A 60,948-nucleotide genomic window follows, 5' to 3' on the forward strand; every position below is an offset into this window, starting at 1 on the left:
GACCTCCACATGGCTTAGCCAGGAAATAGTTGTAGTTATTTGCCTATATATTCTTCACAATTGGCTAACTGACCTGTCTTTATCCTCATCTATCGTTACTGATATACTCTCCAGAGTACACCAATAGCGCAGCCGGGAATACCATTCCATTTTCAAATTAAAAAAAAAACTCACATATGACCGTTTCTGAATATTATATTTATCATCATCACTATATAGTATAAAACAAAAAACGCTGTCACTGTCTGTCCGTCCCTATGTATGCTTAAATTTTTAACTCTGCGCAACGGATTTTGAAGCGATTTTTGGTAATAGATAGAATCATTCAAAAAGATTCAATATTTCTGAACATATTATAGATTTAAAATGCAGGGACATAGCCATGCGGCGTTACTGGCCCGGCCAGCGGCGCGTGCCTGTAAATAACGCATCGAAGGCCGCGCTTCGCTCTATAGCACGTTATCATGTTTGTATTGTCTAATAACAAAAAAGCTGTAAACGTTGTTTAAACATTCTGTAGTAAGTACGTATATTCAGTATCAGCATTGCACCCTTGCGAAGTTAGGGCGGGTCGCTAGTATACATATATATATAACTACAGATGGACGATATGTAGTTTCCTTAAAAACTACCATGGTTTGAAACTGGTGAGTTCATCAGGAGAGGCCAAATAGCCTCATCCTTCGTCCTTAGTCATGATGATGAGTGAGGTACAAATCTACTTATAATCCATCAATGTAAATCAGCAGTACTAGCAGGGTCACCACTCTATTTCATTAATTAAAAAAAAACATTCTAAACACAACGCAAAACGCACACACTGATGTTTCACATGAGAAATAGGTAAGACAGTGGTACCAACACAAGCAAGTTACACAAAACTCAGCACTTACATACCTTGTCATGTTTTATTTCAAAATTAGAACGTAAACAATTACGCGTGGGTGATCGCAATATACGTGTATTTTAAACCTTTATATTCTGTTTCTTATCCAACTGGTCATAAAAGAAAGATACTTGAAATCTTTTGTGTGTGGATAAATAAATAATGCATATTTGCCACCATTGTTGGTAAATTTGGACCTATATTTTGACTTGCATACTTATTTTGCCGTAATAAATCCCAATTTCTATTATCAAACACAAACACTCTCACACGCACACACACACAAACATACATTTAAATAAGGTATTTAATTTATATTCATAGATTCATATATAATATTGATTGATCTATAAGGTCCAGTTAATAATGTATTATAGATTTAATCCTGTTTCTCGAGCGCTACCTATTGAGTTGTGGCCCCACTGAAAATCAGCGCTGCAGCACCACGCTGCAGCTTAAGCTGAGTGAGGACCATTTCAGCTGCTACCACAGAATTATTTTAATATTTAAAGTTGTTATTAATATTGCTGATTTAATTAGCTATAAAACACAACAATTTTATATTTTATAGCTGATTTTATTATTACTATTTATAATTATTACTATTATTATTATAAATAAACTCTACTACAATACTATTAAAAAACATAATTTCAAAATTATTTATTCTGTTGTTTCTTACACACAGTATTTGTTATAATCCTTTACTATAAAAAGATACTTGTAACTGTCTGCTGGTGAGTTCTTGATGAGTATCTGGTGACCTCCTGATGACATCAGTTGCACCAGACTCTCACAAATAAATCTCAAATTTTTTATTATTTGTTAGAGATAATAAATACATTATTATTTATTATTATTATTTATTTTATTTTATTTATTTATTTATTTTCTCCACAAATTTTACAGAAAAATACAGTTACATGAACAATACAACTATATATGTATGTATGATTACAATGGTCTGTAAAACTTGTGGGAGACTGAACCCTAAACTAGATCAGAGATCTGTATCTCAGGAATCCAGGCCCTCAACTCGGACACCATGTACAGCTTGCATTATTATTAGGAGCTTGTAATATTATATATTGTTAGGAGTAACGATGCCGATTTTTTAGTGGAATAAAATTTCAAATTATATTACATTTCTAAGACGACCTTTGAACACTATCTTCAGACAAACTTTATGGGGACAATTATAACTGCATTGTTACCTAAGTTACATGAGCATGTGTTAATCGGACACGAGTATAATACAATACAATAGCCTTTATACCCCGAAACTCCTTTCATGTTATATTACATATATATGCGTCATTTTTATTGATATTTTTTTTTATTGTAATCTTGGCAAAGGTCTGCTCTAATGACTTCCATTGCTTTCTTTCTTTTACGACTCTTCTCCAGTCGTAACCTATAATTCGTTTAAATATTACGGATATTAGTAAGTAATTATAGAAAAAAAAACAAACAAGTTAAATATAACTTGTAATAAATGTTAAATAATTATTTCTATGCAAGTTTTTGTACAAAATTTACATAAATTATGTTTAATTTCACTAAGCTAATACGAAGCTATCATTAAGAGAGGTTTCAATCAAGTATCTCTCTGTTAGTGTTTCATTTGCCACGTGCAACAGAGCGGGAAATTACCCCCACAAATAAACGGATCCAAATGTCACTGGTATTGTTTATTTATATCTTCTCAAAACTCGTCATAACTCTATGAAAAATGAGGTAACCATAGACAAAGCGGATGCTTCTCCGTCTTATTTTTTTATAAGAGAAATATATTGATGGATGAAAAGTGTTGATGTAAATGATGAAAGGGCGTATAGTGTTGGTTTAAATGTATGTATAAAATATGCTGTGTGGTTTTGGCATAGAAAATTATGAATATTATAGAATAATATGTATATGTGTATTTATTTAAGTCGCCTCTTACGACACCCACGGGAAAGGAATGGGTGGACAATTCTATGCCGGGACCGACACGGCGATTATTTAATTATATGTTTATAATATATGAATGTATCAAGTATTGCTTTATTTTTTATTCTATTCAATAATGCACAACCTACTTATGTATATATGTCTCAGCTTGCCCAATGGTTGGCTGGTAGAGAACACCGTCCTGTGTTAAGTTCGCGAAATGTATATAGATTTTTACTATGCATTAATGTTTAAATAAATAAATAATACCCATGGTACCCCTAATTATGTAACCATTCCTAAGACTTAAGCTATTATATTTTCGTCCCTACTCAATAGAATTTCACTGCCATATCTCACAGTTGAAACCGAAACACAGTTATGCAAGCTCAGCTGTTTGTAAAAACCGAGTGATACATTTGATTTCTCATTAGGATAATTATTTTCTTTAATTATGAAGATTTTGTCGAGACTTATTTTCTTTAACGAAACTTATCCAGGCAAGATAATGACTGGTTGCAGATATAAATCAGTGGCAGTAGCAGAGGTCCCTGCTTCACCTACTGATGGTTATAGGTTCGATTCTAGCAATACAATCATATCACACAAGATTTGTATTCATAAGCTTGTTTTTAATAGTTTGGAACTTTTAAATAAAAATAATTATATTTATGTGTATTTTTATTTTATTTATTTATATATGCTTTTGTATATTCACTTTTAGTAAAGATATTAGGTTATAACAAAATGTACACAAGCGGACTTACTCCTTAAAGGGATTTCTTCCAGTCACCCTTGAGAACCCGAAAGGAGAAAGTGTCTATAGGGTTTGTATATAATGCATAACGTTTTATGTAACATTCTTAAAAAATATTTAGGTAACCAACTTGTACCTATAATACAAATTTAGCTTAGTTTCAAGGTAGATGGCGCTATATGATATAGTATTCAGTATTGTTTATTACTTATTACTGCCGCTTACCGAGTCCATTTTTTTTCTTATCGGTTTAAAAACTATTCTAACTCTCAAGTCGAAGCAAACAATATACATTTTCAAAATTTCATTAAAATCAACAAAGCGGTTTGTAAGATTAGCGTGAACAAATATTGCGTAAAATTATCTTCGGGATTTAAAACTAACTCAAGTCTATAGTTAATATTATAATTATGTTATATTATTAACTATCCGAATAAAATGAACAAAACAAATAAAACTTTTCTAAATTATTATTCTTTTCTAATTACAAAATTTCCCTTTGGTGAAATAAAAAATAAAAGAATTTTGACTCAAAATGCGACTGCGTTTCAATGAATTTCTATTCAGACCGTTCCGTTTTTTCTCATAAAAAAAGTAAAGAAAAGGCAACATGAAATATGTAGTGCATTTTTCAATACGAAAAATATACATTTCAGAAACATCATATAGGTAGCTTTGATATTTGCTGATTAAAAGATTTTTTCTATAACCACAGAAATAGAATGGTGTTATACGAGATATCGTCACAGTCGTAGAATACTGACGGATCTTTATATGTAATATTTGTGAGATCCGTCAGTATTCTACGACTATGACGATATGTGCATATTGGTTTTCTGTATTTTTACACATATGTTTTTAATAATTTAAAAATAGATCTAGAAAATTATTTGTCAACGGCACTTCCTTGTTAGTTCCATATTAAATTCGGAAAGATCAGTCGATTTTTTAATAAAGTAAGTCAATTATGATTGTGTTTCACGTAAAAACCGACTTCAGTTGTGGCAAAACAAATTACTTTGGTTAAAAAACTAAACTAATAATGTTAGTTCCATATTAAATTCGGGAAGATCAATGCAGTCGATTTTTTTTAATAAATCAGGACAATTAAGATTGTGTTTTTTAAAAAAAACAAACTTCAATTATGGCAAAAGAAATCACTTTGGTTAAAAAACTAAACTAATAAACTTTGATAAAACTTCTATGGTACCAATCTGTATTTACATGTTTGTCGTATGACTCCTTCCTTTCCCATGGGTGTCATAAGACGCGACCAAGGGAACTTAATAGTAGAGTCTCTTTAAACATCTCTAAAAGCTTCACTGCGGTTGACAACCCGCCTGCCTAGCGTGGTAACCACTGGAAAAACTCCCCTAAGGGGGTATCCATTAATTACGTGAGCTGTTTTTCGATCAGTTTAGACTCCTCCCCCCCCTAGGTAAGATTTAGTGAGATTTGCTTTGAGACCCCCCCCCCCTTACGTGAGATTGACGCAAAAAATATTTTAACTTTAATTTATATTTATTATTCGGGAAAATAATAAATCGTTTAGGTATACTATAATTAATTTATTTAAATTATTAATAAGGTTATAATAATCCAGTTTAAATAGCATTTCTTTTATAATATCATTATATATCCGAACACTTGCGGATAGAAATTGTTATTAGCTATTATTGCATAATGGCTTATAAAGAGGAAGATGAACCATTTCATACGTTTATATTAATCAAGAAGATGGTATGCCGAATATTCATCCTAATATCGCGAATTTAGAACAAGAAAGTGATGTTCCGGATGAGGTGGATAATTTTGATGACATACCAAAATCTGTTATATATATTACTTTTGAACTCAATAATATTAATAGCTCAATAATAATAATAATAGATATATTTTAACGGGCAAAATGAACACTCGAAATAGTTTTTTTTTTTTTTTTAATATCTTTAATATTTTATATTTTTTGAAGTTGACGTGAGATTTTTGATTATCCTCCCCCTCGGTTTAAATGAGATTTGGTGAGAATTCATTAGACCCCTCCCCCCTCTATTCTGAGCTCACGTAATTAATGGATGCCCCCTAATGGCAAAGGCTTACGTTCAATAGACAGTTAATAGCTGAAATGAAAATGATGAGTCTATAAATATATATCCTTTCAGCTTAATAACAATCCGAATCGGTTTACAAATGAAAAAATTATGAAGTAAGAATATAATAAACGTACAACCGATTTGAGAACCTCCTTTTTTTAAAGTTGGTTGAAAATTTTAAACCCACCCATACTGACACGGTGCGTTCAGCTATTAAATTAGTATGAGAGCTTCGAAATTGTCATTCTTTGATATATATTTCTTTAGAAAAAATTATCAATTTCCCTAGTAGGAAATGTATTTAATATTCCCTGAAAAAGGTATCTAATAATTTCAATTTATCTCTAGAATTGCTGATAAAAAATTTAACTAACATTTATTTACAAAGTAAACTCTACGACAATATAATTCATCTATTGATGGGTGAATGTCCGCCAAATGTGCATATAATTTTACTGTGCATTAAGGTTTAATCAAATAAATAAATAAATAATGGATATAATTATTTATTTATTTATTTAAACTTTATTATAAATATACGCCTCATTACGTTACCATTCTTAAGAATTAAGCTATTATATTTCCGTCCTTACTTAATATAATTTCACTGTCATATCTCACACTTGAAACCGAAACACAGTTATGCATTTTTAAAATATTTTTTTATTGTTTTTAATAACCATATATTTTCGTCATCCTGGTCATCATGTTGTTCATCATCATCATCTTCTCGCCCTTCTCCTAATCATTTGGGGTCAGTGTAATGTTTTATTAATATTACTAAAAGCTTTATCCAATCTATTTCAAAATTTTCAAGTTACAATTCAAATCATCTTTAATTCAAATAGACTTGTTTGCAAGCACTTTTAAAAAGTCATTTTTTTAGTCTACAGCAAGGTTCGAAAACTTGATATCTGTTCAGAAGAAGCCCGCAAGAAACTCGACAGTTACTCTTTTAAATCTCTGTTAACATTATGTGTATTTATTTAAATATACTCTATACTCTTTATGTCTAAAATTACATGATCGTTAAATGCCCGTGCATGGTCAACTAACACCATACACATTTGTAATTCAGATAATCGCTTAGTGTGTAATAAGCTTTTTGCAATAAGTGTTTTTTAATAACAGTGTTAAACTTATTAAAAGACAGATCCAAAATATCTTTCGGTATCTTATTATAACATTTAATGCCTATTCCCATAAAATACCTATTAACTTTATCTAAACAATACTTTGGAACAACAAGTGTAAACATATATCTAGTGTTAATATTATTAAAACCGCTGTTTTTAAATTAATTATCTATTTGTTTTTTTTTTTATTTATTTATAAATTACTTACCGCACTTACAGTATCCCAAAACGTGTAGTGAATCATAGGTTTATTTACAAATTTAAAAATTTTAAACAACATTTTAAAAATATATCTATTTTGTCATTAAATATATCAATATCTGGCTGCTGAGCAATCAGAGAATTGAGCAGAGAAATAGCCTGATAAGTGAGAGCAAACTGAGCAGTACAGGTGCGAACCGGCGGTGCCGATAGTAATCGACAAGCACGCAATCGCATGCAGCGTTAGAGTGCGTACAAAGAACAACGGCTGAGAGTTGCAGGTTTGATTTAATTTAATTATCCAACATTTATTTCAGCGTTCTGAGGCACCATATATTATTTTTATACTTATACACCATAAATATTAAGAAGTCTACTAAACTTCTCAATATTACCATACGAGTATAATCGTTAAAATTCTCTGTGGGTGACCCTTGTCAGTTGTGATTGGCCGAAAACCATAAGGGGCTCCTTTTTATTTTGCCCTCAGTAACTATAAATAATCGTTTGGAATTTTGTAATATTACTCTCAAAGTTAATATGTCAGGGTTACTCATTCCGCTGATCCGATGGGGTGTCTTATAATAAATCTATGGACAGTCTACGATAACATGGCATGCCCCTTCAAAATCCAAAAAAATAAAAATGTATAGGCAAAAATATTTACAAGGTTTGGATCAAGGAATATAATACTTCTCTCACAAACACAAACATAGTACCATATCTGTATATGGTCATGGTCACACACACAGTTGTGTTTGCATGGCTGTGTTTCGGTTTGAAGGGTGGGATATGGCGTGAATTTACTGGGTACGGAGGAATAACACCTGAGTCCTCAGGAATGGCAACGCATGGGGGGTATCGTGGGTGAAACAGTATACTCTGATATGTCCATGGTAATGCTCATGTCTATAGGCGACGGTTACCACTTTCCATCAGGTGGGCCGTCAGCTTGTTTGCCATTCTCAGTAGTATAAAAAAAATACATCGAAATAAAAAGTTGGATGGGTGTGCCATGTTAATGTAGACAGTCTATACAAGTTCTGACCATGTTTACATCATCGTCATTGTCAAATCAGCCTTTAACTGTCCATTGCTGAACATAAGCCTCCCCTTGGGGGATTTTGCCAGTAGTTGCCATGCTTGATTAAACAGGCAGCAGGAACACTTTTTCCACTTGCATAAAAAAACCTTATTATATACAAGTTAATCATGATACAGATCTTTTAAAGCAATGTCGGTATATATTTTCCATCATTAAATTCATTTCAGCTATTTATTGTCTAAAGAACTATTCTCATCCATTCGCACCAATCGACTCCCTGCAACTCAATGGCAATTTGAGGCCGTTACTCCATCTATTTAGAACTATTTTTTACTTTTAGAGTCACGCTTTTTTTCCAAATCCAATGCATCTTGAAAAATGATGTCGTCTATGTATCATAATATCTCGGCTTTTCCTTTGAACTCAAAAATGTTTACAAATATAGGAGAGGAGAGAGACTTTGTACAAAAGTCGATTGCTGGGTACCTCTGTCCCATTCGTGTTTCAACCGTGAAGCAGTTGTGTTTGCATGGCTGTGTTTCGGTTTGAAGGGTGGGATATGGCGTGAATTAACTGGGTACAGAGAAATAACACCCGAGTCCTCAGGAATGACAACGCATGGGGGGTATCATGGGCGAAACAGTATACTCTGTTATGTCCTGGTACTGTCATGTTTATAGGCGAAACCACTTTCCATATATAACTTGTTTACCATTCTAAGTTGTATAAAAAAATGTATAAATAAATAGATTATTTTTCAATATTAACAAAATTATCAAAAATGTATATATTTCTTTAATTACTTAAAATAACAACTCGAATAACAAAGGGACGGCTCACTTGACTGAAAGTGGTAACCGTCACCTACAAACATGAACAGCAACACGAACGCCACAGTATATACTGTGACGCCCATGGTACCATTCGTACCGTCGTCGGTTCTCATTTTTGTTTACGCAGCCAAATTATATTACGCGACGCGTAATATTATTACCTGATATATGTTGGGGAAATATGAGCAAACAGATTGCTGTTCTTAATTCAAAAAAGTAATTTAACATTAAATCAAATTATTTTAATAAGAAATTGCCAGTACAAAGAAAATAATTATGACAATTCTAATAATGTTACTTACTCGAGCAAATAAAAATGTAATATATTTTTTTTATCATTATAAGGTTAACTCAGATTAAGTCTTACTAGTTTTTTTTTTTTGTATATATGTTAAATATTATCATCACAATTTATGTAAATATTTATTTTAATTTCTGTTTAAGTCTTACTATTTTACTGTATGTTTATGTTACTGTATGTTTTAGTATTATATATATATATATAATTAACATATAGTAGTTAATATATAAATATATATTAACTGTCCACTGCTGAACACAAGCCTCTTCCTAGAGGAGATTTTGCTAGTACTTGCCACAATTGGCAGGCGAATTGGCAACCACAGTTAGGCTTTAGAGATGTTTAAAGAGGGGCACAAGATGTATTAAATATGCCCTGAAGCAATGTTGATAATGATTTTTGTATTTTAATACAAAAATCTATTTATTCCCATGTCAGTCACATACAAATTTTATAAATATTTAATTAAATTTTATTGTTTATTTAAGTTATTGAAATAAATTATTAGGACATAGATACAATGCATGCAACAGGGGGGAAAGGAATTGTTAATAATGAGATCTAACAGCCCCATTGCTAGCAATATTGCCTCTCAGGTCGACCATCCACGCGGACCCCCTGGAAATTATAATGGTTAATTTTTGTCGAATTCATCATGGCGGGCCAATTGACCTGCATTCATTCTCACTTACGAGTATCATCCCTCACTGGTGCCCCGACAGTGTATACCGATAGCGCGGGCGGGGTTATTCCGTTGTCACCCATTAAAAAAAATGCATGCAACAAGACGACCAAAATAAAGAAAAAAAAACAATAAGACTTAATTACATATGGTAATCGAGAATATAAAACGAGTAATCATTCCTTACTGAAAAGGGATCATTAGCAATGTGGATCATTAGTATATATCTTATACCTCCTCATGGGTCCCCCTGAAAACATCGTGATTGGTTCATTGTTGAATTCGTCACGATGAGCTAACCTTCTTCATCCTCACCTATCATCCCTCACGGGTGCCTCGTTAGTATATACCAATAACATAGAAAGGGTAACTATTTCATTATCATTCATTTAAAAAAAAATCAATCTTAGTTTCTTATATTGACCTGACTGAGAAACGAACCTAAAACTTCATATGACAACGCTATCTCTAACGCTACAAAAGTTGTGCTGTATAGTATTATTATATATTACTTGTAACCAACGGACAATATTATATTTAATATATATTATAATAATTACATTAATATTATTATTAGATATTTATCTAACGTATCTAATGGCTGAAAAACTAAAAAAAAATAGTTCGTTAAATTCGTAAATCTAATTTAAAAATAGAATGTTAGCATATCCTAGAATGATTCCAAAAACATAATCAAAAACTGAGGAAGCTATTTATAAAATATTTATGAATAATTATTAATAAACTTAACCATTAAGCAAGTCCCACACGATGGGCGACTAGTATATAAGGCGGGAGTATGGGGCTCGGAAAGTAGACACCTGTACTTCGTAGTACGGGACAGCCGGACGGATCGCTTTTGTGAGTAGATTTGCCGTACTTTTCCTTTCGTGTGTGCATGGTTTTAGAATTGTGTTCGAAATTCAAAAAAGATATAATAAATTATTGGCCACGTGGAAATATTTTATTTTTGCATCTTCGATGTTAATAACAAATAAAATATTGCATTTTTAACGGGTATAAATTTTTAACAAGTGCATACAGTATAGAATTGTTTATTGTAATAAAATGGAATATAATTGATATATTCAAAAACATATTTTATATATATAATATAAAAATTATTTACTTAATAAATATAATAACTGAAAAACATATTTTGTAAATAAACTAGTTTACGTGGTACGTAATTAATTATTTTAACTGTTTTATAGTTGTCTTAGTTAAATAATAATTATCATTTAATATCTTTACCGTAGATAACCAGTTACAAATTTATTGCCTCTGTCAAACTCTTAAGTCAAAAATAAATCCAAATATATTCCTATCAAAATATAAAATTTTATAACACATAGTACATCTAATTTTTAATATATTTATCTAAATAATAATGTATTTGAAATGATATTAATAAATGAAACTAATAAACTTATACAAACTTCATTCGAATGAAATAATAAAAAATAGAGTTCAGAAGTCCATGGATATTACTCGATTTAAAATTTTATAAATACAGTATACTTTTAAAAATAACTGAACTTGTATTAGTGTAGTCTTTTATTGTTTTGTAAACTATTTAAAGTAAAATGCGCTCTAAATTTATACACTGCATAACTATTGCTTATATTAATTACTTCATATATGTATAGTCTATACTGCTTCAATTATAAAAAATGAAGACTTTATAGTAAGAGAGAAGTACGTATTTTCCTGTCCTAAATTTAATATATTAATTTATGGCATTTTTAAATTATTTATAAATATCATATATTTTACTAAGCCTTAATTAATAATTAATACTTAGCTATTAAATAATAATAAATTATTATTATTTATTATAAAATCAATATAAAAATTATTGACGTTTATATGAATGAGTTAATCTATTCTTATACTTTCTGTAAACACGTAATGTTACATCTAATATTCAATTATTGTGGTAATAATATCAAGTTTTTTTTTTATTTATTTTAAACGAGTGCCGTTATTTTGTGATATTATTAAAATATGATAATCACATTTTAATTAATTTATTGAGTGATTAAAAAGTTTCGTAGCGTACTTATATTTCTAATATGTGTAATAATAAAAAATAAAAATATATAGTAGGTATATTTTGTTCTGCAAAAATAATTCAAGATTCCAAAAAAAAAAAAGAAAAACAATTTCAATTGTGGGGAAACCAGTTATTTCGTTTTCAAAACTAATCTACTAAACAAATTTTGATAACATTTATATTGTTCAAAATCACAAGATAGATTCTTAATCACTGAGGACTATTTTAGTCATTTTTAGTCATAGTTATACGTAAATTATTATTCTGTATATATATTATGTTATGCTTTATATACAAACCCTATAGATACTTTCTCCCTTCGGGTTCTCAATGTTGATTGGAAGAAATTCCTTCAAAGGATAAATCCGCCTGTACACATTTTCGTTATAACCTGATATTTATATTAAAATAATGAATGTACAAAAGCATATAAATAAATAAATATAAATGTAAAAAACTGAAAATGAATCGTTGAATATGTTACTAATAACAAAACTCCAGAATGACTTGACCAACTCGGCATTTTTTTTTTAAATATTCGTTGAAATCCGAGGCAGGTTTTTATGGAGAAAAAAAAAGTCAAAAAACGGTAAAAGTAAAGTTTGCTTTTCGCCACACAAACTAACTCGTTTTTGACAAAACGACGTCTGTTGTGTCAGCTGATATAAAATAAAGACATCAGGTATACTTTTGATCTATCTGTACTAATATTATAAAGAGGAAAGATTCGATTTTTTTGTATATCTATTTGTAATAGGTAAACTCAGGTGGGAAAGGGATTGCTAGTAATGGAGATTGAGAATCCCATTGGTAGCAATATATCCAACCAGGTCGACCTCCTCGCGGTTCTACCTGGAAACTATCATGATTAATTCCTGATGAATTCATCATGATGGGCTAACTGGCCTGTTTTCATCTCTCATCATCACCCTTCACTGGTGCGTATCCCCGTAACCATTCCATTTTTACCCATCAAAAAAAAATGCTAATGTAGATTGATAATTGGGGAACAGAGCAGGCCAGTTGACTTATAGTGACGAACTTAACAAAGAATTAACCACGATTGTTGAGAGAAAGGGATTGTTAGTTTTGCTTCATTGCTAGCAATAAAAACTCTACATGGTTATGAAAACCATCGTTACTATTCCACCTTTCTACCAGTAAAAAAAAAAAAAATTGATAAACTCGAATACTACTCAACCGATTTTAAAAATACTTTCACTTATAGAAATTTACATTATCAGTATTTATTTTTTATATATTTTAATATATTATCATAGTGACAAAATGAGTTATTTTGATCTGTCCACTAAACTATTAAACGGATTTAAATAAAAATTCTATGGGACCAATATTCAAGTATATCCTTTCAGATAAAAAAAATATTTTTCCAAATCGGTTTAGAACTAACGGAGTTATGAGGTTGATTGTATATTACATCCTTCTTTTTGAGGTCAAATGAAAATTAGAAATTCATTCGAAAATTACAATTATGTATTTTTTTTTATACAACTTAGAATGGCAAACAACCTGACGGTCCACCTGATGGAAAGTGGTAACTGTCGCCTATAGACATGAGCAGTACCGTGGACATAACAGAGTATACTGTTTCGCCCACGACACCCCCCATGCGTTGCCATTCCTGAGGACTCAGGTGTTATTCCTCTGTACCCAGTAAATTCACGCCATATCCAACCCTTCAAACCGAAACACAGCCATGCAAACACAACTGCTTCACGGTTGAAACACGAATGGAACAAAGGTACCCATATAAGCAATCGACTTTTGTACAAAGTCTCCCTCTGGTGAACTTAAATGTAACTTAAGGTATCAAAATTTTCTCTTTTAAAGCTAGTATATAATCATCGTCAACATCTTAGCTGTTGTCCGTCCACTGTTGAACATAGACTCCCATAAAGAACGGTCCTAATCCACCCGCATCCACCGACTCCCTGCAATGCATTTGAGGTCGTCACTCCATCCAGTGGAAGTCATCCCACACTGCGTTTGCCCGTACGAGGTCACCACTCGAAAACCATTCTTCTTCATCGGTTGTCGGTTATTCAAGTTATATGACCAGCCCATTGCCACTTCAACTTGCTTATCCTTCGGGCTATGTCGGTTACTTTTTTTTTTTTTTTCTAATATACATTTTACATTATTCTAAAATTTGTAACTGAGACATCTGTTTAACTTTGTCTGTATTTTAACTTACCTTGTTCATCACTTACCAACTTTATAACACCATCTTAAATGTATTTACAGCTCCGCTACGTCATCCTCCTAGTATATAGTACTAATATATGTTTCCGGGGGGAAAGGGATTGTTAGTAATGGGGTCAAAATAGCCCTATTATTAGCAATATACCCTATCAGGTCGACCTCCACGTGGTTCCCACTGGAAACCATCGTGACTAATTCTAGTTTAATTCGTCAGGATGGGCTAACTGACCTACTTTCATCTTCATCTGTCATCCCTCACTGGTGCCCGCCAGTGTATAAGGATAGCGCAGACGGGGTTACCATACCATTATCACCCATTAAAAAAATATATATATATATATATATATATATATATATATATATATATATATGTTTCCATCTATCTACTTGTGCGAAGCCGGAGCGGATAGCTAGTATCTAACAAGAATTAAATAGCACCGACTTCATTGCTAATTAAGCCCCTAATAAAAGCTATTGTATATTAAGAAATATTCATTAACGTCTACTTAATATTCATATTATGTACCGTCAGATCTCATATTGTATATATAAATCGGATACCCTCATAAAACAAAATATACTAACCAAATGGCTTGGTATAGTTTTAAAATTTGTTCCCATATGAATAAATGAATGAATGAGTGAAATTTATTGCTTAAAATGTGGTACATAAAGGTGAAAAAATGTATGTACCACACATCGCCTCTTACAATATCTTGAAAATGGAATTTGATGACACAGTGTATTTTGAAGATCGTGTGTACGTTTCTACTCCATATGTAGAAGTTTGGATAAAATTAATATAAAAAAAGCAAAAAAAAAACAGTATATAGATGCTTAGCCCATAAAACATCCGGACTCAAGCTCAGCTAGAAAATTATTCACTCTTTACGTTGTGACTTCTTAATAAAACTTCATTACATCGGGCTCGAGCCAATTTTGAAAAAGATTCACAAAATTATTTTCAAATAATATTTTTTTTAATGAGACTATAATGGAATGGTAACCCCGCCTGTGATATTGGTATATGCCAGCGAAGCACCAGTAAAGATGATAGATGGTAAGAGCGGCTCAGTTTGCCAATGATGATGTTCTGGGGAAACCGCGTGGAGGTCGACCTGATAGGGTAAATAGGTTAACAATGGGGTTGTGTGTCCCCGACTACTAACAATCTCATATTAAAAAAAATGTCTCTTTGTGCTCTAGAGAGCAATTAAAGCTGTCATCTTTCACCTTTATGTATTACAAGCGACCTAGCATCTCTTAATACCAGCGGGCGGGGGAAAGGGATTGTTAGTAATGGAGACTGAGAATCCCATTGCTAGCAATATACCCAACTAGGTCGACCTCCTCGCGGTTCCCCCTGGAAACTATCATGGTTAATTCCTGATGAATTCATCACGATGGGCTAACTGGCCTGTTTTCATTCTCATCTATCACCCTTCACTGGTGCTCCGCACCAGTATCCCGTTAGCGCAGGCGGGGTTACCATACCATTTTCACCCATCAAAAAAAAAAATTCCAGCGGGCGCTCTCACATGACAGTCAATACTACTGAGTATTGACTATCGTTAGATCAGTGATTCTCAACCTTCTTTTTTTTTTGGTGCGGCACATATTTAACGATTTCAAAGTTTGCCGGCACACAAAGAAAAAGATAAAAATTATTTACATACTACAACACACTGCATAAATAGTTTATGACAAAAATTTTAAATATTTGCAAAATTTGGCGGCACACTTTTAAAATTTGGCGCGGCACTTTTAAAACTTTTAAAAGTGCCGCGGCACAGTGGTTGAGAATCACTGCGTTAGATTCATCTCCCGCTTATCTTATGGCTCGTCATCGCTTTTTACGTCGTATTAGCTCAAATCAACCGCATCATCGACTTCTCATAATATCGACGCAGCCACATTAATTAATATAACTATAATTGGCACACAACTGGTTAAATTAATTGCAAATACTTAACATCAGCAAATGTACCCGTTGGCGCTTATTGTTTTGAAAAGAAAATTAGATTTCGCGATAATAAAGTACATATATTTTTAAAAATACTCATATACGTAAACAATAATTGTGTTTTGTTATAAAACATCAGCCCACACAGCATACAACAATAACAAATTATCTTAAAACAACAGTATTGAAATTAATTACAGTCAACGAATAATAATTTAAAATATGAATTTTAAAATTATACATACATGTATATCTGTCACGCCTGTCTCCCATTAGGGTAGGCAAAAACAATGGAACGCCCAAATGCTTCGATTCAAACACAACCTTTTTCTTTTTTCTTGATTTTAAAACTATGATTATTATAATTTTGTATTTTAAAATTATTATTACCGGAGGGAGACTTTGTACAAAAGTATTTGCTTGATTACCTCTGTCCTATTCATGTTTCAACTAGTTGTGTATAAAGCAGTTGTGTTTGCGTAGCTGTGTTTCGGTTTGAGGGGTGGGATATGGCAGTGAATTTCCAGGGTACAGAGAAATAATATCTTAGTACTCAGGAATGGCAACGCATGGGGGGTATCATGGGCGAAACAGTATATACTCTATTATATCCATGATGCTACTCATGTCTATAGGTGACGGTTACCACTTTCCAACAAATGCACCGTCAGCTTGTTTGCCATTCTAAGTTGCATGAAAAAAAATAGCGTCATTTTAAGATAGTATTTTAATAATAAAGTATATAATAACGTTACATATACAATAATATATAATTTTACAGAACAAACGGATCAATTTACAATATTTCAAATTCCAAACAAAATTCGAAATAAAATAAAATTCACATATAAATTTCAATATTTATGTCAGCTTTAGTGTGAAAGCTTTTAAAACTATTTAAAAAAAACACGCCTGAATCTACCATCATACATTAATCACAAATAATATTGCATTTAATTTTCATTTCGCACTTCTCAATATATTCTTTCTCAATTTGATTTGTCATGGTTATAAACTTCAGTCAAAACAGTAATTACTCACATTTTTTAGGGTTCCATGCCTCCAAAAGAAAACCCCTTATTTATACATTATATAGAAACCCTTATAAGATCACTTCGTTGTGCGTCCATTTGTCCGTCTGTAAAGACCCTTTTTCTTAGAAATTGAAATTAATATCATATACTCAGGTTAGCAATCTTTTGAAGAAAAAATCAAGCTTAATCGACACAATCAAAAGATACGGCCGTTTAAGTTGCATTTATATCCCATATTTTGACATTTGCAAACGGAATCAAAACCTATATGGGACTTTCCGTTGACCTAGAACCATGAAATATGGCAAGAAGCAATGTCATGTAGCACAAGTGAAGAAAAAAAATCCGAAAATCGTAAATTTGTAGTTATTACACAAAAAGAAACTTGATCATTTTGTACGGAACTCTTTTTGCGCGAGTCCGACTCGCAGTTAAGCGACTTTTTAAATTAGATATTTCCAATACCTTTTCTTATGTTTACAAAACAGTCACAAACAATTGAAATTTGGATGAAGCGATGCAAAAATAGTTTTATTACGGATTAATATTATTGTTTTAAAACAAGCTAACATCCTATAGGTACTTACTTAGCTTATTTTATATAACCCAAGATTCAGTATTATATTTGTATATCCCGGGGGCTTACAACTAAAATATAGAAAATGAAGGGGAAGGCTTATGTTCAGCAGTGGACAGTAAAAGGCTAATATGATAAATATACATATATAAGTATAAAAATAAATTTCTATATGTAGACATCTGGATAAATATATAAAATCTTAGATTATAAGTGCTTTATATTATTCCCAAATTCGTGTATAATATAGTATATATCATATATGTGTAAGTATATTTGTTATTCATATATATTTATTTGTTTATATATGTAATTTTAGTATTTATGTATATCAATAATTAGTAGTACCGCATTCGAGTATTCTGACACTTCCCTATGGTTGACTGGGAGAGAATGCTTTTAGCATTAAGTCCGCCATGTACACATATTTGTACTAATGAATAAATAAATAAATTATACAGTTAAAAATGCTTCGAGAAAAACGGATCCATTTTTTCATACAGTTTTACGTGATAAATAGTTGAGTGATTCCTTTATAACGTCTATATTTGTTTTGTCTTATAATTTCTGCATCTTTTTAATGCGTTAACTTTAATTTTATTTATTAAATAATACATCAAGATACATTTTATGCCTAAGAATATAGAACACAGATAAAAAAAAACGAGTCAGCTAATTTGACAATTAGCTGACAAAAAGTTGACCCGTTTTTGAGGCTCGATGTATGATCTAAGTATAAAATATAAAAGATAATGAATAACTACTACTGTTGTAATAAATTCATAAAGTAAACATGGACTTTTTTAACATAAATATAATAAGCTAAACTTTCATCATCAAATTGTTTAAAAAACGTAAAGATATGTAGAATTCTTTGAGAATACATAATTTACTATGCTTGTTACTGTCTGTACATTGAACAATTCCCCCGGCCTTAAAAGCTCGTTATCAATTACATTACTATATTTCTGTTTACATTCTTTTATTTAAGTATATTTAACTCGATTACCTTTCTACTGAGCACCACCTACATAATTCATACGTTCTAAACTAGGATTTAATACAAAATCTGTCTTTGAAAGAAACTTCTTAATGATAATATACATATTTTTAAACAATTTAAAAAAGAAAGAAGTGATTTTTATAATTCTTTTTGTAATTGACAAGAAATTTTATCTCTATAAAAGTAGCAGTTTTTTGTCGACCAAAAACTTACGCTATATATATACATATGAATATAATTTATAGAATTTTATACTTCATATTAGCTAATGACTAAAAGAACTGTTTAAACATCACTAAAAAACCTAACTGCGGTTGCCAATCCACCTGCCAAGCGTAGCAGCTACTGGCAAAACCCCCAGGAGAGGCTAATGTTCAATAGTAGACGAATAACGGTTGATATAATAATGACGATATTTTATATTACTCATATATTTTAAAAAAATGTATTTATATATATAAAAACTTTTTTTCTTGTTTATTTACAATATACATATGTATATGTAGTATTAGTTGTAGCCTGTGGCTTTGGACGTGTGATCTCGTGTTTCCCCTTTAACATGAAATTTCTAATAATCCTTTCTAGCGGATAACTTACGTTATAAAATAAACGTCCTTAATAGATTTAATAGTTTTGGCAGGAGGGAAGGGGTTGTTGGTAATGCTAACCAGTCCCATTGCTCACACAGTCCCCCCTAAAAGCCATCATGTTAAATCCCAGGTGTATTTATCACAATGGGCTAACTTGCCTTTTTATTTCCACCTGTCATCCTTCACTGGTGCCTCGCCAGTGTATACCGTCAGCGCAGACAAGGCTGCTATTCCATTATTATTCATTAAAAAAATAGTTTTGGCAATGCGTTGATATTGAAACAGGACAAACATTTTTAAGAGGTTATAAAATAAAACTCGTGTCATTATAGGGGAATCCAACTCATATATTAACAGTTCCACAACTTTGCAATTAAAATACATTTGTATTAAAGCGACTTACCAAATTATACGTCTTTACTGGTCAATGTTCAATCAACAACTGTCCACTGTTTGTTGTTACTTTTAGTTTTTATGTTGACTATTTTTGGCGGGTAAATAATTATTCCGGAAATGACGGATTCCATTTTAAAGTTAAATCAAATCAGCAACAGTGACACTTGACAATAGTTATGTTAGTTATGATACAAATATAATAAAATATTGGTATACTAAATGTAAAGATGCCAACACAATTTTATAAGTATCTAGTAAATATACTTACTAATGTCGAAACTCTTATTTGTTGAATAATTGAGTATAGTTTTCGAATATACTCGCAAGAAATTAATATTTAGTAGGTACTATTGTAAGTACTCGGTCGGATACTGTTGTAACCATAAATATTTCTTTAAACTGTAGTCTTGGAAGTTTATTGTTCGGGTTTACCTGTAAAATTAGAATAAATAAACAAAGTTTAAGTTAACTAATATCAATATTTCTGATGCAAATTTAAGATAAATATTTTCCATAAATTGCTTTTATTTTGACGAGTTGTTCTAATAAATAATACGTTTTATAATGAATTTCAAATGATTTATATAATTTTGATTGTGTACATGTTAAGAAACTAAAACAAATAACTTCCTTTACCTCACTCCCAACGTCTCACTCCTTTGTCCTCAATCTGTTCCACCTTACCATAGGTGGCGATTATCACCAACAAACGCATTCTTTTTTTTATGCAACTTAGAATGGCAAATTAGTTGACAGACCACCAGACGGAGAGTGGTAACCATCGCCTATAGACATAAGCAGTACCATGGACATAACAAGATATACTGTTTCGTCCATAATACCCCCCATGCGTTGCTATTCCTGAAGACTCAGTGGTTATTCCCCTGTACCCTGTAAATTCACTGCTATATCCTACCCTTCAAACCGAAACACAGCCATGCAAACAGCTTCACGGTTGAAACACGAATGGGATAGAACTGTCCAATTAAACGGCTTTTATACAAAGTCTCCCTCTGGTATTCTCAAAAAGGATTGAAACACACGGCCGGTCTAAATATGAATAAAACCATATTACGGCGACCCCAAATAATTGGGATAAGGGCAGAAAGATGGTGATGAAACTGTAACAGAAAAATATCGCATTGGTTAAAGTTTTCACAACTGTATTCCTGAAATAATTATAAAATCTGATGACGTTTTACTGGTTTCGTATTCAAGTTCTTTTGTCTTACATTCTTTACGGCTCTGTAACCTGCTCCCTGATACCATCAAGAGACTAACTAAACTGTCATTAAAAAAAAAATACGCACACTTTCATACTTTATCAGAACAGTAAGTTCTATCTATTAATCTTATCTTTGTGTATTATAATGTAGTATATCTTATATTATATATATGTTATATATTCATATATCTATATTAATTTGTTTATATATGTAAATTTTAGTACATATATCAATTATTACTAGTACCACATTCGAGAATTCTGAGACTTCCCTAATGGTGACTGGGAGAGAATGCTTTTAGCATTAACCCCACCTTGTACATATGTACTAATGAATAAATATTTTTTTTATCTTAAAACAAACGCACACTGAGGCAATAGATAGTTAAAATATAAAATAATAAAAGACTAAAAAAACTAAAAACTTTGTAGTAAACAAATTATAAAAAAAAAAGAAAACAAGAGTCCGCCATTTAATCGGGAACATGTCTCTAAAGAAAAATGAAAAGATTGTTACAATAGATTTATATGTAGGCCTTGTAATTTATAAGAGTGGGCGTCTTTTGCAATTGAGTATTCTTTATTTTCATAGTTCATATAATTATTTCTATACATAGGCTTATAATATTAATTTATTTTCAATATCTCTTCAATTACAAATATTTGTATTAAAAAAATATCTATAATATACAAATCAACTGCTGTTCGTTAGTCTCGCTTAAACTTAAAAAGGACTTTAACGATTCTATTATTTCTTTTTTGTTCTGCTCGTTATAATACAAGGGTGCTTTGAAAGAAAAAGTCTGAAAAACCCTAACGTCAAGTCAATCATTTATTTGCATAAACTTGAGCTTTTGTATCTGGATAATTCAGATTATTTATAATAGATGGCGTTATGGGTGATACGAATTACACCGGGTCGTCTAGTAACAATTAAAGCCGAAAAAAGATATTTAATAGAACAAGACATGAAGTGTCGAATAATTATCGAATAAAAAACTGCTTATCATATTTTTACAAAATATTTCACTGAAGTTACTGAATGGATAAAATGTATGCAAAAGTTTAATAATTGCGTTCTACTTGCTTTTATTTTGTGTTAATAACCTGACGGAAAGTGGTAATTGTCGCCTATAGACATGAGCAGTACCATGGACATAACAGAGTATACTGTTTCGCACATGATACCCCCCATGCGTTGCCATTCCTGAGGACTAAGATGTTATTCCTCTGTACCCAGTAAATTTACGCCATATTCCACCCTTCAAACCGAAACACAGCCATGCAAACACAACTGTTTCACGGTTGAAATGAATGGCACAGAGGTACCCAAGCAATCGACTTTTGTTCAAAGTCTCTTCTTTATTAACTCTGTCAATTGTAAACCGATACGGATAATTCTTTTTTTATCCGAAAAGATCTACTTCCAGATTATAAATATTATGAAAATCGGCTCAATAGTTTAGTATTTAAACTAAAATAACTGGTTTTGTCACAATTGAGTCAAAGTCAGTTGTTTCGTGGAACACAATTTTATTAATAAATCACTCCCGCTGTATCTTATAAATTAAACCTTACGCATCTGAGCAGCGTTCAGAACAATGCATTTCCATGTCTGCTGGCAACGGAAACAAACTTAATGTCTCGTGGTGATATGAAAGGCGTTTCTTCTTTTTAAAGGGACTTGCGTAGGAAATCATATTTTTAGCCAACTATATACATGAAGAGTATAAATATCCTGGGCTAGATTTTTCTTTCTTTTTTTAAGGAATAAAATGAATTTGTTTCCATGGATCAGTACTATTTATCCGCCTTAAACGATGTAGACACTCATTCACCATCGTACCGCTCGCCATCGGCAGAAAATGCATCCTCACACTTTCGAACCAGAAAGTCAGACACCGTGCTGTTTCAAAGGAACTTCCTTCCGTGAATATTCAGGTTAAAGAATGTCCTTCCTGTCGCGGCTTTCCCTAGAAACTACAGCATGGGATTCTTTATAAAGAGCATATTAACGTTTCTTAGAGTCGGAACACGCGCGTGATATCCCTCGTGTTACAGACGTCCATAGGCTACGGTAACCCCGTTTACGGGCCATATATTTATTTGCCACCAAAGTACTATATAAAAGTATAATATTTATATATTCATTACATCTTAAAAATTAAAATTATGTTATATTACTTATACATCATGACACTTGTTTATATCCCTAACTAATATTAAAAATTCGAATGTGAGTTTGTTTGTTACGCTTTCACGTCTAAACTGCGGAATCGATTATAATAAATTTTGGTATAACAATAGATGGAATATATATATATAATAGATGAACGTGAATTAACTGGGTACAGAGAAATAACACCTGAGTCCTCAGGAATGGCAACGCATGGGGGGTATCATGGGCGAAACAGTATACTCTGTTATGTCCATGGTACTACTCATGTCTATAGGCGACGGTTACCACTTTCCATCAGGTGGGCCGTCAGCTTGTTTGCCATTCTAAGTTGTATAAAAAAAAGATGGTCCTGGAGACGGTTTATTTCAGCCATTAACTTTCCTTTGTTAATCACCCACTATTATAATATTAGTCTTATATATTACTTATTTCGTAAAGTAATTAACACATTTAGAACTAAATAATAGCCCAGTAAAGATGATTTCCCTAATACATCATTCACAACTTAACCTCAAAGCTCAATTCCTTTACCTACTTGCTATTCCTATGTAAAATCACAATATAAAGTCTCAACTTTGCAAAAGTCAAGTATACGGGGAAGTTCCCAGTCAACTAATTATACTAACGCGCCACAAAGTGGTCGAGTTAGTATTGTTAGTTCTTTGTTGATATTCATTACTAATCGTGTGGGTTATCTGACATTTAGAGGCACTTGAGTATTTTATATTTAAAAGGGTAAATGATTTATTTTGTATTGTATGATCTTTTTTTTCATACAACTTAGAATGGCAAACAATCTGACGGCCCACCTGATGGAAAGTGGTAACCGTCGCCTATAGACATGAGCAGTACCATAGACATAACAGAGTATACTGTTTCGCCCATGATACCCCCCATGCGTTTTCATTCCTGAGGATTCAGATGTTATTCCTCTGTACCCTGTAAATTCACGCCATATTCCACCCTTCAAACTGAAACACAGCCATGCAAACACAACTGCTTTACGGTTTAAACACGAATGGGACAGAGGTTCCCAAGCAAACGACTTTTGTACAAAGTCTCCCTCTGTTAATTATTGTGTGTATTGCTAATTTTTTTTGTTACTTTGTTCTAGTATTTTAGCGAAATAATTTGGAGGTACGATGTCCATATAATATGGAAATAAAACATACGTCAAATTTTACGTTGTACCTTTTTTTAGGTACCAAACATACAAAGTAAATTTGTTAATTACCTTTTAGCTTCTTAACAACTTAACAGCGTGATTTTACTGGGTACAGAGGAATAACACCTGAGTCCTCAGGAATAGCAACGCATGGGGGGTATCATGGGTGAAATAGTATACTCTGTTATGTCCATGGTACTGCTCGTGTCTATAGGCGACGGTTACCACTTTCCATCAGGTGGACCGTCAGCTTGTTTGACATTTTAAATTGTATAAAAAAAAAAAACTGAAACCAATCACTATGAAATTTGATATACACGTACTGTATGGGATGGTGAAGGGAATTGACAAATTTTTAATCCTGATCACGCGGACGAAGTCGCGTGTAAAAGATAGTATATAATATAATTTTTCTTTTGATGTGACCTTTCAAAATATAATATATTTAATTATTTAACTTCATGTACATAATAAAGGTACACATGGCAGACATAACACTTAAAGACGTTCTTTTTGGGGGAAAAGGATTGTTAATAATAAAGTCTAACAGCCCCATTGCTAGCAATATATCCTATCAAGTCGACGTCCACGCGGTTCCCCCTGGAAACTACAGTGATTAAGTATTGTTAAATTCATCACAATGGGCCAAATGACCTGCTTTCATTCTCACCTATCATCTCTTGCTGGTACCCCGCAAGTGTATACCGATAGCGCAGGCGGGGTTACCATTCCATTTTCATTCATAAAAATAAAGGCGTTCTTTACCAGCTAACCTGTTTATAACTACTCCTCTCCATCCAAAGGTTACCCGGAAGAGATCGCTTTTAGCAATAAAGTCGCCCATTGTCTTCTTACTGTGATTATTTCTTATAATTTTTAGATCTATAAATAAATTTACTACTGTAATCTTTTTGGAGGAAACAATAAAGAGTATCTATCTACATATATATCTATAAACCATGAGGCGTACAGATCGTTGGTGGCGGTACATTAAAACAAAAGAGAAACTATATAAAACACATATAAAATATCGAATATATATATGTACTATAGATATATACAGTGATACCCCTGACTAACCCTTTCAGGGTAAAATAGCGAAGGGTAATATTATTATTATTTACAATAGAAACATTATTCAAAATAATTATTTGTTTTTCTAAAATAACCAAAACTTGTCTTTGTAAAATGATATTTCAATGTAAACCGGGGTGATGTTGATATTTTGTTTACCTAACGGTAGATATTCATAATAGCTATGGGTTTAATCATCTGCCACGTTTCCTTGGAAAACAATCATTTTAACAATCTCAAGATGTTTATTAACGGCGGCAAATAGAGTATATACAATATATTTAAAAAAAAATCCTATAACAATTTTCCTTATTTTGTGAATAACACAGAAAGATGCTGCCGTTTGTATATATTTTTTCAAGCGACTTCAAAAAGGGGATTCTCAATTCGAATGTTTTTTTTTTTTTATATTAGTCACCTCATAACTTCGTCAGTTCTAAACTAATTAATGAAATATTATTTTTAATTTCTAAAGAAGTGTTTCTTCAGATAAAGTATGGGACCAATCTGTAAGTATATACATACACTTACTTACAAATTGGTACCACAGAAATTATATCAAATCCGGTTTAATAGTTTGTTTTTTATATTTTGATCTAACCTTTGATTATTTTTCCCGGAATTTCCGACGCGAAGCGATAACAAACAAATTAACTTCTACATTTATAATATTAGTATGGAAATAAGAAACCTAAATTTTATTCATTTATCTATTTGTTTTCTTCATTCATATTTCACACAGATGATGTTTTTTCTTTCTTCCTCTAAGATTGTCTGAGATTGTTTTAGTGATGAGACCGCTTTTTGTATATATATATATATATATATATATATATATATATATATATATATATATATATATATATATATATATATATATCTATATATATATATATATCCAATTCGGTTAACAACTAACGGAGTTATATATAGAAAAATATATATTATATCCCATAGAAATTTAGAATGGCAATATATAACAGAGTATACTATTTCTCCCATGATACCCATGCGTTATTCCGTTATTATACTCAGGTGTTATTCCTCTGTACCCTATAAATTCACGCCATATCCCATCCTTCAAACCGAAACTAAATGTTTTTATCGAATTAACCATATATATATATATATATATATATATATATATCTCATTTTGAGACCTATTATCATGTAAAAGACGTTCTCAGTAATAAAAACCTGTCCTAATGTCTATCTCTCTCGCTCCAATTACAATGTTTTTATGCATGCAGTAATATAAATCCATATGACAGTAATGTAATAAATAAATAAAGTTGTGGGTGGTAGTGAGTCTAAAAACAATACTTGCCTAAATATTTAAAGTCAATCCAGCATTTAAAATATTCAATGAACTTGCTATGTTAACATTTACAATGTAAATTGTAGTATTCATCAAATGGCAAACCTCGAGAAAGATTATTATAAAATAGTAATAATAAATACAAAATTATCATTCGAAACATCGATCAACAATATTAACTAGATAACTCATCATACTACACAAACTAAGAGAGAAATTAAATATGGCATAAATAACGCCTTACGAACTATTACTACTTTTTGTAGTGACAAAGTAATAGTACAATATATTGTTAATATTTTTTTTAAGTTCCAGACATAGATTGTCGTAGTTAGACAAGATAATATCGACTAACAAAACATACAACATGGTATCGCTAGTACATCTTGTAGACTAAAACTAAATTGTCACAATTATTTATAGTAAAAAAAAACATAGTGTTACCACTATTTTTCAATCAACATATACACTCGCGAGCAACCAAATCGACTCAACCCTTGACGACGTACATTTGCATTGATTTTACTAATACAATAAAAAGGCGTCAATAAATCAGCGCTTAAGTTTTTTTTAGATGTTAAATGAGAGCGGAATTCTTCATTTTTCGAATGACATATCATTTTTATAATTGACATTTGTCGTTTTAGTAAAATCAATGCATATGTGCGCCGTCAAGGGTTGAGTCGATTTGGTCGCTCGCGAGTGTATTCTAATACTTTCTTCTTATGGCCAACAATTGGCATTAATAATTTGTTAAGAAACTAAAATAAAACTCAAATAATATAGTATCATCTAACATACAGATTTGAACTATTTAATATTAAATAATTTTGTTTTCGAATTCACTTATTCGCGTTTCTAGTATTGTTCGAATAGAAAATTCGCCTGAGGCGTTATTCACTCCGTCGTATTTATCGCTCACTAGACATCTAGATGATAACATTGATCGTAAATTTTTTAGAAGATTATCCACTTTTATATAAAATATAGGCTCATCATAATGTAAGACAACATATCAACACTTATGTCTAACATATGATAAATTTTTAATGCAAAATTATTAAATTTTATAGTGTAGTGTTGTGTTTTATAAAATTTTTCAAATGATAAGAAGCGAGCAATTTTATAATGAATTTTGAGGTTATGTTATAAAATTTAAAATGGCATAAAACCTACGCGGTAATTTGTGGTGAACTCGTGAAAGGGCATTCTCTTTTAATATATATTTATATTTTTTTTTTAGACAAAACACTCGAGAATGTTTTTAATTGTGATTTAACTGTATATCATACTTTTTGTAGCATGTTTACGTTTACGTTAATACTTCTCGAAGAAAATGAAATAGGATAATACCAACCTTATTACTAACACGCCTTCATGTGTTTTCACGGTATTTATTTATATTTAGCATCTTTATTAAATATTATAATACCAATTTTCTTTGGAAATCGTAATACTAGTATTATTAAAAACAAAAAGACACTTAAAATACCCACATTTAAATGGAATACTTATAAATTTTGTACTGAAGATTCAAATGTATCCAATAGTGTGAAAGTAATGATTTAAAATTGATAATAAATTATAAATGACTAAACAAAATGACTGATAGGTATTTATAATAAAAGTAGTTGTTTTTTTTTTTAACATTTGTAGTGTTGTAATTCGATGCAAACTCACAATATTGTTCCTTTACAGATTACAATAAGTTCCCTCGCCAATTCAAAAATGGAGAAGATCAATTCAAACAGAAGAAAAACTGGTCCCTCCAGAGCCACAGCTACAAGAGTGATCGCGTTACTGCTTGTAATGTGCCTAGCTGAAAGTGCAACAGGTAAAAAGAGTAAATATTGGCAAATTCACTACATGCCAGACCCTAGAAAAAAGATAACAAATATTCGAAATTTAAAATTTTATCTGGTTGAATTTAAAAATATTCTACATTCGAAATTTGTGTCTGTGTGAATTTACTAATATTCGAAATTTAATTCGAATTCTGCATCATTGTGAGTTTTGAACAGATCTTATAGATATTTCAAACGCCTCATCAAGCCCGTGTCGCTCGAAAAAAAAAACATTTGTATAAAATCAACTAGTTCATTGAATCTGAAAATTTTACATTAGAAAGTAGGTAGGTCTTTTATGAATTACGATTTACTGCTGTTCAAGATGTTATCATAATATGTTGTACAACATTATGAATATTCATTTATTTTATTGTGTTCATGCTTGTGTATGGTTGCATAAATTAATTTTCCAGTTTCGTCAATGTAAAGGCGATGCCTCTCCTAAACAATGTAGTGATAACTTGCTTACTGCGCTTCCTCGTGTCTTGACTTAAGCGCCATCTACCAATTACCTATTAGAGTTACTCACCTGTTTTATAGAATACTTATTTATATAACTGACTCCATTATTATAATACCTTTTGTAATATTACGCTACCAACGCGTATGAAGAACAAAATATTATCATCTTTAATTTTACGGTGTACGGTTCCCAAATCCCAGTTTTTAGGGTTCCCCTGTCAAATGACATGATATAACCTCCTATTGTTTTGTCACAGCATCATTTATCATTAGTATTTATATATTGCATTTGCAGCAATAGTTCTTGACTTATACGTTTAAAATCATGATTTTCGTTTAAAAGAGGCCATATTAGTTTTATCTTAGTGGCAATCCTTAGATTTGTTTATGAAGATTAGTATAAAAAGTATTTCAAAAATTCTAAATTCAAAAACATTTATAAAATACTCAGTGTATATATTGTGGAGACTGATGGCTGAATTAGGATGAATTAGGCTGTGTTATAGCCACCAGGCCACTACCCTCAGATGATGTAACTAAATAACATTCTAAAATGAAACTATCTAACGTAATGTAATATAGTGTAACATAATCTAATTTTTTGTGTTCATCTAAGATTAATTGCGTCTCTTTACCGAATTTCATTCCAAACATTTTTACGTAACTTAGTTTACTAATAATAGTTTAGTAATACGTAACATTAGTTTCCTTACTAATAAATTAATCTATAAACAAAATATTGAAAAACATAAAACATCTAGGTACTAAATTTTGTTACATTCTTAAGCAAATATATCAGTATGCAAGGATTAAGTAAAGTAGAAAAATAACCCAATGAGAGAAATAAGAAATTATTGTAGAAATTAACCACTATAATATCCAACAGGAACCACGAGAAACTCAGGTAAGGTGTCTATTTTTAACATCGGTAAGGTAGAATATTTCCCAGTAATCTCACGTGCTATAGTATTTAACAAATTTCGTTTATAACATGAAAAAAAAATATCTTAAGCCACGACAAAAATACATGGCAACACGTGAGTAATATGACGAATAACAGAATTTTATTTAATTTCACAGAGTTTATTTAGACGTGTGTTCAGAAATGAGAATAAATGAGAAGATTGCTTTATTATTGTGGAAATATAACAAGAAAAGTGATACATTTATCTCAAAATTAAATATTACCTTGCCCTTTTAAAGACATGTAATCAAAATAACCTAAAAATAATCTGCAGAAATAAATAAACTTTTTCATCTAAATAATTCCGTCATACTTTATCTCTGGCATAATATATCCATTTAGTTCTGACTACATAAAGTTATGAAATTAGCGGATTTTATATAAATATAAAAAAATAAACAGTTTTATTCTTTTATGACATAAGTTTCAAACATAAAACGAAGTAATGAACTTATTTTTAGTAAACCTTAAAAGCTTCTTAAGCAATATCTTTTTACTTAATATTTATTTTATTTAAACTAATTGTCAAAATTTACATTTTAATATATTGACAATTTTAGTTTTTATTGAAAATTTAGAAATAAATTACTAATAAAAAAAAATACATTACGTCAACAGATGCTATATTCATTTATTATTAATATATATCATATAATTTCTAAATAAGAACCTAAATAAAAATCATATTCAGAATCAGCATATTCATAAACACTAATTATAATGATTTTTAAAATGCGAATATTTAATAAATATTGAAAATATCTATTTACTCTATAATAAATAACAAAACATAAAATAATTATACGGACACCTTTTTATAAATATTTATTTTAACTATATTAAAATATAAATTTCGAAATGGCACATTTCTTCATTTTAGCAATAAACAAAAATACTTTAAAATTATATTTCAGTCTATAAATAATAAACAAAACAAACATAAAATAGAGTTATGTTATTCTATCAAAGAAAATGATAATAAATTCAAAACGCGTGGTATTACGTGGTAAGATGATTTGATTTAAACTAATTCGAAACTTGTCGAACTTTCGGGATGTTTATTCGCTTGGACACTTTTAGGACAAATTGATTTCAGACTATTGTCTAAACTAACGTTCCCTTAGGTTAAATATTGTAATTATATTTCTTACATTTTTAGATAGAAAACCATTGTGTTTTCTTTCCAAAAAAATATTAATAACAGATAATTATATAATAACAGTTATTTTAGTGAACTATCACTAAAATAACTAGTAAGTTGTATTAAAAATAACAAAAAAAAACGTAAAAATATTTTTTGTTCGAGCAACAGTTTCCTTCCCTGTTACTTTGGGTATTTGTAAAAAACGCTATTTAAATAATTATTCTTTGAATGATCTACTCCGGATTATTTAATTCCAAAATTATTTAATTCATTTAATTTTCTTATGGTTGGTAAAGAACGGCATTTGACGTCATATATATATATATATATATATATATATATATATCTATATATATAGATATATACGTGTGTGTGTGTGTGTGTGTGTGTGTGTGTGTGCTATATACAAAATTTTTATATCAAATTTCATTTGTTTTCGTCCGCATGGCTGGAATAATTCACTGACCGTGATAAAAAGTAATCTATGCCTTCTGCACCCCATACAGTACTTAGTGATTGTTTAAGCTATTAAGACAGTAAGAGGTAACAAATAAACAAATTCAATTTCACAATTATAATATTAGTGAGAAATATCGTAAGTATGTACAAATTTAAAATTCGAACAGAAATTTTTATTATATGTTTTATTTTTATAGTTATGTAACTTACTTGATTGTATAAATTTAGCTGTCAAAGTGTTTAGCTATCTAACTATCAAATTTAATTTAATATATAAATAAACCTTATCCGATATATAAAATACAATATTGATGACATTTTTATCCTAAAGTACGTAGGCAAAGTCGTGGCACACAGCTAGTTGGTCATAAATTAGAAACTAGTTTTAGCAGTAAAGTCTATTAATAAATTATAGCCGTAAATCTGCCAAATATTTGTCGAAGATATTAACTCGTCTTTAATGGTCAACATAAAATATATCGCATAAGCAAATATTTGTACAGACAGACAGATATATACCAACTACATAGGGATGGATAATATATACTTATATCTATATATTGTAGTTTCAGTATCTATATATCAACCCAATAACAGATATTTTATCATGCAACTTGATGAATGGCAAACAAGCTAACGGCTCACCTGATAGAAAGTGGTAACCGTCGCCTATAGAAATGAGCAATACCATGGACATAACAGAATATACTGTTTCGCTCATGATACCTCCCATACGGTGCCTTTCCTGAGAACTCGGGTGTTATTCCCCTGTACCCTGTAAATTCGCTATTATATGCCACCCTTCAAACCGAAACACAGCCATGCAAACAACTGCTTCTCGGTACAGACACGAATGGATGAGATGCCCAATCAAACGACTTTTGTACAAAGTCTCCCCTCTGCTGTTTTTACAGCAATTGATAATCTGTCAAACAACTTCTTTCCATGAAATTTCGCACCATGTATAACTACGTCTTGGTTGTATATAATATTTTTACGTCGAGAGCTTGTACGCAATTCTTTTTCTTGTGTCGTTATAAATAAGCATTAATATTGCGCATTGAACAAAAGTCGATTGCTTGGATACCTCTGTCCAATTCGTGTTTCAATCGTGAAGCAGCTGTGTTTGCATGGCTGTGTTTCGGTTTGAAGGGTGAGATATGGCGTAAATTTACTGGGTACACAGGAATAACACCTGAGTCCTCGGCAATGGCAACACATGGGGAGTATCATGGGCGAAACAGTATACTCTGTTATGTCCATGGTACTGCTCATGTCTATAGGCAACGGTTACACTTTCCATCAGGTGGACCGTCAGCTTGTCTGCCATTCTAAATTGTATAAAAAAAAGTTCATATTAATAATTGGCGAAAATATAAAAATATCAGTTGTATATTATTATAATGCTTGACTCGAACATTGTCATACAACACACTGTACGTTAGTCCAGCCGCCCTGAGTCTAAGCCACAATTCCAAAAGGCGGTTTAAATAACTCCAGATTTCCAGAAGAGACCAGACGAACGTTATCCTGCCTTTCAGATCTCAAAAAACTAACTTGCTTTCATATTTATAATATTATACTATTATTATTAGTACTGTTCATGTCTATAGGCCACCCCTTCCTTTCCCGTGGATGTCGTATAGTCGATTAAGGGAGGGCGAGGAATAGGCAGCTGCGTTCGTCTTAAAACATCTCTAAAAGCCTAACTGTGGTTGGCAATCCGCCTGCCAAGCATGGCAACTACTGGCAAAACTCTCCTTATGGGGAAGGCTTATGTTCAGCAGTGGACAGTTAACGGCTTAAAAAATAATAATGTCTATAGGCGACGGTTACCACTCTCCATCAGGGTGGCCGTCAGCTTGTTTGCTTTTATAAGATGCATACTAAAAAATTAGAAAGACCGGAAACGAATAAAGGAATCTCAGATTCAATAAATACTATTTTTGTTAATTTTGATCAGCGCTTAAAATGTAACAATGTACCAACTAATGAAAATGTATGAAAATGTCGACAGGCAAATTAACTTGTATGTACATGTAATACGTATGACGTGTTAATGTATAATAAATAATGTATGTTAAGGTAGGTCAACAGTCGACACGAGGTGTTTGATAGAGTAATACAAATATTGTAACAGAATGTAAATTAATCACAATTATTGCCTAAAAGTTTTTTATGTAAAGATTTCTTTGGGCGCGTTGGACGATTTTTATATAGGTATTATTTGTATAATATGCCAATGAGGTGAACTATATATGTATATATCTATCTATATAATACCTCATATATAAATACATATATGAGGTATTGTGCTTGACCGGCAATGAAAAATTATTTAGTCATGTAGGATATTTAAATATCTAAATTATGAATTCGCGTCTCTAACATGTCAATATTATCAATTTTTAGGTCTATCACCAATCCCAAACAACTGTTTTTTTTAAAGCATTGTGGCTAATTTATATGTGATAAGTTATATGCGATTTAAAGATTACGAGTTGAAATTTGTCCGATATTGAAAATTTTTCGTTTTAATTTGTAACTCTTGTTGCGCTGTTGTATTGCGACGACTACATATACGGAAATGTATATTTCCAATAGCTCGGTTATAACTGACAAAATTAATAAATATTAAATACAAATATAGGAAATTAATACAAAACTGGCGGGGCGATACATTGACCTAGTACGTGCAGTGCTAAATTAACAATTATTAAATTTCTTAGTAAACCAACAATTTTATTGCACTGCACGCATGAACTAGATATGACTCCATAGATACAACCTATTTGGAAAAAAATACATAAATTAATAAAATGTGAAACTAGTAATGTAAAACAGTAATAACAAACTCATCCTAGTAATACCTATTAATTGGTCCTTAGCTACGTTTGATTCTAGTAAGTTCGGCAAAATATGGACACGTCGAACGTAAATGTTCACCACAATGGTGACAGTCAACAAATGCCCTTCACTTCTGCATCTTTTTCGCGAATCGAAACCACTCCTTTACTGATTATACTAGTAATCTTAAACACAGTCTTTTTTTTAACATAAGTGCAATAATGTGTATGCATTACCCGAATATGTCCGTGGTACTGTTCATGTTTATAGGCGACGATTACTGCCATTCTCAGTTGCATGAAAAAAATTAGCATGTAAAGATCCCATCATTGTTCAGAATTTTAATTTAGAAACAAAAATATTTTTTTATTTTATTTTCATACTGTAAAATATTTATTTAAAAACTCTCGTAAGTCAATTTTATGGTATTCATTAAAAAAATAAATTACTGAATTATACTGACTTCTTCATTTCTTAGTACGGCATGATAAAATGTGTCTAGTAGCAATGATCCTCAATTAAAACTCACGATCCTCTACAAGATACGAGACGAAAGTCCAGCGGCAATATAAGACTCCATAAGATACAGTTGCATTATTGATACATCAATAAAAATTTAATAATGTACAAACTCTTACGAGAAAAGCAATTGTCCTTTCCAATAATGCGTTTGAAAGCCATTTAACTGCGTGCGGCATTGGTAGTGTAGCTCGTTTAAGCTGGGAGCGGCCAGTTGGCAGTTTCCGATCCCTTTTCGCAATAGACAATACTAATAATACCGTATATTTCATTCACAGAGCAGAGAATTAACAGTAGAGGCACCAAGTCCTCTGATATTGTTGAGAAAGTCAACGGGTGGCGTAGTCAACGTGGAGGTATGTCGCTGTCTATGGGCGCATGGCTTCTTTTGGCTGTATATAAACGAGCAAACACACAGCAGTAGCGATAGATTATTATTTTTAAAAGCTAAAAGCACACTTTTTTTTATTACAGGCACATTTTGAATTAACCACCAGTCGCCTCTGAGTTCGTTCTCTACTCTGCACATTTTTAGTTCACCGCGCTTATTCGAATTGTAGGTACAAAAACTTTTTTTTTTTTTATGGTACATCGACGTGGTCACGGAAGTAATATTTTTAATTATCGTTACTATGCATGCGTTCGTATACTGTTTAATAATTGCATCGGTTTCCACGGAATCGAGTAGCCTTGTTGCAGTGTACTTGTATTTCTTAGAATAGCAATAAATAACACACACAATATGTTGGATGAAGTGCACTGTCAAGGCTAATTTCATAGTAACAATTATGTGAATGGAAAAATTTATTAATTTTATTCCAGTAGGAAATTTTTGTTATGTTTAATGTAATAATGTATATCAAATAATTTCAAAACGACTCTTTTTACATACATTACTTTTAATTTTCTATATTATACATTGATAAATATTCACAAATTAAATTAAATTATTTTATATATATTTCAAATAACTTTTCGATTAAATACAACATACTAATGATTATTGTTTCACTCTGCCATATATTTAAACAGTATACCTAATACAATGTACATACAATACCATGCGATGCATTTTCTCTCTTTAAAAAAATACGCAATATCAAACACTCAATATGAGTAATGAAATGCCAAAGCTTTCACCATCAGGTTGTCTATTGAATTGATGTTTTTTTTAATTCTTAATCCCATGATCTGTGTATTGATATGTAAATCGGCAAATATCAAAAGCTTGTCTTTTGTGTTTACCGATCTGCGTGTCAAAACACCAAACGTGAAAAACAATTTGGAAAATAAAAGATTAGCGCCATATTTATTTTACAAGTTAAAAGTGAATAAAATTATTTACTTTTTTTAATTACATTGATATATTTTTTTTATATTATTGAGATCATTGCGAAAATCTCTGAAGAAAAGCGTAAGTTATATGTTTTGATGCACTGATTTCTTTTAAATTTTTCTTGTTTATAATAATAATAATAAATTATTTAATAAATTAGATAATAAGGATATCACGAAACATTATTCAAATATTATAGTGCTTCTAAAATCACACTTTTATTTTTGTGCTGCTAAAACTTTTACCACACTCTGCATGTGTATGCACCTGTTGCAATTTGTATATCTTATAAAGTGAAATCGAAATACATAACCATAGTCTGTTAAGGGAATAATCTATTAAGGAAACTGAAAATATTTACAAATAAACATACCGAAAATCGATAGAAAAATGACGAAAAAATTTCAGTCGTCCATTCCAAACACGGCGCATCCAGCCTCCAAATTAATGTGAACGGCTCTTTTTTTGTCGTTTTTCGAAAAATGTTTCTTTGAAAATATTTTTAGTTCCATTTATAGAACAGTCCTTTAAAAAGATGCTAGTAATATCGATTTTATTACGTATAAATATAATGGCCAAATTAAAACGATCTGAATACTTTAATCGATGCATGAAAGACACGTTCTCTGTGAATTAATTTACAATTTATAAATAAAAAATATATCTCGGAAATTATCAATACAGCTCGTAATGGTCTAGTTGTAAAATGAAGGCTTTTCAGGGCAAAATGTTTAGGTTATTCAACTTCATATTGTAAACAAGCTGATCACCAACTTGATGGAAAATGGTGAACATCATTTATGGGCATTATAGTATCATTGATATCATAAAATCCTACTATGATGCCTGTGATATGCGTTACCGCACCACAGGAACTAAGGTCACGTTTCCAATGCTAACTCTTGGTGGAATAAGTGAGGTAAATTACATGTATTACATCTCCATATTTAGAAATAATAGAATTTTCATCGTGCCTCCGATCAAACTGTTTATAATTACTCTTCTCCATCCAAAGGTTGCCTGAAAGAGATCACTTTTAGCGATAACGTCGCCAATTGTTTTCTCATTGTGATCATTTCTTGTAATTATTTATATTTTTTTTTATACACTTAGAATGGCAAACAAGCTGACGGCTCACCTGATGGAAAGTGGTAACCGTCGCCTATAGACATGAGCAGTATCATGGACATAACAGAGTATACTGTTTCGCCCATGATACCCCCCATGCGTTGCCATTCCTGAGGACTCAGGTGTTATTCCTCTGCACCTAGTAAATTCATAATAATTTATAATAAGTTTACTTTTGTAATCTTTTGGAGGAAACAATAAAGATATGACATGATTGATAATTAAATAATTTGTGTTATATAATATATATATATATATATATATATATATATATATATATATATATATACGTACAAGTTTTGCGTTACATACAATGATTATAACTTCTTTGTTTAATCGTTCACGCCTACGTGCAACTCGTTTATTCGCTGCCATTTTGTTAATGTATATCGAATCAGGTTTTTTCTTCCCAGAATTTTGTTGTGTGAATCAAGTTCTCAATAGCCTTCATTAGGTCTATTCACGTGCAATGTTGGTACATGTCTGTAGGAATATTAACGTCAATTTGATAATGAACAAAGGATGTATTTCAGACTTAACGTGGGCCTAATAAATGTACACTGTACAAAAATAGCTAATCCCATATATATTTAAATTTAAAGCATCTATTTATATAGTTTTAGTTTATTTGTTTAGAATAAAATCAATTTCAAAATTTGCAATACAAAGTTTCATTCGGAAACGACAATGATTGACATGTAGTATGATGCAACAATTATAAAAAAAAACAATTGAAAACATTTTTGTGCCAATAAACTAATTAGTATACAGGCAGTCCTCGTACTTACGGCATGTTAGGTTCTCGAAATACGCGACGTAAATCGAAACGACGTAAGTCGAGACATATTTTTTCATATGTTTACATGTAAAACTCAAGGGTTAGGTTCCACACGGACTCGAAATAATAAAAAAAACTGCATTTATAACAAAGGACGTACTTTATTATTAAAAGTAAGTTCTTAAAATAATTATATATTATGCACTTATGAAATTGCTAGTTATTTTTGGTATTTGTGTGTTATTAATTTTAATAATAATTATAAAACTTATACATATGTAATGATAAATAATAAATTAAACTTTTGGCTTAAAGAAACTATCAATTCTAGATTGCTTGGCTTCTTTCTTCTTGCTATCATACAGATCTTGGTAACAGTGATAGGCTGCACAAATTTTGTTATTAACGTTAAAACTTCTCTCAAAATTAGGATCATTTTCTTCAAAAATTTTCATGGCATTCTTCAAATTTGCAAAGGCTACGGAAAGTTTTTTTAGTGTAAGTTCTTTTTCAGAGTCACTAATAGAAGAAGCTATTTCTTGTGACTCGAGTGCTTCCTTTTGTACTTGTGCCTCCAATTCAATAAGATCTTCATCAGTCAGTTCTTGCGAATGTGAGCTTAACAGATCATCAATATCATCAGTAGTAACTGCAATGTCAGGCAAACGGTTAGCCAAATGAACAATGTCAGTTGTGATCTCATCGACATTTGGTTGATCTGTAGATGTAGAACTTTCAGATGGCTCAAAAAAAAATGGGCATAACTTTTTCCACACTCCTTTTAAATTGTTGGGTGTCACCTCATCCCATGAAGTAGCAATATTTTTTACGCATTGCAGGATATTATAACTTTTCCAAAAATCTCTCAGCTCCATGCCATCATTTTCATTAGCCTTTACAGCCTGTGAAAAAGTTCTCCTGAGATAATAGGCCTTAAAAGATGCGATAACTCCTTGATCCATCGGCTGTAACAACGAAGTGGTGTTGGGAGGCAGGAACACGACTTTGATTTGAGGATCAATATCGGCAATACGCACAGGATGGCCGGGAGCATTGTCCAAAATAAGTAAAGCTTTATAAGCCAAATTATTGTTTGAACAGTACTGTTTCACTTCAGGTATAAAATGCTTAGTAAACCATTCTTCAAAAAGTATTGATGTAACCCATGCCTTTGGATTAGCCTTCCATATAACTGGAAGAGTACTCTTGACGTAATTTTTGAGAGCTCGAGGATTTTCAGACCTATAAACTAAAAGGGGTTTCAATTTAAGATCACCTTCAACATTCGAACCCAATAACAACGTCAAACGATCTTTAGCCGCTTTAAATCCAGGCATAGACTTTTCTTCCTGTGATATAAAAGTACGAGAGGGCATTTTTTTCCAAAACAAACCAGTTTCGTCCACGTTAAAAATTTGTTTAGGCGAATAGTCTCCACTTTCGATAATTTCCTTTAATATTCCAGGAAAACTCTGAGCAGCCACATGATCGGCACTAGCAGCTTCTCCTTGCACTCGAATGTTATGTAACGAATATCTCGTTTTAAAGCGCATGAACCATCCGCGACTGGCAGAAAAACATTTTGTTTCGTCACTATTATTCTCGCCACGTTTATTTTGCAGTGTGTTGATGATACTCAGCGCCTTATTTTGTATAATAGCCAAACTTAGAGGAACCCGTCGCTGAGTTTGATCTTGAATCCAATTGTACAACAGTTTTTCCATTTCATAAATTAAAGCATTCCTTTTGCGTATAATAGTGCTGTTTGAAGAGACGGAAGGAAGAGCTGTTAAGAGTTTTTCTTTATCTTTCAATATTGTTTGTACCGTCGTGCGTGATAAATTAAGTTCTCGTCCAATAGATGAAGTCGAATAACCGCGATCTTTGAGTTTTAAAATCTTAGATTTAACCTCCATTGTAATTGACTTTCTTACTCTCTTCTTCACTTTATTATTACTGTCTTGTTTAGGTGGCATTGTTTAAAATTCACTTAAATATGTATGTAAACACAAAAACTGTCAAAGATGCAAAAAAACTAATTTATTACGTCTTGATTGTCCGTTGTCCCTGAATGTACTAAACAAAATCAGCGACATTTGCGGGGTATTCCCCGCACGAGACGACACTGCGCCCCGCCCGCGCCCCTCACGGACATTGACCTTGCGACAAGTGAATTCTCCGATATGCCGGAAATCGAAACAAATGACGTATGCTTGAGGAATAGTGTCAAAACATTGTTTGACGTAACTTGAAACGACGTAAATCGAAACGACGTAAGTCGAGGACCGCCTGTATTATTTTTTTCCTACTTTTCCGGTAATCCCCTCATTTTATTAAATTTTTTAAAATACTTTTTTTTATTTTATTTTTTTTACAACACAGGGAGCAAACGAGCTACAATTTACCTGATGGTAAGTGACTGCCGCCGCACATAATCACCCACAACAACAAAGGCATTGCAGATGTGCTGCCGGCTTTTTAAAAAGGAATATGCTCTTTACAATGATACTGTACAATGATTGGATCCAAAATGAAACATCATACCATCAAGAAAAGAGCTGGATAATATTGTAACAGATCCTTAGACTATTTCTAAAGTGAAAAAAAGTGTTGTCCTCCTCTCACGTACTTGCTGTGCCCAACAGGGTCCATAATTGAAGTTGAAATGTTATCTACTAATTATATTACGGAATGCAATAAGAAATAAATAAATAAATATTCCTTTTTAAAAGGTCGACACACCTGTAATACCTCTAGTGTAGTGGGTGATCATGGGCGACAGTAGTAATTTATTATCAGGTGAGCCGCATTCACGTTTGCCTTCTGAGTTAAAAAAAAAAACATTTTTTTAATTTTCTTTTGCACTAGTCCGACAAAATTATAAAACATGTAATACTTTTTTAATAAATACGAAATTTAAATGGAGTATTTTCTTTCGATATCCCAAGAATATTTATGTTTGATTAGTTCCGAGAACTGAGAGCAGAGTCTGTAAAGGTTCATTTGCAATAGAAGAATTATTATTTTCCAATGAACGTATAGAGATTTCCCATTGGACCGATAAATGAACAAAATCACTTCGATTTGCATTCAGCTACAATGCATTTATCATAACAAACGCGAATTTTATTTACCACACAGAGATTTTAAAATAAAATGCGAGTACGATATTTCACTGGAACACTTGTAAAGTAATATTTTTGTATGTTATTGAAAATGAAAAACAAAGTAAAGAGCCATCTGCTGGAAAGTGATTTACGCCTCTTATTTACGAGTACAGTGTATAACATGCAGTAGTGTAACAATTTAATTTACTTCCTCATCTTTCGACAATTATAGTATATAGTAAAAACCAAAATGTCTGTACAGCTGTGCCTATAAGGCAGCTTTTTTTTTAATATTCCTTAAAATTCGAAAAAGGAAACAGAAAAAAATTCAAAACATTCTTAAAAAACGTAAAAACCGCATTTTTCTTTGTCTCATACAAACAATGCAAGAGCATGTATAAACTCCGCTTAATTTAAAACATTTATTTGTATATTGATTTTAATTTTCAACTAATTATCTGATGATAGCAAATATAAATACTATTTATTCCTTATTTAAAAGCCTCCTTATCAAATATCCGGAAATAATTTATTACTAAAAAAAACAATTATTTATTTATTATTCACTATAAAACTGGGAAATCCATCATACTCCTCAACAAATGTTGCCATAATTATAAGTACTTTATCACAATAATTATTACGTCTAATTTAAATGTAATAAATCATCTTATTTATTTACATTTTCAATTTAAGAATGTCTTTTAAAACATAACAAAAACACAAGACTTGAATTAATATATTTAAAATATATAAATTGTTATATTTAACGTATGAAGCGCCATTCGACGCCATTACTGTTCATAATATGGGCAGATTAGTGTACAAGTATATTCAATTACAGAACCCTTATTCCTTTTTTACATATATAAATCTTTATGAATATAACTAATTTAATTCTTTAAGTTAATGCATAAATAACAAAATTAAATTTCGGGGACATCTGTCATGTCATCATCATCATACCATCCTTTAACTGTCAAACATAAGCCTCCCCCTTGGGTGGTTTTGCCAGTAGTTGCCACGCTTGGCAGGCGGATTGACAACTGCAGTCAGGCTTTAATGATATTTTAAGAGAGATTCTGCTGTCCATACCTCCTCCTTCCTTCATCGGTTCTTACGACACCCACGGGAAAGGAAGGGGTGGCTTATTCTATGCCGGGACCACGCGGCCATCTGTTATGTACCTACATTATAATTGAATGTAAAATGCAATATTATAAGAGGGGGGGAAAGGATTGTTAGTAAAGCGGACGTTAATCCTCATTGCTAGCCGTCACACTGTCAGGTCGATGTTAACACGATTCTTCCTGGAAACCATCATGATTAATAATAAATGTAAATTAATTAAAATAACGTGATTAATTATAATTATTGTCAAATTAATCGTGATGGGCCAACTGGCTTGAGTTCAATATCACCTATCATCCCTCACTAGTGCCCCACCAGCGTATAGCAATAGCGCAGGCATGTTTACCATTTCATTAACATCCATTAAAATGGGGGAAAGAGATTGTTAGTAATGGAGACTGAGAATCCCATTGCTATCAATATACCCAACCAGGTCGACCTCCTTGCGGATCTCCCTGGAAACTATCATGGTTAATTCCTGATGAATTCATCATGATGAGCTAACTGACCTGTTTCCATTCTCATCTGTCACACTTCACTGGTGCTCCGCCAGCATATCTCGTTAGCGCAGGCGGGGTTACCATACCATTATCACTCATCAAAAAAAAAAAACCATTAAAAAGGGTTAAAAAGACTTGGACTGACTGACTCTAACTAACCACCTTAATACACATCCAAACATAAATATAAACTTTCACATTTATTAGAAGGAAAATTATAATTATCTGGACATAAAAATCGCATGGCACTTACCTGATACATCTTAGCTCTATTAATAAACAGATTCACTATCAGTTTAATGCATATAAGTTATGATGCCCTGATCCCATTAAAGGCTACTCACGGCTAATATTCCGTGTTAGGTTTATGGCGCATCCTATATACGTCCGCTCAGTAAAGGTGTATGTATAAACACTAGAGTGCTATGAAGCAGAGATAATTCATTGAAATGGATTGTGACAACTTTAGTGAGTTTGCACATCGTTAATTTTGTAGTGTGACTACAGTTACACTCAATACTTAGTGTTATTATTGAACTAACTACTTAAGGAGTAAATTCTATTATCTTTTTTAAACTCACGAACGTAACCTTCGTTCCAATAATACTCTTCAATTATCTTTCCCCTCTCACCGTACTGGTTACGCTTCAAACTCTTTTCTCCTACATTCTTCACGACTCTGGAACGCGCTTCCTGATGCCATTAAGAGACTACCGACTAAACCGTCTTTCAAAAAAAGCGTTCACGCTCACTTTTTATTTTTATCCGAGCAATAAGTGCTTTATATTATTCCCAAATTCGTGTATAATATAGTATATGTCATATATGTGTAAGTATATTTGTTATTCATATATATTTATTCGTTTATATATGTAATTTTCGTATGTATGTATATCAATAATTACTAGTTCCGCATTCGAGTATTCTGACACTTCCCTATGGTTGACTGGGAGAGAATGCTTTTAGCATTAAGTCCGCCATGTACACATATTTGTACTAATGAATAAATAAATAACTAGCTCTATTTTGCGACTTTACCCGCGTGTACTGCGCGCTTAGGATACTTCAGTGTATAAAATATCCGAAGTGCTAAGTTAGGATATAGTAAACCTTGTACTAAATTTCATTTTAATTCGTTCAGTAGTTTTTGAGTAAAAGATTAACAAACATAAAAAAAGAAATAATAAGAATAATAAAATCTTTAAAAATAAGCAAATTCGTAATTTCACATGAGATATTTAGCTTGGTATATTATTTATGACTACCCCTGTATATATATGTAAATACAATATAAAGATAGGTAATAATTTCACATGTAAACTATTTGTCACACTGTATATACTATTTTAATTACATTGAATCTTATATAAATCCTATGCCATAAAGAATTTGTCACTATGACAAAGTAGATTGACATTTCAAGCCGTAAGTATGTATTATAAAGATATATAACAATTGAAGTTCTTTTTTTAATTTTTAATTATGACGCAACTGGCATGTTGCGGCAAAGTTAAAAAAGACTATCAAGCGCCGTAAAAACCTTTACCTTTACCTTTGCGGCGTTTGAAGTTGAGATTCTGGATCCGTTGGACCCCTGACAATGAGTCTTTTTAAAGAGATATCACGCCAGCTTGTAGCAACTTTTGGCGACTAAAAGGCTGGCCAATACATCGGTCAGCGGATCTCCTTAGCCATTCAGCGTGGAAATACAGCAAGTCTCCTAGATTCCCTACCAGTTGACGGTGACCTCAGAGAATTTATTTTATCTTTAATTAAAATTTTAAATTTTTATTATCTAATAATTAATTTAATTTCTATTTTGTAAGAATTATATTATTATTATTATTTTGAGTAAAACTTTTATCCATTTAGTATTGATGGATAACAAAACATTTTAATAGTTTGACTAAAAATAATACGTTCGAACTCATGATTCGATTCAAAAATAACAAAAACTACATTTAATATCATATCATTAAAATTATATTAATAAAATCATGTGAAACTATTAAGCATAATTATAACTATTTGAATTTTAATTACTCTTGTTTACTTTGCAGGCTCGTGTCTAAGCTACGGACACTCGTGTTGGGGAGGTGAGTACATTTATACACATTTAGTTTGAATAGACTTGTTTGGGAGTTTAAAAGCCTGCTTTACACATATCATAATAGGATATATTTCGTATAACCCGTCGAGTTTAATACACACCTCATGCTGAGACTGTAATATAAATAAATATATTACACAAAAAGCAGCTTGTTACTGACTCACGGAGATATTAACCGCAAAGTCTAAATCACAATACACACTTTAAAACTATAATTTTAAAGAATGAATTTCTTAAAATCCATGGGAGACTGTAGAAAAATATTTTACTCATATATGGATAGATTTGTCTCACTCGTGTTTCTACAGCAACTATGCATAGATTTTTTTTATGTAACTTACAATGGTAAAAAAGCTGACGGCCCACTTGTTGGAAAATAGTAACCGTCGCCTATAGACATGAGCCAGTACCATGAACATAAACTGTTTCGCCCATGATACTCCCCATGCGTTACCATTCCTAAGAACTGAAAAGAACAGTATACTCTGTTATGTCCATGGTATTGCTCATGTCTATAGACGACGGTTACCACTTTCCATCAGGTGGGCCATCAGCTTGTTTGCCATTCTAAGTTGTATAAAAAAAAACTCAGGCGTTATTCTTTTGTACCCTGTAAATTCACTGCCATATCCTACCCTTCAAACCGAAACACAGCCATGCAAACATAACTGCTTCACGATAGAAACACGAATGGGACAGAGATGCCCAAGCAAACGACTTTTGTATAAAGTCGATGATGATTTTGTACAAAAACAATGATGATAACGACGACCTATTTAGATAAAAAGAAAAATTCGTTCTCTTTTTAATGAAATACAGCCCATATTACTATCTACGAATGTAGCTTTCTATAGATAAAAGAATTATTAAATTCACTTAAGTATTTTTTACTACTTTACTTACTACTTACTTATACTATGTAACATTTACATCTATATAGTTCCGTTTAAATTATTAAAGAAACACTCTCCTAATGGAATTAGTAAGAAATTGACACATTCAATCCATTTCCATTTATTTGTTGAGTCAACAAAAGCCAGCTCTAGCTATAAATTACTCAATAGTTACTATACTTATCGCTGTTTTAATATATGTTTAATATATATTAAAACTAGCTGACCCCGTAAACGTTGTAACTATTAACCGTTAAGTTATTGCGAAATATAAAAATCGCGATTCAAAAACAGGGGTTGATCGTAAAAGCGTGAAAATTTGAAGTTGTATGTAGTTTTCGATGCTAAATCATAATAAAATAAAAATGGAAAAATTTGTTAAAAAAATAAAAAAAAATTTTGGGGAGGGTCACCCTTATCATTGAGGGGTATGAAAAATAGATGTTGGCCGATTCTCAGACCTACCCAATATGCACACAAAATTTCATAAAAATCGGTAAAGCCGTTTCGGAGGAGTTTGGTAACAAACACCGCGACACGAGAATTTTATATATAAGATATTAAAAGTAATATTTATATACTATATGTGTATTTTTTATGAATTATATATAATTATTTCATTAAGTTACAATAATTATGTCATATATTTTTCACCACATCTGCCCTTCATACGCTTTCTGTTTTAACCTAATGGTTAGCTGATAGAGAATGCCATATGGCATTAAGCTCGCCACTTGAACAAAGTTTTATTGTGCAATAAAAAAAATTCACTAATCGATTTATTATTTGTTTACATTACTATTGATCTTCAACACACTGTCTAATGGTCGGATCGATTAATCGTCTGTTTACATTTTCATTAATTTCTATTAAAATAAATTATATTTGAGAGAACTACCTACTTTCGAATAGCAAAAACTATTTAAATTTAGTTCACTTGTAAGAACTGATTCAAATCTCTATCCACTAGACCAAACAAGCCTGAGAGCTACCGTGGGTAATGGAAACGCATTAAGTAGCCCGGCTTGCTCACGAATACGAGTTACTATTAGGAAGTTAAAAATATTCAATTAATCATTTAAAACTACTGAATGGTAATAATATTATAACTTTTTTTTTGTAAATATAAAAAAAAAAATAAACTATACTAGCCCAGCTACTTAATGCGTTTCCATTACCCACGGTAGCTCTCAGGCTTGTTTGGTCTAGTTTTTTTAATAGTACAAATTTGTAGTAAAATATTTTTGTTCATTATATCAGCTGTTAAACTGTCCACTTCTGAACATAGGCTTCCCCAACAAGAAGGAGGTTTTGCCAGTAGTTGTCACGCTTGACAAGTGGGTTGACAGCCGCTGTTAGTGTTGATGTTTTAAGAGAGAGACTGATGTCCATCTTTCAAAAATTTTATTCCCTTAGTCGCCTCTTACTACACCCACAGGAAAGAATTTTATAAAAAAAAATATAAATGAAGGTAGTCTATTAAATATTCTTGAAAAATATAATCTTTAATTCCAAATAAACTCTTTTAAAAAAAAAAATTATACGACAATAAATATTTATGATCCCTTCCAATATTTATATTACATCAGTATCTCCTTCAATTCTATAGATTCTCTGTAATTGTAATGCAATTTATACAATAATATCGATTTTTTAGCTTTAATAGTGACTAGTACAGTATTACATTATCTCTGGCAGTGCTCGCGAGCAATATCTTTCATTTATTGTGACCGCCGTATCGTTAATAACAGTGTTATTTTAATCCGTAAGCTTATGTTTAATCTTTATATTACGTTATACGTGTCATTAGGCTTCAAATAATAAATATAAGTACATTATGTTGTTATTCTTATTAATATTCTGCTAATATGGTCAACGCAGAAGTTTTTGAGGTTATGAAGGGTTCGTTGGATAGAACAATAGAATAGAAAATACTGTATGAAGATATATTATATTTTTTCCCTAGTACAATAATAGTGATATTTAAAAATGACGTGCCCTAATAACAAAATATTAATTGACAGAAAAAGAAAATAAATAGGTTCTATTTTTAAAAGTAACATAAATAAAACCTCAACAGAGGTTATTATTGTTGGATGTTTACTCCTTCTCTTGATGCAGTGCCATAGATATGTACATTAAATTAGAAATATTATTTAAATTTAAAATGTCATGTGTTCACGAGTAGATTTTGGTTTGCAACAAGATTTTACTCAAAAAAAAATTATTATAGAAACAACATGAAAGTAAACCTTTTTGATTGCAATAAAATATCATTGATTTACAATTAGCCAAAATATTGTGAAGATAGATAAGGGATATTGCGCAGAGAGTACGTTCCTTTATAGCAAGTGTTTGACAAGAACTAATAAAATTCTAGACTTTGCAATTGTAAGTAGCAATAAAGAATTCTTTAGACTATGCTAATCATCATAAATGTCAAAATTCCTAATGAAATTTGGGTACTTTACTACTCAATGACCCCTAAACAGTTGATCAGATTTGAGTTAAATTAGTACATGAATAGATAATATTTTAGACTTGCACATATGATTTTCACCACGATTCACGCTTGCAACGCCGATATTTATAACTGTATATTTAAACCACAACAAATTGAGCGATATCAGCCTGTGTACAGACAAAACCGCGGTGTTTCCTTGTAGTAACCAATAAAGTGACAGTAAATTTAATCGTTGAGCCGACATCTGACAGCTGTAAGCTGTTCCGTCAGCCATTTGTAATTACAGACGCAATTTAAATGCGTTGATACCCGTGAGCCGGTCGTGCACACGGTTTGCTGGCTGAATATGAATTAACATGTACCTGCCCTAATTAAAACCAATTTAAGGGTACCGCACTGAAATAAAGGTGCCTTTATCCGATGGAGGAAGAAAAGAGTGCATCCCGACGTTATACTTATAAGTCAATTTCCAATAACAGTTTTTAATATTTCTAATCTATTTATGTAAATAGTGGTTTGAAACTAATAGTGAACTAAAATGATAACTGTAATTTAACGGTAACTGTAGAACAGGGATTCCCAAACTTATTTTATCTACTGCCCACTTTGAGAGTAAAGAATTTTTTAGCGCCCCCGTTTTTTCACCTACTTAAAAATCACTATTACATCAAGATCAACAAATCAACCCCCCAGCCTCTACACAACGCCCCCATTTTTTCTGGGTCTCTTACCGCCCCCGTTTAGGCCTGCGGCGCCCACAAGGGGGCGTTATCGCCCAGTTTAGGAAAGGCTGCTCTAGAACAAGTTACATATTTCTTGAGAAACATCCTATGGGTCGAAACATGACAAAAAAATCCTCAAACCATTTTGACAACTAGACATAACGTCTCAGTAAATCATCGTCAGCCGTCTTATATTACCATCATGTCAGCTATAAAATATAAACTACCGAAAATAGGCCTCCTCCATAAAGGAGGGGTTTACCAGTAGTTGCCCACTTTGGTGGGTTGACAAACACAGGCTTTGGTGATGTTTTAAAAGGGACGCTGCTGCCCATTCCTCGACTTTTTAGTTCCCTTAATCGCCTATTACGACGACCACGTTGTTCGTCTCAGTACGGGAGGCTGAAATTTTGGCATTTTTTGATCCTTCTGTCTGTGAGAAAATCTTCATCTCTCTCTGGTAGAGCATTCGATACCACTCTGTATAATATATATCATACTTTGATATCTTATCCTTACTTAATAAATACATACATATTCTTCAAAAGGGGGGTAAAGAGGTTTCTTCAGGTTTGGCAACGCACGCGTAATACCTCTGCTATTGCAGGTGCTCATAGGCTACGGTAACCACTTAACATCAGGTGGGCCGTATGCTTGTTTGCCACCTCAGTGGTATAAAAAAATATATAATTATGAACGTGAGTTTGTTAACTACCTGAACTGCGTAACCAATCAAATACGATGTGGGACGTTAAAGAACATTATTAATTTTATGCCGGCTATGCGGACGAAGTCACCGGTAAAAGCTAGTGTTAACAATTAAATCCGCTGACTGAGCACGTTTCGTCGTATTAATGATTCGTTGAATGATCACGTTCGAATGAATATCTTTACTTATTAGTTAATTGAGGCTAATATCGATTCTCGGATAATTGCAATCGTAGGTGTAAACAATTACGATATTGGAAGATAAAAAATTATCTGTGAGAATTATAATAGGTACAAGTTTTTTTTTTTTTATTCATTTCGTATAATTACAATAGTCTGCAAAACTTGTGGGAGACTGGACCCTAAACTGGATCAGAGATCTGTATCTCAGGAATCCAGGCCCTTAACTCGGACACCATATACAGCTTGCATTAAGTAGAAGTTTATTGCAAGAAAATTGATAATTTATTAAGATTGTTTCACAAAAAAAAATCGACTTCAATTGCAGTAAACCCAGTTGTTTAGGTTTAAAAACGTAAATACAGAATTTATTTTGATAAAATTTCTATGGCATTAAATGGCAAGAATATGTTTGCAAATAAAAAAAAGCAAATTGATTTATAAGAGAATTATGAGGTTACAAACATTAAAAGAAACAAACTGAGAATTTCTTTCTTTTTGAAATCGGATGAAAAGACATAAAATAGAAGATAACTAGAAAAGGATTGAAATAGACAAATTAAATGTACCTAAAAATATAATTGAACTCGATGTATAAGACTGACTCATGCTTTTCCCTTTTTCGTGACGCTTTTTAATCACAATTAAACAAAAATGTAATTAAAAGCGGTACTTACACAGTTGACCCGTTTTGTTTAGCAAAATTAATTCGAAGTTATTTCTTTACATGGATTCAAAAAACGCAATATATTACTATGGACTGAATTCTTATAATTTTAACTTGTCCGTCTATTTATTGATTTGTATCAATCTTCATTGAAGTTCATGACAATTATTTCATATTTTCGAAAAGAACTTCTATTTCTTGCCAGTTTATTTTGGCTAAACATGCTTAGTGCATTGGATGGTAAGATTACATAAAATACCTGCAAAAGTGAGCAGAAATGTCGTGCATTGTTAAATTATTTTGATTATTGGAAGAAAATCTATAGAATTTGTATACAGATGCAAATCATGGGCTAATGTAGAAGACCTAATGTGAAGAAGGATTTTGAAGATAAATTGGGCGTAATCACTGTAGAGGTTCTTTGATAAACTGAAAAACAGCATGAGTTGTCTTTCTTCTAAAACTTCGTATCTTACCAACAGATAAGAAGTTTTACACTTGATTGTGATGGTAAAATTGCTAAAGAGAACCATGGCGATTGCAAAAAAAGTCAGGCTCTGCAAGATGCGGGAATAGATAGCCGAACTATCTATTTCATCAAACACAAAATACAGATTAGATTACTATGGATTGCTGGCCAAACTTCACTGCTAATTCCAGAAGACAAATAAAGATCCTTACAAATCCGAATTAAAAATATAAAGAAAAACTACTTAATAGCATTGTGTAACATGCCCTACATATACCATTGTATATCATGACCATTTTAAACATTAATTGGCTGCTGCTGGGCATATGAAATGAAATGAAATGAAATGAAATGAAATGAAATGAAATGAAATGAAATGAAATGAAATGAAATGAAATTAAATTAAATGAAATGAAATGAAATGAAATGAAATGAAATGAAATGAATTGAATTTGAAATGAATTTATTTTGCTAGAATGTAGGTAGTTTTTGATAAAAGAGGTTTACATTTCCCATATACATTCTGCCTCTATGTCGGCGTGCAAATTATTAATAATATGAAAAAATTACATAATTCTACATTATATTTCCCCTTATTAGTCATACTATTTAACACACACATAATTTATTACAGTAAATAGAAAAGAAAACAAGAGCCAAAGCGTCAATCACATCTCTATTATAGACTGTCAAGTACATTTGTTTTTTTTAGTTAAATATTCATTGATGGTATAAAAATTATTACATAACAGCCAATTCCTAAGTTTATGTTTGAACACTGTATGGGCTGTTATTTCTCTAATGTAATTTGGTAGATGATTGTAAACTTTAATAGCCATACAATATGCATTCCTTTTATGTAAATCTAATCTACACTTTGGTACACATAATTTGTCCATCACACAAAGGCCTTCTCAATAGATTGCTGTAAGGAGTGGTCCTGTTACACACACTGATTGCATTTGCTTCGTAGCTCCATCTAACGGTGGGGCCAGGAATGTTTATTATTATTTTTTATCAACACACCCATTCATGTAATAGTGCATCATCAGTTTGCACTTACACCTCCTACAGTCATTACCATGGGCACCGGGCACGAAGACAGATGGGAACAAATAAAAATATCATGTGGGTGTAATGTTCATTATAAAGGTGAATTGATCCAATTTCCTTTCTAACATTATTATTGTACTTTGTTTGGTATGGGTTTATTTATTTATTTATTTTATACGAAAATCCACAGCTCTTAAAAATACCTCTTATATACAGACAATAACGGATTTTATTTATACAAACGAAAAATATAATTCCAAAATTTTATTTGTTTGAATAATTTTTTAAACCACTTCCTAAAAGAGGAGGTTCCAATTTTTCTGTTCATTTTATAAATTTTTTTTTTGCCAATTTCCAAACAGATCTTGATAATTCATTTCGATCGATCAGTTTTAACGCGGGTTACTCTTCTATTAATCACCAACGACTGAAATCATAGACACCAAATATATACAAATTTACTAAATAAATAATCAGTGCCACCACCGTTAAATTAATCCATAAATGAAAAGTTCTACAGTTAAAGACTGAGCGACAACGTCGGACTGCCCAAATAGTCGAGGTGCCATTTGCCATCCGGGCCCCAGCCAGCGTGGACCTGCCACGAGTCTGATATGCGGCTCTTGCAGTGTCGCTACCAACTAATGCAATTACCATCATCTAGTCTCGGATCCCGGGTTTTTGGTCAGCAACAACCGGTTCTTCCAGCTCAGTCCGACCCTGATTAGCGATGGAGAAAGCTGTGTTGGGAATTTCTTTAAGAAACATGATGCGCAAAGAGAAAATACGACGGAAATTAAAACTCAACAACTGAAGTGGCGATGGTCTGCGTATTTATCGAAGTCGTTGGTAGGTAAGGAAGTAAGGTTTTGGAGTGTAGGGGACGTACAAGATGAGATACTTTAGAAGAATATCCCGACGACATTAATAAGACAGCCAGAAGTGGATGGATGCGAAAAACGGAGGATCGCATGGTGGAAAGCATTGGGTAAAGCTTCCACCAGGGAACAGACTAAGGCTAAAATAAATGAATGTACGAAATCCAAAAAAAATTAATGGATATTGTTTGTTATTTTTTCAAACAAAAACTGAAAGGATTATAGTTGCGGGTAGGTTGAATTCTAACTTAGCGCTTAGAATATTCTAAGTACTAATTCTCATGGGTAAAACCGTGGCATAATGCTTGTATATAATATATTTTATCGCAAAATCAATTACAAATTATATATAGAAACAAATCGAAAAGTTGTTATTATGATAAAGTTATATATACCACCTACAATAACTTCCAAAATATTAAATGAATACAAATGATTTGGCAGATTTTCGTGTAAACTCGGACAAAGAGCCGGGCCGAGGCTGGGAACTAACTTCGGAACAACTATAGGCAATTGCTTGCGTGACTTGTAAGCGATCATTAATATAAGAAGTGTGTTACCAATTAATATATTAGTTATGTCACAGGCACAGAATTTACCCAGTTTTTCTAACTAGTTTAAGGATTTTCTGCATTCTTTTTAATCAGTTAATAAAATAATATCAATTATGACATAATTTTATTAATTAACTCATCATAATTTTTTTTTTTACTTTTTATGATAGTTACAAAAAAATTACAAACAAACCGACGATTCATTTGCTAGAAAACTTATAATCGTCGCCTATAGACATGAGCAGTATTGTGAATATCTTAGAATCCACTGTGACATTCATAATGTCGACCTTATGGCCTCAGCATAGAATAGGCCATCCCTTCCAAGCCTATGTTTAGTAAAAGACAAGTAACGGCTAATATAATGGTAATGAAAGTTTACTGTTAGTTTAACATTCATTTTGTGAGGATTGTAGATAACTTCGCTCCGCGGAGTAAAAAAGTTGTTATAGAGCAAAATTGATTGGTACACGACTGCGGAGCTGTTGATTATCGTATATATTTTTGCCCCATAGAGGTGCTAGTAAACAAGAGTTTATTATGTCACATTTATATTATATGTGAATAAATGCTTGTTTATAACATGGTATAATAAACCGCACTATTGCATAATCGATTGAAGTAAAAAGTTAATAAATTATCTACATTTTACCAGAGGGAGACTTTGTACAAAAGTCGATTGCTTGGGTACCTCTGTCCCATTCGTGTTTCAACTGTAAAGCAGTTGTGTTTGCATGGCTGTGTTTCGGTATGAAGGGTGGGATATGGCGTGAATTTACTGGGTACAGATGAATAACACCTGTGTCCTCAGGAATGACAACGCATGGGGGTATCATGGGCGAAACAGTATACTCAGTTATGTCCATGGTACTGCTCATGTCTATAGGCGACGGTTACCACTTTCCATTAGATGGGCCGTCAGCTTGTTTGCCATTCTAAGTTGTATAACAAAAAAACATTATATAGGATTAGCTATTGACAATGGATTATCTACCGTTTCCTGGAATACAAATTCGAATTATCTTTATTTAAATAGACGTGTTTACAAGCACTTTTAAATCGTCATTTGTCATGAATCTACTGCAGGTTTTGGAATATTTACTGAAAAGAAACTCGAAACTTGCTCTTTTAAATCTCTGCTAACATTATATTTATTTATTTAAATGCACTGTCCCTCCTCATACCTCCTCATGCTATAGTGGATCGTTTACGGTTCATGCGGCTACACTATGGAACTCTCTTCCACTGCATATTCGTGAAAGTCAATCGCTGAATATATTCAAGAGCAGATTAAAAGAGCATCTTCTGTTCTCATAAACTTATTATGTCTATGTATGTATATGTACGTATTTTGTATATATATATATATATATATATATATATATATATATATATATATATATATGTATTTTGATTTTAATTGTATGAGTTATTTATATATGTCAACATATTTATTATTTTTTAATAGAAATATCTATAATGTTTCTTTCTATTATTGTACGCACACTGCTCACTAGTAATTAATGCTCCTTTCCACTCAGGGTTTGCTGGAAGAGAACTCTTACAGAGTTAAGCTCGCCTGTTGTACATCTTTATTTTATATATATTATGTTGTAATTTTTTGTGTACAATAAAGAATAAATAAATAAAATAAAATACTGTGTCTAAAATCACATTCATTAAAAATTCCGTGCATTGATCGATCATTCATTCATGATCACACTTAGTAACTAAGTAAGGAACTTCTATGTTAAAATTTCATAAAACCTACGTTTTTGCTATTGCTTTTAATTATTAATAATTTTATTAAATAGGTTTTGAACAACGTAGCTTAGGAGAAGTTGTTAACTTGGAATTATTGATATAAAAAACTATAATAATAATACTTTTATTTCCTATGATTTTGGCTATAAAACATTAGATCTTATAAATTAAAACTATCTTACAAAATCTACTTAGATCAAGCGTGCAAATATTTAAAACAAAAGTTACAATAATTTAATTTCTAATTTTTGGTAGCATTAAAAAACTAATTGTTTAGGAATATATATATATATATATATATATATATATATATATATATATATATATATATATATATATATATATATATATATATATATATATATATATATATATATATATATATATATATATATATAGTAATTCGATTTATTTTATTTTACATAAATACATACATATCTGTCGCCTGTCTCCCATTAGGGTAGGCAGAAATAATGGAACGCCAAATGCTTCGATTCAAACAAACCTCTTTCGCTTCTTCCACATTCATCAATCTTCATACACGCTCGCCGGTTACGGGTACTTTTAATTTGGCCCTTCTTCAGCACGTCGCCTACTTGGTCAATATACGTCCGTCTAGGGCGGCCCCTACTGACATCTCCATTCATTCTTGCTCGATAAATCTCATTCGTAATTCTTTTTTCATCCATCCTCTCCAAATGACCAAACCAACGCAACATTTTGTTTTAATAATAAAAAGAGTAATTATATTGTTTTAATTAATTAATCGTAATATAATTTTCCAGCTCACGGCAAACGGTCAGGCAGGCCGCCAGTCAGCGCTTCAGACTGGTACCTCACAAGAATGCTTCGGCGTATTGCTTCTAATACAGAATTGGTTAGTAATGATATAATTTTTTTTGTTTTATACAACTTAGAATGGCAAACAAGCTGACGGCCCACCTGATGGAAAGTGGTAACCGTCGCCTATAGACATGAGCAGTACCATGGACATAACAGAGTATACTGTTTCGCCCATGATACTTCCCATGCGTTGCCATTCCTGAGGACTAAGGTGTTATTCCTCTGTACCCTGTAAATTCACGCCATATCCCACCCTTTAAACCGAAACACAGCCATGCAAACACAACTGCTTCACGGTTGAAACACGAAGAGGACAGAGGTACCCAAGCAATCGACTTTTGTACAAAGTTTTAAAATATATGGATCTTATAAATAATATAGATAAAAAAGAATAGTACTTAGGCCGAGGATTCCGTCCCACTGTATTACCATAAGAATGTATTAATATCCCACTATTGGGCACGTATTTGTCACTATTAGAATAACATATTTATTTAATGGAATGATAACCCTGTCTATGCTATTGGTATACGCTAGCAGGGCACTATTAAAAGATGATAGGTAAAGATGGAAGTAGGTCAATTAGTCTATTGTGCCAAATTTCTTGTTAAAATTTCTTGAAACTCATGAAAGGTATCACGGGCGGCAATATATATTCTATTATGTCCATGGTACCACTTTCTATCAGGTGGACTGTTAATATGTTTAAATTGGCAATTTAAGTATGAATAAGACAAAAAATAATAAACAGACAAAAATAACATAAATTAATACATCTCTATTTATTTTTTATTTTATACACAGTTATTTCTATAAAAACTTATATTATTATTGTTTACTAAATATGCAAAAACAAACGGATTATATTTAAATATAATCCGTTTGTTTTGAATGTATGTTTAATTAATTAATTAATGTTGGTTTTAAAACCAACTTTATACGAACTTTATCTCGGTGCGACATCTAGTTTCAAACGTTAAACTTCTGAAATATAACGCCATCTATATATTGTATTCGTAAACTTACAGACACGACCTCGGCAATTGAATTTGAGGAATGATGATATCAACGCCATCTATCAGGTGGATGTGCCCAACGACTCAACCGCTTCGGACAAACTCAAGTAAACTTTAGACACAATTTCTTTCTTTATTTAAAAGATGGCAGTATAGTAGTACTGTCAAGATGTTATTTTTTTTTTATTGGTAGAAAATAAAATAGTAACCCCGCTTGCGCTAACGGGATACGCTGGCGAGCACCAGTGAAGGGTGATCGATGAGGATGAAAACAGGCCAGTTAGCCCATCATGATGAATTCATCAGGATTTAATCATGATAGTTTCCAGGGGGAACCGCGAGGAGGTCGACCAATGGGATTCTCAATCTCCATTACTAACAATCCCTTTCCCCCTCAAGATGTTATTTATAAATATTTTTTTAATACTTTATAACTGGCTATATATAGGGTCGCATTCTTTGCCTTTAAACTAAACATCCCACTGAAAAAAAAAGCAAGTGAATAAGGACTCAAATTTTCCGATCCCAAAACCGTACACAGCAACACGTTACCTTCGATAGAAAATGATAATTATTGGGGTATTCATACAACTTCATAATACAATGATACTTTCTTAATAAGCATATATTTGCTATATCGTATCAATATGTTTTTATGCCATACCATGCCATGCATAGATAAATAATATATTTACGAAATTAATAATTATACTTTTTTATTATTTACTATTTATAACCCGCGTAAACTATCCTACGCGCTAAGTTAGAATACTAACCTATCTGTGAACCAAGTTTCATTCAAATCTGTTAAATAGTTTTTGCGTGAAAGAGTAACAAACATCCATTCATCTATCGCAATAAACGTAATCATTTTAAATACTTTCCAGAGCCGACAACGAGAACATTATCCTAGATTCCACCATTAGCAGGAATCTCGAAGCGAAACCAATGTTAGATGATGAACTACTGGCGAAAATCAAAATCTGGCAAATGATGGTAAAATAGCTTTTAATTTTTTCTTTATATAATTTTTCTTTTTCTTTCATTCAATTTCACACTCATTTCCTTTCGTGAATGATCTCACTAGAGCTACTACAAGTCACCTTCAGACCCTTATGCTCTCATCTATGAGTTTGAACACCAGGATACCAGCTTGGTACGCTTGACTCGGTTCAAAGGCTACAGTGAACATTTACCATCAGACGGGCTATATGCTTGTTTACCACGTACGTGGTATAAAAAAATTAGTCATATGAAAATACACCGTCATATCAGCCTTTAACTGTCCACTGCTGAACATAAGCCTCCTCTTGGAGAGTGCTGCCAGTAGTTGCCACGTTTGGCAGGCGGGTTGGCAACCGCAGTCAGGTTTTAGAAATGTTTTAATAGGGACGCTGCTGCCCATCCCTCACCTTCCCTTAGTCGGCTTTTACAACACCCACGGGATAGGGAGAATAAAATATACATACAAATTATAAAATTTATTTTATATATTATTATTTTATTTTATTATTATTAAATTATATCTTATAATGATAATGATAATAAAAACCGAAACCGAGAAAAAGAGAAAATATCTCGACCTGGCTCACGAGGTGACCGAAATGTGGGGGGTGACGTCCACTGAGATCATTCCAATCGTTTTGTCGGTGAACGGTCTAATCCCAACCAGTCTGGAACAACATCTCAGACGGTTGGGATTCCGAGGCGGCTCACTCCCGGGAAAGTTGCAGAAAGCGGTGCTTTTAGATTCTGTCCGCATTGTACGCCGGTTTCTCTCCCTGGGGCCCTGACTGTGCTTCTGCCGGGGGTTAGTTGCCATCTCCTCTCCTTCAGAGAGGAGATGTGAATTTTGTAATAATATTTTTTTTTTTTTTCAGAGAGATGCAACAGTGAACAAATGAATAGGAAAATAAACAATCACATGGACTGACGTTATTTTTCAAGCTTCAGTTTAAAAATGTTAATTTGTATTAGAATTTATTTTAAATTGTTAACTTAGTTTATAAAATTCTAATACTAACAATGTTTACTTAATATCGTCAATTGTAAGGCTGGGTTACAATTGGCCATAACTTGTAAAATATAGAATATAGGATAATATGTGCCATTCTATGTTAATAAAACTAATATATTGTAACTTTCACACTATTTCACTTTGATGTTGATAATACTAATTTATTTTGTAATTTAGTTTATATAATTTGTCATTATTTTATGATAAATAATATTTTAATAACAAATTAAATAGTTTATTAATTTTATAAACAGTATCAATAATGTTATTCAACGAAGATACCATTTTTATTTCTTCTTCAAGAGCCTCCTGATTATTGGAGGTCGAACATTAGCTTCGCAAATTCCTTTCATTAATTTGCCATTCCAAATTTAATATACATTTAATATTGCATTTAATTAAAAATTATTATTTCAATTAATTAATAATTAAAATATAATATAAATGTATAATTTAGTTTAATTTAGTAACACTAAATTATTATTCGTAATTACGTGACGAGCACGTGACTATTGCGTAACGTCACAATGATTAGTCAAATGTAAAACTAGATAAAAACATGTATACGGTAATGAAAATAAATGCTTTAGACGAATACACATTGTTTTCTATAAAAAAAAAAAAAGAAAATGTTATTTACGTGTAAAATCGCGAATATTGTTTGTTGAATGTAATTATATAAAATGAAACTGAGAAATATATGGCAGATTTATCGTGGCGTATTTATTTATATATTCTACCTATTTTTCTTTTTTTTTTTTTTAATGAATGATAATGGAATGGTTAATCAGCCTGAGCAAATGGTATACGCAGGTGGGGTACCAATGAGGTATGATAAGTGAGAATGAAAGGCTCAGTTAACCCATCGTGATGGGTTATTTGTAATTCAGCACAATGTTTTCCAGGACGACCACGGGGTAGACGACTTGATAGGATATATTGTTAGCAATGAAACTAGTCTGCGTTACCAACGATCTCTCCCTGCTCTCCAATTCGGTTAACAACTGACGGAGTTATGAAGTAACAAACATAGAAAAATAAAATAGAATTAAAAACCTCCTTCTTTTCAAAATCTGTTGATTATCTAAATGTTTTTAAATCGAATTAACCACTTGATGGAAAGTAATAGACATGAGTAGTGCCATGGACACATAACGAACATATATATATATATATATATATATATATATATATATATATATATATATATATATATATATATATATATATATATATATATATATATATATATATATTATAATATAAAAATATGAACAACTACATTAAATTGCATTAAAATAAAATAAAACATATGGAAATAAAAAAAAATCGTTAAAATAATAAAATAATTAAATTAATTTGGAATTTAATTCGAATTTAATTAAATTGATGAAATTGAAATTGAATTATTTAAATCTATATGACAATTTAAGGATCGTCGCCCTCCTCGCTTCTAATTGCTGCGCCCGACAGGGTCTACAATGTACTTTATCCATTATTAACATCTTTCATAATAATATTGTAGAATGCAATAAATTGAATTGAATTGAATTGAATTGAATATACTGTCAAAAATAACCAATTATTTAAAAAAATTACATTTCGTAATACGAAATAATACCGAATCGTGTATCCTTTGCAAACTCGACTTTACCTGCATTAAACTTCCACTAATAAAACCTACACACCAAATAATTTTGTGTATGAGGTAAAGGCCAG

At 31.6% G+C, this 60,948-nt stretch overlaps 1 protein-coding gene across 3 annotated transcripts; it reads left to right on the forward strand.

Annotated features, from left to right (window-relative positions):
• Positions 1 to 10,656: 10,656 nt before the first annotated feature.
• On the forward strand, positions 10,657 to 59,964 carry LOC128200159 (uncharacterized). Of its 3 annotated transcripts, none has more exons than XM_052892606.1 (8): positions 10,657 to 10,727; positions 28,368 to 28,503; positions 35,190 to 35,267; positions 44,952 to 44,987; positions 56,139 to 56,230; positions 57,225 to 57,319; positions 58,100 to 58,208; positions 59,093 to 59,962. In XM_052892606.1, exons 2-8 carry the CDS (start codon positions 28,398 to 28,400, stop codon positions 59,114 to 59,116), a joined length of 540 nt encoding a protein of 179 aa, XP_052748566.1. In that variant the 5' UTR covers positions 10,657 to 10,727; positions 28,368 to 28,397; the 3' UTR covers positions 59,117 to 59,962. The 3 variants fall into 3 exon arrangements, with proteins under 3 accessions (XP_052748566.1, XP_052748568.1, XP_052748567.1); XM_052892607.1 differs by lacking the exon at positions 10,657 to 10,727 and adding an exon at positions 25,100 to 25,103 and having other exon boundaries at positions 59,093 to 59,964; XM_052892608.1 differs by lacking the exon at positions 35,190 to 35,267.
• The last annotated feature ends 984 nt before the right edge of the window (positions 59,965 to 60,948 follow it).

Source organism: Galleria mellonella, unplaced genomic scaffold (genome assembly GCF_026898425.1).
Source record: "Galleria mellonella isolate WM207_F2 unplaced genomic scaffold, CSIRO_AGI_GalMel_v1 utg159, whole genome shotgun sequence".
Taxonomy (NCBI): Eukaryota; Metazoa; Arthropoda; class Insecta; order Lepidoptera; family Pyralidae; genus Galleria; species Galleria mellonella.

Excerpts from the sequence above, each read along its gene's own strand:
- LOC128200159 (XM_052892606.1), top strand. The coding sequence starts at position 28,398 with ATGGAGAAGATCAATTCAAACAGAAGAAAAACTGGTCCCTCCAGAGCC. Across the intron at positions 28,504-35,189 it reads CCTAGCTGAAAGTGCAACAG|AGCAGAGAATTAACAGTAGA; the intron begins GTAAAAAGAGTA and ends TTTCATTCACAG. Across the intron at positions 58,209-59,092 it reads TCAAAATCTGGCAAATGATG|AGAGATGCAACAGTGAACAA; the intron begins GTAAAATAGCTT and ends TTTTTTTTTCAG.